Source organism: Aethalodelphis obliquidens, unplaced genomic scaffold (assembly GCF_003676395.1).
Source record: "Aethalodelphis obliquidens isolate GAN/ISIS:26980383/991018 unplaced genomic scaffold, ASM367639v1 scaffold35, whole genome shotgun sequence".
NCBI classification, from domain to species: domain Eukaryota; kingdom Metazoa; phylum Chordata; class Mammalia; order Artiodactyla; family Delphinidae; genus Aethalodelphis; species Aethalodelphis obliquidens.
In genome coordinates, this window is record NW_020837979.1 from 11,894,235 (window position 1) to 11,963,197 (window position 68,963).

The window sequence follows — 68,963 nt, forward strand, 5'->3', positions numbered from 1 at the left end:
TGATTCCTGAGTTCTGTGGGCCATTCTAGCAATTAACAAACCTGAGGAGGGGATCCTGGGAGTCCTCAATTTATAGCCAGTGGGTCAGAAGTACAGGTGACAACCTGCGACTTGCAATGGGGGGCAATCTTGTGAGACTGAGGCTTTAACCTGTGGGGTCTGCACTAACTCTGGGTAGTGTCATAATTAAATTGTAGGACACTCTGTTGGTCTGAAGAGTTGGAGAACTGATTAATGGGAGGGGAAAACCCACATATTTGATGTCAGAAGTACTGAGAGTATAGAGGAGAACAGTTTTCCTTTAGTGGGTATATTTTAATTGACTGGATTTTTTTCCCCCTTTTGACCACAGTTCACATTTTCTGTTCACAATGTCTACTATTTTGTTGTTATTGTATGGTAGACATTGTGAATGAGGCATTGTAGATGCCCTGGATTCTTTTATTTTCCTCTGCAGAGTGTCAACTTTTGTTCTAGCAGGAAGTTAAATTATTGGAAATGCACCTTGGTTTTGCGGGGGCTTGGTTTTAGATTTCTCTTGGCTCGTCCCTAATCCTGGGGTAGATCCCTTAATCCTGGAATGCAGTCTTTACCCCTTAAGTGTGGTCATTCTGAGGTGTCAATGGACAGTCCAAAGTGGTTGCCAAGCCCCTCTAAGGTAGCAGGACTTGACTCCACATTCCCCAGCAGCAGGCAGCTAACTGCTCAAATCTCTGCTCAGCTATACTTTTCCTTTGGGTCATGTGGATTCTTGCCTCAGGCGTGTTCATTCAGGAGTCAGCCACGGATTTGAGGGAAGTTTGCAGGCAGATGTTGGACCTCTCCCCTTTGTGGTTCCCTCCTCTCCAGGATTCTTCCCCTCAGGGAGCGACCCCTCACCTCCCAGCCCCCATCTATCTACATCACATCACTGCTTATCTCTCCTGCTAGGCTGCAAACTTTTGGAGTATTTGGTTCAGTTTTCTATCCCATAGTGCCTAGTCAGTGTCTGACATACATACAGTAGGTGCACAATAAATGTCTGTAGCGTTAACAAGTGAATTACTAATAAGTTGTAGGATCGCTGATCCTACAGTGATGACGGTCTATGTGGCCTTGGTCAGGTTGTTTCCCCTCTCTGTGCCTCAGTTTCCTCATTGTATGGAAAGCTGCCTACCTTGTACGGTGGTTGTGAGGATTAAGTATTAAGACAGGTAGAGAGCTAGTGCCTGGCGCATCAATAACACTCATAAATTATTAGCTGCTGTTGTTGCTTGAGGACCTTCAGCATACCATAGAGACGGACTTCTCCACGTTGTCAATCTCTATGGAAGCTGAAATATCACTGGCTATACTGGAAAAATGGAATCAGCTTCTAGTTTCACATATGGTGTCTTATATAGTTACAGAAATGGAAACCAGAGAGTGGCATCAAGTGGGACATTAAAAAACAAGAGCTTCTTGCCAATATCACTACGTCTGAGGACATGTTTGCTAAAACAAATGGAAGTTTCAAGACACAACTATTTGCTTCCAAGCCACCGATCCCCAAACCAGCTAGCGAAAGTTCACCAGTTGTCTGTAAGTCAACAGTTACAGACAGCTGAAATTCTGAGCTGAGATAATGCAGTTTTTTCTGGCGCCCACGAAAGAACTGGCACAGAATGGGTTTGGAGGGACTCGGATTTTGACCCGGCTCGGGGCGTGCACCCGTCGGCGGCTGGTCTGGGCTTCCGGCTGGTTTCCGAGCTGGAGGAAGACACCGGACAGAGGGCTCGGGGCGCCGGCAGCCCAACGGGGACAGCGCAGGTCGTGCAGGAGGCGCCCGCCCGCCGCCGTCAGACCAGTCGGACGGCTTCGCCCGCCCCGCCCCGCGCCGCCGGCCCGGCCACCGCCCTCCGTCTCCCCGCCGGAAACCCAGTGCCTCGCGCGAGCCGCGCGCCGGAGCTGGACCGGCCTGGTCCCCCGCGCAGCCGCCGCCCCGCGTTCCCCGCCGTCCCCGGCCCGCGCCTGGGCTCCGGGCCATGGGGCGCCCGGGCGGGCGGGCGGGCGGCCGGAGCAGGAGCCCAGCGGGACACTGGTAAGGGCAGGTGGGGCCCCGCGCCGGCCTCGCTGCGGAGAGTGTGCCGCGCACTGGGGGCGCCGCCGAGCGAGGGAGCATCTGCGCAGCCGGGGAGAGCGGGAAGAGGCTCCGAGGGGCGAGAGCGAGTAGGGCTGGTGGGGTCCTCAGCGTTCAACCTCATCAGCGGGCAGGGCCGCCGACAGCAGGGGGACGCTCCCTGAGAGAGTCAAACTGCCCGGCCTGGGGTGCGGTGGCTCCACAGGCTCTTCCAGCCGGGCGGGGTGCACCTGGTTGCAGGAGGCGCCCTTAAAACCATCCAGCATCAGACCTGGGCGACACCGAGGGCCTAACTCCTTATCTCCCGTTGGCCTCAGTGGCCCCTAGGCCGGTGACCCGGCGGGGCCCTCCTCCCTGCTCCCTGCTTGCTGGGAGCCTGGCCAGTGTGGCAGGCTGCCCCCGCCAGGAGCGCACTGGGATGGAGGAGAGCCCAGCTCTTCCCCACTCCCTTGGATGCTGGCGGCTCTCCTTGGCCCTTCTCCTTGGCCCTCTTGGGTGTGTCTGGTCAGAAAACACCAGAGGTTCCTAAGAAGGTAAACAGTGGCTGCTCAGCAGACAAACTCACTTTCCCCTCTAGGGTTCTTTCTGGCTCTAGGATTGAGTTTAGCTTCTTTCAGTAAAACAGGGGAGCCAGGGCTGTGAGTTCCTTGCAGGTGTTTTTTTCCCACTTTGCTAAGTGTGCTGACCCAGGCCCTTGTGTCCATGGCCTGCATGTCTAGGTCAGGTGGGCAGCATCAACGTGAAGGCCAGGGCAGCTGAAGGCTCCACCTGCCCCTGACCTCATTAACCCAGTCCTTCCCCTGGCCCAGAGCTGATCGGATGTAATTGGCAACTAATTGGATGTCTCTGAGCCCCTCTACATAGGAAACGTCAAGGTCAGGTTTAGACAGCAGATAGTACCGAGGGATTCATTTCTTTCTTCCTTTATGTGAGGGTTCTGAAGAAGGGTCATTCATTCATTCGTTCATTCATCCATTCATTCAACATATATTTACTGAGTGCCAACCACTCATCAGGCATGAAGGCAGTGGGAATACAGCTGCTCTCGTTTACATGAATTGGGGGAGAGAGAAAATAAGTAAGGAGATGAATCACATTAGTTCAGAGAGTGATTAAATGCTGTAAAACAAAACGAAACAAAACAAAACAGGATGATGATGGGCATGACCGTGAAACAGATCAGGGAACTCGGCCCTGAGCTAGAAAAGGTAGCAAGCAGGCTTTCTAAATAAGGTAGGAAAATGGTACCATCTTCAGGCCCTCAAATTCTGGGGGCACAGGATAGGATGTCCTCTGTGACCATGAACAGGGACTTATGAGCTGCCTACAAGGGATCGGTGTATAAAGGATGAGAGGTGAGTAGCCCCCCTGTGGAGTCCTGAGAGTGTCCTTCTTGTTGGGAGGCTTAAATCTGAGGTGGATTAAGCATCCCCAGAAGACATATCCTGTTGACTCGATTATTTGTTCATTCATTCAACAAATACTGAGAGCCCACATGTTAGGCACTCTTCTGGGTGTTAAGGATACATCACTGAACAAGACAGTCTTTCCTCCCTAGAGCTTATTTTCTGGTGGAGAGAAATGGACGGTAACAATAACCGCAATTTTAATGTCGTGTCAGATAAATGCTGTGAAGGAAAGCAAAGCAGCTTAAGGGGTTAGAAGGTGAGGGGGCCTCCCGGGTTCAACAGGGTGGTCAGGACAGGCTGTGCTGAGGAGTTGGATGTAGGCAAGACACAGGCATGTGACTAGCTGGGAGAAGAACATTCCAGGCAGAGGGAACGGCAAGTGCAAAGGCCCTGAGACGTGAAGGAGGCTGGAGCAGGCTGGGCATTGCTGAACAGGAAGGAGGCCGTGGTGGCTCTGAGAGGTGAGCAGGCATCTCTGAGGCTCTCATGAGAGGAGGCAGGGGCGGGGCTCAGCCTGCTGACCGGAGGCATGCAGGAAGGCAGGTGATGCTCTCAACTGCCGCGGCAGGAAGATTTACGTGCTCCCAAGAAAACTCAGGGTCAGGCCTGGAGTTTTACACTAGCGGGGAACAGGTGATCCCCAGAGACGGAGAGCGTGTCTCTTGGCAGGAGAGGCATCACTGGCTTTCCTTATATGCAGCGTCCATCCAACAACATGGGCTAAAGTGGGAGGTACACACCAAGTTTTCCAAATCAGTAAAGACTTGATATGGGGAGAAAAACTGTTGCCTTCTAGGAAAATGCCAATAATCTTCTGTTTTTCAGAAGAACGATCTCATTAGTAGACTTAAAAGGAAAACAGGAGAGGATATCGGGCATGTACTGTATGCCAGGCTCTCTTGAGCACTTCGTGTGCAAACACAAATCATTCTCACAGCACGTCTGTGATGTATGGACCACCCCGTTTCACAGATGAGAAAACTGAGGCCCAGCGAGAATAAGAAAGTTGCCCACTTTTACACAGCTAGTAAGTGAAGAATCAGGACTTATAATCGAGTGGTGCAGTTTTAGAGCCAAGTGCTCTGAGAGAGAGAGAGGTTTTGGCTAAAGGGATGTTTGTCTGCAGTAGAAAGGGTCTCCAGGGTGCCTCACAGCAGGGGCTGGTTAGAGAGAAGACAGCAGGACTTCTGGGTGCATTCCACTTCTTTTCTGCTTTTTAAGATAATATTTGCATGGGTTAAAAGTTCTTTTAAAAATATTTTGAAAGGTACTACTTGCCTGTGTTAAAAATCTTTTTACAAGTGTTGGTTCAAACAGCCCTTAAGGAACACAGTGAGAAATCTCCTTCCTTCTCCTGTCCTGTGATTCCCTATCTTCTTTAGAGGAAATTGAGAATACTTGCAGACCTATGTTCTATTTGTAAATGAACATATACATATTATACTTTTTCTTTTCTCTCTTTTTTCTTTACACAAATAATAAGAATATGAATACTCAGGTCTGGGACTTCCCTGATGGTCCAGTGGTTAAGACTCCACGCTTCCATGGCAGGAGACGGGGGTTCGATCCCCGGGCGGGGAAGTTCCGCGTGCCGTGCAGGCGGCCAAAAAAAAAAAAAAAGAATACTCACGTCTGTACCTTGTACCGCGCCCCCCTTCTTTTTTAACTTAATATACTTATTCAGATTCAGGACATATAGATGTGCTTCATCCTTTTAAAAGAAATGTGTAATATCTCACTGAATGGATTTAACCTATTTATGTAGCCATTCCTTTATGGTTTTCTAAATTGTTTTCCCCATTTTCATTTGTTTGTTTGCTGTGATAGGCAACTCTGCATTAAGGATACTTGTACCTACATCTTTGCTCACTTCTGTGACTGTTTCAGCAGGCGACATCCATAGATGTGTAATTACTGATTGAGAGGCTCTGTGTATTTTAGATTTCCGTTGATGCCGGCTTGGTGTTATACGCTGTTCTTGCCAATTTGGCAGACCAAAAAAATGGCATCACATGGTCGTTTTAATAGGTATTTATAGTCAGCGGCTGTGTGAGTCTCCTGTATGTTTTAAACCCTTTGTCCTTCTCTTTCTGTGGACTGTTCATGTCCTTGGCCTGTGACTTAACTTGGATTTTTGTCTTGTTGTTATTATTGAATTATAAGGGGTCTTATGATGCTTTTCTCTTCATCCCTCAACTCCAGTCCCACTGACTGCCCTTCACCATCTTCCCTACCTTTGTGCACAGCAGCTACTCTGATATATTTAGGATACGTTTATCCTGGGATCTGGACTATTTTAGAGAAATATATGATGTTGATGTATACATGCATGTATTTTAAACTTACGTACGTTGTACTGTGCTACAAATCATGATCTTACTTTTAAAGCCGGTGCTATTTTTTAAGATTTATCTGGCTGCTCCCTGGACACTCGGTTTGTGGCTTCTGACCGCTGCACTGCTTTGCGTGGTTGGAATTATGGAATTATCGTAACGGTCGATTCTTACCGGCTTGGTCTAGAAAGCTTGTTTGGAGAAATGGCATGATGGGGGTGAGCCCTGGAGGCTGAAGAGGATTGGATAGGTGGAAAGGGGGATGGGGAAGGGAACAGAGCTGACCAGGAGCACAGCATGAGGACACGACAACGTGTGAAATTTCCAGGAACTATTCCGGGGAGCCCCATAGACTGGGGGTGTGGTTCAGGGTGGGAGTGTGTGGTCCTAGGAGAGGCTGGGGGTCTCAAATGCCCTGTTGGGTTCTCCCTAAAGGCAATGAGGAGAGGTGGGGGTCAGCCAGGAAGGATTTTCAAGGGCAGGAGTGAGCTCCTGGAGGAGAATTGGGACAGACTGTGGACGTGCACCTGAGAGGCAGGAGGTCCCTGGGGTTCTCCGGATAGGTGACGAGCAGAGGGGCTGCCGGGGACGGAGAACCAGCAGGACTGGACGCTGGAGGCATGAAGGGTGCCTGCTAACTTGGGAAACGGGGCACATGCGACGCTGCAGACAGGACCTGGAGCGCAGGGCTGGGCACGGGGCGGGGGGCGCGGGGAGGCAGGCCCATGGGCGCGTGGACAGGTGATCGGGCACCTGTTGATTCTGAAGTCCTGCTCACCTGGCTAAAGGATTTCCGTTGGCATTTAGGACTCCGGGCTGGGGAGGGTTCGTGAACCTTCAGCGAGTGGGTAGGAGATGAACGTGTGGGAGTGGGTGAGGTCACTGTGGGAGAGCATTAAGTGCAAACTAGGCCCCACTGGAACAAAGCCCCGGGTTGTGGGTGAACAGGCTTGAGAAGTGGATGGACAGGCTGGACCAGCAAGGAGGCTCGGATGCACTTTCGAACTCTGCCCTTTGCTGGCTCCGCGATCTCAGGAAAGCATCCTCTCGGCCTGGGAACCTGGGCAGGGGTGGGGCGGGGGTCCTTGTAAACAAGGACGGCCAACCAGGGGTCCCTGCCTTCCTGGCATCTCCCAGTGTGCCCTTGGAGGATGAGTGGAAGGGCTGAGGCGTACAGGAGAGAAGAGGCCTCCGGAAGCACAGGTGTGCGGGCTGTCTCCCTGGGGAGGAGCTCGGGGCCCCAGGGCCGTTCCTGCTGGAGGCTGCCGAGCCAGACTGCCCGCTCTGTCTCTGTGGGCAACTGTTGATAGACATGATCTGTTCCAGCTGGCACAGAGAGGGCACCGGGCAGCCTAGGGCTTTGTTGCTCTGGGCAGGCTTATGTGAGAGCACCCCCAGGGTAACACCAACCTTTTGGGGGTGGGGGTGGGGCCCAGACAAAACCCCCTCTGAGTCTTGTCTCCCTCCTTCGCAATGTCAGCATATACCTGTTCTCTCTTTTTTTTTTATAAAGTTGTTTTTTTTAAATTTTTATTTATTTTATTTTTGGCTGTGTTGGATCTTCGTTGCCCCATGTGGGCTTTCTCTAGTTCCGGTGAGCGGGGGCTACTCTTCCTTGCGGTGCGCGGGCTTCTCATTGCGGTGGCTTCTCTTGTTGCGGAGCACGGGCTCTAGGCGCGCGGGCTTCAGTAGTTGTGGTGCACGGGCTTCGTTGCTCCGCGGCATGTGGGATCTTCCCGGACCAGGGCTCGAACCCGTGTCCCCTGCCTTGGCAGGCGGATTCTTAACCACTGCGCAACCAGGGGAGCCCACCTGTTGTCTTTTTTATGTAACACCAGAGCCTTGCTTTTCCTCTGGTTGTGCAACCTGAATTTCCTGTTCGTCAGTCAATGGCTGATGAAGGCTAATTAGCATTATAAGGAAGACCCTTGACACGTCTTCCTCCAAAAGAGTAAGTGCTTGAAAGGTTGGATTCAGCCCACTCATTTACATAGCTTGTCATGATTTTTGACAGAAGAGTTTTCCGCCTATACTATTTTATTTCATATTTTTCCTTGAATAACACACAATTTGAAAAACACAACATGAAGTAGGCATTATGTACTTTAGCGAGATCCTTAGCAACACTATCTGTGAAATCGTGGGGTTTTTTAATGCATATTCAAATACATGCTTAACTATTAAAGATGTTTATTATGTGTACCATATGCCTACTTGGGCAAACACAGATTTAGATTAGTGGATTCATGGAGGAGATCATCTTCGCTATGTGGGAGACGGGGAAAAAAACCTTTTCCCCTACCCTCTAAGATTTTGTCCCTGGGACCTGCGAACTAAACTGGCAAAAGATTAACAGTAGAAGAAGGTTCATTGGCCTGCACGTGGGAGCCAGTCAGAGAAGTAGCTGGCCTGTTAAAGTGTTAAAGGCTTATATACCTAAATTAGTAAGGAAGAGGGAGCGCGGAGAAAAAGCCTTCTCTAGGAAGAACAAATAGGTTTCTTTTCCAAAGACAAATGGGTTTTTAGAACAAATGAGAAACGACAAAGTAGTGATAATGTTGGTCTCTACAGGTGTGAGTGTTTTTGCAGTCTCCTTGTGGGCCATAAATCTCTCCTAGAGAAGGGGTTCGGGGTAGATTTTATTGAGTTCTCCCTTCTGGGAATAGATCTGCCCTGCAGAAGGAATTTATGGCTGCAGAAGGAATTTGTGGCTGCCTTATTTCTCAGAATTTGCTGCTTTTAGTCAGATAAGGAAAGCTCTGAGAAGGCTTCTTACTGTAACTGTCAAATCTCAAATGTCTTCATCTCAAACTTCATCCCAGTTCTGGGGCTCTGAGTAGGTCCCTACACCAACGTCAGAGAGGTCACCCTGCAGCCAGTTGAGCGGTGGTAGCAGTGAGGGGTCAGAAGCAACAAATACCCATGCAGACCCTCTTAGGCCCGCCCCCGTCTCACTCTGGTCGTCCACCGGCAACCTGGTGGGTAGGGGGGTTGGCAAAGAACCTCCCAGTCTTTAAAGTGAGCAGGGAAATTCAATCATTATTTAATTCAACAAATTTAGTTTATTTTTGCTGATGACAAACATCGTACATATTTGTTTATTTATTTGTTTTTTGTACATACGTGTTTATTTTTAAACAGCAGGTACACACCAAAAACACATAAAGAACTTAACATCATGTCTACTGTTACCACACCCAGATAGCCGCTATCAACCAGTGTTTTGGTATTTCATTGCCTAAATACACACATTTTTTTTTTTTGGCGGTACGCGGGCCTCTCACTGTTGTGGCCTCTCCCGTTGCGGAGCACAGGCTCTGGACGCGCAGGCTCAGCGGCCATGGCTCACGGGCCCAGCCGCTCCGCGGCATGTGGGATCTTCCCGGACCGGGGCACGAACCCGCGTCGCCTGCATCGGCAGGCGGACTCTCACCCACTGCGCCACCAGGGAAGCCCAATATGCACATTTAAAAAAAAATCGAGACCATACTGAATATACAATCAAGTTTCTTACTTAATAATATGCAGTGAGCATCTTTCCACTTCATGAAATACTCTTCAAAAACAAGATAGTTAAAGGTTGCTGAGGTTCGCTCGATGGTTCTATCATAATTTATTTATCTGGTTCCTGGTGGATGTTGAGGTTGTGAGCATTTTTGCTTTTATAAGTATCTTAGCGCACATGTATTGCAACAGATGTTTGTAAGCATCTTCTGGGTGCCCAGGGGGCTCAAGGACAGATGTGAATAACTGTAGAGCCCTACTCGCTGCTTACCTAAGAAGGACAGACCTGTGACAAGTGGCTGCAGGGAAAATGCTAATCTGAAAATACAGGGTGGCTTTGGGAGAGAGCAGCTGGGGCCGGACTTTGGTGCCAAGGAGTAAGAAGGCCAGGGAGTGGTGGCCTGGGCAGCTGTCCACAGTAACCACAGCAAGGTTACTGTACCCGCTGCGGGACTGGGCAGCCGAGTCCAAGAGATAGAAGCTGTCACTCACTTTCGTAATAATCACTTCTGGCCCTTGCCCAGGAAAACAAGGGCAGCCTTGGTGCCCATGTGTGTAGGGCGGTTGGTGATGGTGCTGCCGCTCTCCCGTGATCCCTTTCCTCACTGCCCTGCCTCTGGGACACCTCTCCCTCCCAGTCTAAGACCACAGGTGTTAGGGAGGGGCGCCAGTGGCCCCTGCCGTGGGCTCCGTCCCTAGAAGCCCTCACCCTGGCCCTCCCTCCCAGCTGCTGGCCAGTGGGACTGTCACCATCTACTCTGGCAGAGAAATATTTAGGAAGGCAAGTGTCCTCCTGTCTGTCCTCCCTGAGGGCCCGGGCTTGTGGAGGCCTGAGAGCTAAGAGGGAAAAGGGCATTTTCTGGAGGAAGGAGCAGGTGGCTGCCTTACTCCCAGGCCTCCCTAAAGGACAGAACCTCTACAGTGACAAATTCAGGGACATGGGAGCCCGTCGAGGTGCTTCTGGCCCTGGCTCTCCCCCGGCCTGGTAGCCGGTACCCCCGGAACGATGGTAGTGAGTTCCATCCCCGTTGGAGTTTTCACAAGCTCTGCGTTGTAGAAATGAGCTCAGGCTGGGCCATGAGGAGCCCTGCTCCCTTGGAAAGCAATCCCAACTCCTTCGTATCAGCAGCGTGTAAATGGCGACAGGGTATAGCAGACGGTGCATTTGGTTTGGCAGTCCTGGGTTCAAGTCCAGCCTGAGAGGCTGCTCTGACCCTCGGTCTCCTTATCTGTTCTGTGGCGTGGGGATCGTAACACCCCACCCCGACCCCGGACTCTAGGGTTTGGAGATGCTGCTTGTAAAGGGCCTTGTGAGTGTCAGCCCCTAGGGGCCCTCTGTGTAAGGTAGTGAGAAGCCAGGTACCCATTCCCTTCCTCTGCTGCCTCCCGCCTCTCACCCCTCTGCCTCTCAGGAGGGCAGGCTGTGTGCTGAAAGCCCCAGAGCTCCTCTCCTGGAAGGTGGGCTCCACTCCGCCATCCGCGCGCAGTGTATGAGATGCCACCTCCCCACCTGTGCTGAGCAGCTTCCGCTACGGGCAAACAGGAAGTCACTCACCTCAAGGGAGGCAGGAAGGCTGCCTGCCCCTGGGCTGTGGTTGGGTCCGGAGGCTGCGTGTCTGCTGGGCCCTGGGGAGGGGGACAGTGGGCAGGGACCCCCAGAAGTGGGAGGGGGCACCAAAGATCAAAGCTCCCCACCAGCAGGGGCCCTGGGCGCCAGAGCTAGTTGCCCTGCGCCTGCCCACACTGAACCACACGCCCTGTGAGCTGGAGGCCCTCCTTGCCTGTGGCCTGCCCCTCCCCCCGCCCCTCCCCCCACCCATCCAGTTTTGCTCCTTGCATCTTGGGAAGGAGGTGAAAGTGCTAGGAGATGGAACAGAGCTGGCGGCTGCAGGAGTCTGGGAGTCTCTTCGAGGAGTTTGCTGTAAGCAGGAACCCCCCCCCCGGCCACACCCCAAATCCCCCCAAATGCACACACCAGTCACGTATAAGACCTGCTGCCTGGGAGGAGAGCGGAGAGGCCGACTCCGTTTCCCACGGTGCTGCTCGATGTGATTGAGGGTCAGAAGACAGCAGCTTTGACTCATGCATTCATCAGAAGGTTTGGGAGCAGTTATGAGCCAGGCCCTCTGCTGCACAACCTGGGTAGCGATAGAGGCGAGTGGACCAGTCCTCGCCCTTGAGAAGTTTACAGTCAGGGGAAGGAAGGAGACTCATAAGTACACGGAGGAAGCCGATCGCTGGTGCCCGGCCTGACCGGCAGCGTCTCAGCCCCAGGGAGCCCAGCCTGGGATGGGTTCAGGGCTGGGAGTGGAGGGGGAAGACCCTTGTCCTCGGCTCCTAATCAGTCCTCACCTCATGGTCGCCTGGCTTCTGCCCGCATCGTGCCTCCAGCCCCCACCCCCAGCTTGTCTGTAACCTCCGTGCGCCCTCGTTCGATGGTCACTTTATTCCTCATCTTGCACTACTTTCCAGTAGCGTTCGACACAGCTGACCACTTCCTCCTTCTGAAGTTATCTTTCTCCTCTCTTGTCTTTCTTTGGTGATGACACACCCTCACGCTGTTTCTCTTACCTCCTGGACAGCCCCTGCTCTTCTCCTCTGCGGGCTTTTCCTGGGGAGGCTCCGCCAGCCCGCAGCGTGGACCACCTTCCTGCTGGTCACATAGGAGCTCCTTTCTTCAGCCCAGCCCCTCCAGTCAACTCCAGGTACCAGCTACTCCTGCTTGAGTATCTCACAGATATCTCAAGCCTAATATTTATTTATTTTTGAAATTATATCTTTCTATTTTAACCTTCCAATATATTATTGTTACTGCTTTATACAGTTTTAATGTTTACTGCATCTTTACCACTCTTTGCTCATAATTTCTTCTTATATCTCAGACCTTCCATCTGGGCAGGCTTATGTGAGAGCACCCCCAGGGGGTGCTTTTCTTTCCTCCTAAAGTGGATCCTGTAGAGCTTTCTTTAGTTTGAGATCGCACTTTCTTAGATTTTGTGTATCAGAAAATGTCTTTATCTCATCCTTGTTCTTAAAAGATACTTTCATTCTATATGAAATTCTGGGGTGGCAGTTATGTTTCTATCACCGCATTGAATATTTTATCCCACTGTCTTGTGGCTTCTGTCACTTAAGTTGAGAAATCTGCTATCAGCAGAATTTCAAACCTAATATTTAAAGATGAAACTCTTGGTTTGCTCCCTGAAGCCTCATCTCCCCACATCTTTCCCATGTGAGCAAATACCATTACTACCCATCCAAGTTGCTCAAGCCAGAAATCTAGAAGCTGACCTGGACTTCTCTAGCATCACTTACGCGGCAGATTCTCCCAAGCATCCCCGATATAGATCCCACATCCTCTGTCTCACCTTCTCTGCCATTTCTGCTGCCCTCCAAACCACTGTCCCCCCTCCCCTGGACTGTCACAGAGCCCCTGCCTGGTCTCCCCGCTCTCACTGCGCCCTCCACTGTCTGTTCTCCATGCAGCAGCAGGTGATCTTAAAAATAAATACGCCTGTCACTCCCCTGCTTAGCCCTGGGGACCCCACGGGATCTGGCCCCATCCTCTTCGGCCACCCTCCCCTAGGCCAGCCGCACTGGCCACGCTGGCTGGCTTTCTGTTCCCTTCACTCCTGGAGACCTTTCCGGTCTCGGGTAAGAAATGAGACATGCAGTTTCATCTGCCGAAAATGCCCACCCTGCACTCTTTACGTGCTGCCTCCTCTTTATGGGAATAAGGTGCCCCCGGTCTCCCTTCGCAGTGAGCTTCCCCACTGCTCACTTTCCTTTCTCCCCGTCCCATCCCCCCGCCAGCATTTATCACAGTTTATAATCACACACCGATTACTTCGTCGCTTGTTTATTTTCTGTCTGTCACTTGACTGGAAGCTCCTGAGGATAGGGGTCCTGTGCTTTATTCCTGACGGTCAGCAGCTTCTCGCATTGGGATGGCGTGGGGCCGGCGCTGACTGACCCGTGGCCACGTGCCGGACACCCTGTGAGGCTGGAGGCCTGAGGGAGGGTTTGCGTTTGGGCCGAGGCGACTTTAGGTTTCTGGTTTACCTGGCTGGGCAAAGTGTTGTAAAATCCTCCACACAGAAGGACGAACAGCTTGGGGAAGGTTACGAACCCGGTTTGTGTTGCGCTGACCCGGAGATAAACCTGCCGCTAACATTTGCGAGCTCCAGAAAAGGGAACAGTGGAGGCCCCCCACCCCAAGACGTGTTCGGATGTGTCAGTGTTATAACACCGCACCTGATGAACTGTTATACAAAGTGTGTCCTCTTTTCCTGCCTGTCACTTTGATGATGACCTGGGGGTCCAGCTCTGAATGAGGATTCGCAGCCCCTGCTGAATGTGGCAGCAGAGGCCACCCCAAGCCTTTAGCTCCTTCCCTTTCTTTCCCCTGCCCTGGCTTGGTGCCGCACGTGCACGGAGGGCATCGACCCGCCCCCAGGTCCAGGCCCTCTCCACCCCCTCGCTGCCTCTCCCCCTCGCCCCAGGTCTAGGGCCGCACAGAGCAGTGATGTCCCCGGGGAGGAGCAGGAGTAGAGGTTCCACGGGTCCAGGAAGCAGAGAATCTCAGACTTCTGGGTGCCCAGAGAAAGGCCTGGTAGGCACGTCCCTGTGGACTCCTCGCCGTGCGTGTGCACGTGCGTGTGCGTGTGCGTGTTGGGGGGCGCAGCTGGAGCCACGCCCTGTGCGCTGTGGGCCAGGCCGGCCTGGGTCTGAGGCCCTTGGATTCTGGGCCTTGCAAGTCGAGGAGTCTTCTGGGAGGTTGGATTTATGAGGACTAGAGTTCAGGGAGGGGGCCGGGGTCTTTGGACCCTCAGCAGGGAAGCTGGTGGTCACTGAGACCGGAGAATAGATGGTGCGGAGGGAGGAGAGCACGGTCCGGTGAGCGTGGTTCCCCCAGCCTCGGACTCAGACTCCTGGACCCCTGTGGCCTGTGGCCTGCAGACATACGTGGGGAATTCAGCCGTGGGAGATGGATGACAGTCGGTCCATGCGGTCAGATGCTCTGAGTTCCAACCACAGCTTCATGATTTCCCAGCTGTGCCACCGTGGGCAGTGGCTTAACCTCTCTGAGCCTGCCTCTGGATCCATGCAATGGATAGAGTAACAGTTCATAATGTAAGTGAGAGGGGGGACTCAGGGGCTATTGGGGAACCCTTTGTCACTGTAGGACAGTTACACCAGGTGCCATTATTACCTACCCAAGACAGCCATACACAGATTGAGGGAAAAAGAAAAGTTACCAGCCCCAGGGCCCTCCCGAGTCCCACCGAGTGCCCTGCCGGGACCCGAGAGCTGGGCAGAGATGAGAACCTGGTGACAGAATGTCGCGGGGGAGGGACGGGGTGTGTTCACAGTCCGGGGCGCTGCGCCTTCCTCTTTCTTTCTCCCGGGCCCCTGATTCGGGGCTGCGTGGAGGGTGGGGGACCCCCGGGAGCCGGGGCAGGGGGCTGGGGCCAGAGGCGCCAGGCCTGGGAGCGGGTGCTCTCGTCTCGGGGCAGGAAGTGTGAGGTGCAGCGCAGCTGGGGAGCCCCGGAGGCCTTGGGGCAGCAGGGGGGTGAGTGTGGTGAGGGGAACGGAAGTCGGAAGCTGCAGCTGCCACGTTCCCCATTCACAGGCCAGACAGACGGGGCAGCAGGGCCGCTCCCGGGGAGCCGGGCCCACGCACCCCTTCCCGGGTCCTCTGGAGGTGAGCAGGGTGTGCCTGCTTCGGGTGGGGGGCTCGGAGGGCGCCGGGGGGCGGGGATGTGGAGAGTCCCGTGTGGGCCCTGGCGGTGACCGCCGGGGCAGGTGGGCAGGAAGAAGGGCTCCATAGGCCCCTGCGTGTGCACCTGCTGTGCGCCCAACCTTGGGCTGCAGCCCCATCCTTCCCCTTCCTCCTCTCCGTCCACCGGCCCCTCCCAATCTGGCCCTTTCTGGGATTCCTGCTCTGGCTCCCACGTACCCCAGCCTTCCCGGAGCCCCTGGGGGTCTGCAGTCGTGAAGTGGCCAAGGCCCCTCCCTCCTAAAGCTCCCGTGAGCCTCCCCAGGTCCCTGGTGGCTGCTGTGGCTGGTACCCAGCAGGGGCTTCTGTGGCCAGAGGCCCCAAGTGAGCCTTGACCCCTCGACCCTGGAGAGAAGGAAGCCATTCGGGCTGGGGCTTTGGGTGCGGTCACCGTAGGAGCTCAGACTCGGGGCTCCCGCAGGGAGGACGGGTGGAGGGGAGGGGCCCAGCGTGCTGGTTTGCCTGGGCAGTGCTGGTTTAGGCCCGTCGACCTGTTGGATAACAGGGACCAGCTCACTCTCAAAGGCTTCCCTGTTTGGGACACCGTCAGGCCTTCTAGTTGGAATTGTTCATCTCAGCCACTGCCCCCTTATTCTAGGGCCTGAGATCCTGTGGGTGGAGTCAGTCCTGCGCTAAAAGGCTGGCAAGGGTGACCTGTCATCAGCTGATAATAAGTACCCCAGAGGACTGAGGGGCCTTGGCCAGGAGGCCTGTCTCCCAGGGCTCTAGGGCATCACAGGCTCCCTCCTCTACAGATAAGGAACCAGCCTAGGGATTAGAATCCAGGCTCTAGGCTCTTTGTAGTGGGAGGGGGAGATCCAAGAAGGGGTGAGGGAGGCCCAGCCTGGCCCTGAGCCTTTGCTGTCCTTCACAGGCAGTAGCTTCTCTGGAGACCCTTTGGCCCTCTCCGCCCACCCTTCCCCCCATCCTCTCTGCCCCTACCCCGTCCTCTCTGCCCTCTCCATCCTCTGTCTCTGCCTGAGTCTCAGCTGACCCCACCTCAGGGTTCTCAGCACCAACTCGTGTGTGTGCGCGCGCGCGCGTGTGTGTGTTTCTCTCTGCACATTTGCATGAAGCCTCCTTCCTTGTGGGCAGGATGTGGGGTGGCCCCCAGTCAAGTACCTTGGGTGCTCTGGCCCCGGGTTCAGGCAGGGGCGTCTGTCCTGCACCTTGAAACTGGAGACGCTCGGGGAGCTGTCCTCAGGGACAGCACCCTTAACCTGGCTTCCGCCCAGGGCTGCTGAGGGACAGGACAGGTCACCTCCTCAATCCCTGGATGGGCCAGGAGCCTTTGCTTTTTGCGTAGGAAGGAAACATTTCCAGGGCAAAAGGAAGCAGTTTTCTGAGTTGGAAGCTTAAAGGGAGAGAGAGAGATGCACACTCCGGATAGGACATCCCGGGCTGACTCCTGGGGGACTGAGGGAGCCCACTGGGCTGAGTCCGTGCTGTCAGGGAGGACAGGGAGTCCGTGTTTGTTTGGCTGCCAGCCAAGTTAATCTGAGCATGAGGTAGTGTTTCTGAGCACCTCCCAAGGGCTGGGTCCAGCGTTAGCACTCAGACCCCCTTCCACTGTATAGCAAACCTCTCAAGGAGCTTTATCCATCTTGTTTCCTTCTTTCACAAGCAAGGAACCAGGTGAAGCTTTGGACCAGAGTCACATGGCTCATCCATTGTAGCTAGGATTTGAGTCTAGTCTGTGAGCCTCCAGGTGTAGGGTGAGTGGGGGCCGAATGCAGGACATTCACGCTGTCATCTTTCACACTCAGGCAGGCTCTCCCCCGGCCTCCCATGGCCTTCAGCACCTCAGGGCACAGGCTCTGTGCCCAAGCGGGGGGTGGAAAGCAAACCCACTCTCAAAACGATGATCCAGTTGCCATCTGGGCTCCTTCCTGCCCTAAGATCAAAAAGACATTGGTCTTGGGCCTCCCTGGTGGCGCAGTGGTTGGGAGTCCACCTGCCGATGCAGGCGATACAGGTTCGTGCCCTGGTCTGGGAGGATCCCATATGCCGCGGAGCGGCTGGGCCTGTGCTCCGCAACGGGAGAGGCCGCAACAGTGAGAGGCCCACGCAAAAAACAAACAAACAAACAAACAAACAAACAAAAAGACCTTGCCTTGAAGCCCAGGGTGGGTGTCGGGTGGTGGTGGGAGGGACTTATGTCCCCCTGGTCCCTGAGCCGTGGATTTCTGTGTCCTTTACCTCCCATCAGCTAATGCAGGCTCAGCCCCTGCAGAGGTTACTCCGCTCAAGACAGGAGCCCTGGGGGCTGCCTAGTGCAGCACTGGCTCTCTCTGCCCCGCCCCATTCTCAGCTTCCTCCCTAATACTTCCTCTCACTGGCTTCTGGACTCAGAGCATTTTTTTGGATTCCAAAGAGCCATCACGCTTCTTCCAGAGCTTTTCCTTAAAAGTTTTCTCTTCCTGAGCCACCACGATGCTTAGAAAAATGAAGGGCTGCTTATTTCAGAGATAACAAGGCCTACCTAAGAAGCCTGTGGCAGATGCTTTCTCCCTCTGTTCTGGTTAAGATGGCTGAGCAATTTCAAAAGCCATATCGCTAAGCCTCAAGGGTGAAAAAAAGGTAAACCAAGAAAATGCTAGACACATGAGAACTAGGCTCTGCTCCCCAGTTCCTCTGTGTGTGTGTGTGTGTGTGTGTGTGTGAGAGAGAGAGAGAGAGAGAGAGAGAGAGAGGGAGAGAGAGAGAGAGAGAAACTTCTTAAACTCGCATTTCTAGTGGAGAGCACAGGACAAGGTGGTTGAACCGGTCCTGATGTCTCCTTCTCTCTGTCCAGCTACTGCCTCAGAGCCAGAACCCAGATGAGCATTTTGGCTGCTGGGTTGGCCTGGCAGGAGCCACCTCTGGAAAAGCTCTGCCCTAAGGGTTCTGGGCTTCCTGGAAGGAAGGTGTGATTGGCTCATGGCCAGACTGGCCCTCAGGGGGGAGTCTTCATGTTGTAATGAGGCTAAATCTCTTTCTCCAAGCCTCAGTCTCCCCAGTCCTGTAGGAAGGTTGTTGAGGAGGGGGCTTTCTGAGGATCCATCCACCCATCCACCTACCCATCTGTTCATCCACCCCCTCCATCCATCTATCCATCCAACTGTCCCTCCATCCCTCCTTCCACGCTTCCATCCGTCCCTCCTTCCATGCTTCCATCCATCCATCCACCCACCCACCCATCCACCCACCCATCCATCCATCCCTCCCTCCATCCCTCCATCCCTCCTTCCACGCTTCCATCCATCCCTCCTTCCATGCTTCCATCCATCCATCCATCCATCCATCCACCTACCCACCCACCCACCCATCCACCCACCCATCCATCCATCCACCCATCGATCCCTCCATCCCTCCTTCCACACTTCCATCCATCCCTCCATCCCTCCATCCCTCCTTCCACCCTTCCATCCATCCACCCATCCATCCATCCATCCATCCATCCATCCATCCACCCATCCACCCATCTACCCATCCATCCATCCATCCATCCATCCCTCCCTCCATCCCTCCATCCCTCCATCCCTCCTTCCACCCTTCCATCCATCCATCCCTCCATCCCTCCTTCCACCCTTCCATCCATCCATCCATCCATCCATCCATCCACCCATCCCTCCATCCCTCCATCCCTCCTTCCACCTTTCCATCCATCCATCCATCCACCCATCCCTCCATCCCTCCATCCCTCCTTCCCTCCTTCCACCCTTCCATCCATCCATCCATCCATCCATCCCTCCATCCATCCATCCACCCATCCATCCCTCCATCTCTCCATCTTTCCTCTTATTTTCACAAACATTTCTGGAGTGCCACCTCTGAGTCAGGCAGGCCCTGCCCTGAACAGTGGGGGAAACAGGTGAATTAAAGTGACTCCGCATCAGAAGAAATTCATGCTCCATTCAATCCATGAATTCCCAAAAGAATTGATTTATGGGTGGGAAGAGAGAGTGCTGCTTAAGGGAGCTACAGACCTGGGTTCAGATCCCAGCGTCTCCACCCACCAGCTGAGCTACCTGGGCACATTTCTGAAGCTCTCTGAACCTTGTTTCCTTAGTAGTAGGAAGGCGATGTCACCACGTGTCTCACTCGTGGAACTGAGCTCACAAGACTGAGTCTGGGGCTGCAAAGCGTGAGCTGGGTGTGTGGCACACCGCAGGGGCGGGGCGCTCTTGACGTAGATTGGGCACTCTTGACATAGGGTTGGGTTGTCAGGTACAAGACAGAGCGCAGAGCTGAATTTGAATTTCAGATAAATAATGAGTCCGTTTTCAGTATAAATACGTCCCCAGGATTGAGCATCCTCTATTGTTTACTTGCTAAATGTGACAACTCTACTGAGAGGCCATGTGCACCTGTCTGCCTGCCTGGACCCAGGACACCCGCCACCAGCCTCTGTAACCCCAGGTGTCTCATGGGTGGTCCTGAGCTTCTCAAGTCAACACTAACCCTCAACTTTCTAACCACTGGAACGAGAGGCTAACGATATACCACCAGAACTTTGACGTTGGAGTGGGTATAACACAATTGGTCACTAAAACGATTGTCGGTCACCATTTCCACAGCGAGACAGCAGTAGCGGGAAGCACAAAGAACCTCCTTCTTGGCGATTACATTTTGGGAATGGAAGGCAAGCTAGAACCACGTGGGTTAACACACTAGGGATTACACTGTGGAGTAAATGCTCTGAAAGAAGAGAGAGAGGGATGGCGTGCAGACATACCTCTTTCCCCACCACGTGCTGGATCTGTCTGTCCCTGCTTCCCCCCCAGGTCCCCACCTCACCTCTCTTGGGTCCTTCGGTTCCCCTCAGGCCCCAGACGTCTGTTGTCTTCTCCTTTGGTCTCTGGAAAGCTGCCTCAGCTTCTCTGATTTTTCTTTCCCTTGGAATCCATGGAGGAAGACCCCATTTCTTCTGGGAAGGCCAGTCCAATCCTCGTTTGTGTCTAGCCTGGTCATTAACATTTACCTGTGTGGCTGCTTCGTTTCATATACATACTTATTTATGAGGACCTATTGGCAAAGAGGGACGTGTGGGACTCCTATCTTGTTAAAAATTGCAGGGCACCCTTTCCACCAGCCGCTGCCCAGCATTTCCCATTCCCATGATTGGCATTTGAACTTTCCTGTCAAGTGATTCACTAATGAGAGGAGGGGAGTTGATGTCATTTGGGTGGAATGCTGCGATGCTCCTAAGGCGGGCGCACATCGGATAGAATGTGTGGAGGAGGGAGGGTGGGGTGGGGTGTTTCCAGAGGGGAGCCAGCTAGGCTCAAATAGACCAGGTCTTGGCAGGGAGGGAGGGTCAAGGGGTCTGGGAAGGAGGTGGAGTTGCCTCGTGTTCAGGTGCCTGTGAAGTAGGTGCTTCCCGGCACCTCTGCCTTCCATCTCCTAAATGCAGCCGCCTTCCCAGTTTCCTGTACCCTAAGGGCTGGTTGCTTGAGAAGCCTGCGGTGGGGCGGGGGTCGGGGGGGTGTCTCACCTCCTTTCTCACACTTCATCATTCTCCAGACAGGCCTGGGGAGGGAGGTTGGATCCAGAGGGCTTGCCCGAGTATAGACAATGGGTTCTGGGTGCACTCCCTCCCTCTCTCTTGGTGATAGGACTATAGCAGGGCTCTCCCCTGGGGTGGAGAGAAAGAGCCTTGAATGATGACTGAAGCTGAGCTAAAGGAGTTGGAGATGCATAGGAGGAGCAGAGTTCAAATCTATTGGCTTCAGAGCATCAAATACAAGATGAAAAGTAAGAAACGGCCCCACCTCTTGGGAAGTCCCAGTCTATTGGGGAGGCCAGCTGAGAACTCAGTGGTAGATGGGCCCTTCCTGGGGTCTAAAGCTTCCGAATCCTGAAGCCCCAGTTCAGCAATTACAGTTTCTTGCTGTGCTCACAGTGAAGAACATGAGGATTGGAACAGAGGGAGCAGTAAAAGCCCAGAAAGGGATTCTGGTTTTGAGAGACTTTTTTTTTAACATCTTTATTGGAGTGTAATTGCTTTACAATGATGTGTTAGTTTCTGCTTTATAACAAAGCGAATCAGTTATACATATACATGTGTTCCCATATCTCCTCCCTCTTGCGTCCCCCTCCCTCCCACCCTCCCTATCCCACCCCTCTAGGTGGTCACAAAGCCCCGAGCTGATCTCCCTGTGTTATGCGGCTGCTTCCCACTAGCTATCGATTTTATATTTGGTAGTGTATATATGTCCATGCCACTCTCTCACTTCGTCCCAGCTTACCCTTTGAGAGACTTTTGGGACGATGCTTTCAAGGGGAGTTAGAAACTTAAATTCGTGCGGGTCCTTTCTCGTTTCTCTCGGGCGCCTCCTGAAAGAAGGAACAGTGCCCGGCTGAGGTTTCTTGGTGACCTTAAACAGAAGGACCCCACCCAGCCTTTGTTTCCCAGCTCTGAGTGTTCCCGTTGATTGAGTGTCTCGTGGTGGGCCATGAAGTAGGTGGGAGTGAGTATCAGGAAGTTACGCATGGTTACAAGTCAGGAGCAGGGGTGTGTGTGTGTGTGTGTGTGTGTGTGTGTGTTCACGCGTGTGTGTGCTTTTGTTCCCCCAAATATTTCAGAATGGCTTACACGTACACACAGTCCTCAAAATAGAGATATGTGAGTGAGGAAAGTGAGGCAAAGGGAAAATAAAAGCTGTGACGTGGTCTGGGGTGCACTTAGTACAGGAAATGCGTGCACAGGGCCTGTGGACTTAACCTGCACTTCCTGAGGGCCAGTACCGAGGGAAAACAGGTCGAGTTACGAGTTTCACAGTGTCCACAAGCCAGTTGTTCTGAAGAAGCAGGGCCACCCCGAAAGCCCTGTAACCTGGGCACCACATGCAGGGGATGGAGATGCGCGCTTCTAGGAAACGCCCCATGGGAATCCTTGGCCACATCCGATTAGGCCCGGTGCAGAGTGCCAGTGTGGCCAACGCACCGGGCAGCTCTGAGCAGGTGTGGGGCAGCCCCAGCCTCCCGCTCCCCAGAAGGCAGCAGTCTCCTCCCTGTGCGGCAGGTCTGCCCCGTGGGCTGAAACCTCCTCATGCAGCAGCCCAGGCTGGGCTTCCTCCTGAGCCAGGCTGCATGGCTGTAACTGAGAACCGGCCAGTGAGCGTGGCAAGGATGCAGGCCCCCAAAGACAGGAGCCGTGGGAGGTGGAAACAAGACCAGCTGTGGCCTTTCATTCCTGGCTCCCTGCTTCTCCCTCGAGTCTGTCCCGTTCCCCTCACCTCCAGTCCAGGTCTGTTTGGCTCCCACGTACATTGGTTTCCCCATCCTTTTTTTGGTTTGCTGCTACTTTACTGCTATTTTTTTTTCTTTTTTTTTTGCTCCCCCTCCCCCCTCACCCTCCCCCCTTTCCCGCTATTTTGAGACATTTCCACCTTCTGCTCCTGCTACCAACCATCTTAGCCTTGACATTCTCCAATCCAGGTTCCCCAAAGAAGGGTCTGGCTTGCCCAGTTCATCTCTTTCAGCTCAGCCACTCGGGCCACCCTCAGCCACCAGACGAGTGTTTTTGGGGCAGGTGCGAGCAGTTGCAGTTGTGGGTCAGACGGTGTGTGTGGCGCACTTCTCACCCCCGCAGGGCTGCGGAGGGCAGCCTGCGCTCGAAACCACGTGTAACTCACTGGACGTGTGCTTCCAGGGGCTGAGAGCCCAGCGCTAACCTGCCTTTGCTTTGGGTACTTCCAGGGTAGATGTGGGGTCCCAGTCACCCCCCTGGCCGGCGACCCCTCTGATCAACACAATGGGCTTGTGAAGGCGGACGCTTCTGGGGACTCCTGTGCAGCTTTACTCTGTGGAGGATGGGTGACGACAGACTCTGTGAACACCCCAAACCCATGGAATTGCTCGACATCTGTTTGGGAGACCACATGCAGCTCCACCCAGGAGCACACCTGAGGCAGACACGCGGCCGCCCTGGCCCTCTCGGACCTTGCGGGGAGCAGACCTGGGCCTCTGACCCTCCTGATTCCACGAGGCGAGATGTTCATCCCGGGGGCTCCAGCCCAGAGCCCGCGCACCCGGGGAGCGACTCTTCCCAGGAGGGGGCAGGGCAGAAAGCGGCATTCCCCCGGTCACCCCGGGACAGCCATCCTCTGGGGAGCCCGAGGCAGAGCCAGAGCACGTCCACCCAGGTGGTGTTCTGGGCGGGCATCCTGCAAGCCCAGATGTGCGTCCTGGACCTTCAGGAGGAGCTAGAGAAGACGGAAGGGATCAGAGCTGAGCTGAGATGCTGCCTCCCCACGGCGTCTCCTGACCTCCCCACTTTCCCCTCCAGCCCAATGGGACCCCGGGACTCAGGCCTCCACCGCAGCACCCCCGTGGACGTGCACGGGGCCTCGGGGGAAGAGAGCAACGGGCCTGAAGGGGAGAACCGGAAGCCGGCATGGCCTAGGGAGGGCGCGCCAGAGTCGTCCCCGGAGTGGGGTCCCGAGGAGGAGAGCATATTCTTTGACAACCCCCTCTTCCTGGAGAGCCCTTCCTCGGCCCCCAGTGTGTCTGAAGCGTGCTTTTCCTGGGGGTTCTCAGATCCCTGCACAGATGTGAGGACCGGGCCCCAGAGCCCGCAGACCCTGGAGCCCTCACCCCCAGGAGGCAGTGTGCCGTGGGAGCTGGGCAGGGAGCCGGATCTGGGGGACAGCGCAGTGGATCCCAGCGGGCACACCACACCGCCATTCCCTGTGCCCACCTGCAGGCTGCACTCCTCCTCCTGGGCTGTGTTGGGCACCACCGAGGGGGCTCCCGCAGCACCTCCCGGCCAGGAGGAGAGCGAGGTAAGCAGAGCCCTGGGAGCCATCCCCAGGCTGTGCATGGGGACACGGAAGGAAGGGCCTTCCTCTGTGGTCACCAGGCCCAGAACTCTCTTCCCAGGTGCTGGGGCCTTTGGGGATCCTGGAGCAATAGTGCAGAAAGGCAGGCCCAGCGTGGCCTTCAGAATTAGAGGGAATTGTACGGGCGCCATCCTGTCAACTGAACATGACGGCAATTAATGTTAAGGCACAGATGTCTCCCATCTCGCCAGCTCCGTGGACACATCTGGAGAACAGACAGCTCCTCCGGTTGCCGCGTGTTCCAGGCCCACCTCGGGCTCTCCCCCTCCCACCTTGAAGACATTCCCAACTGTAACAGGGCAGCGGTCAGCCTGCTGGGGTGACCTCTGCCCCTGGTGGGGAGATGTCTGCTTTAAGAGTCCTCTCTTTTGGGGAGAGATTGCAGCATTTTGTTACTTTTAGCTCACATGAGTCAGTGCGTCCAGTGTCACCCGATCAGGCCCACGTGACGATGGCAGAGGTCTTGATATCAACTGGCACAAGTCGTAGGGACAAGTTATGTGAGCGCATTTTTCCCAGGGAGGCCTCTGCTTAAGAGATAAGGAAACTCAACATGGCAGAGCAGGGCTGTAGCTTTCTAATCTCTGTGGTCCCGGAGAGCAACGGGGAAGAGCTCATAACCAGAGCAGCTCTCAGCTGACCCCGAGATCAGAGGAGCTGCTGACACCGCCCAGGCCCCTCCACCCACAGGCTGGGGTCCGTGTGCAGGGCAGCTGTGCCTGTGTCCTGTGATGTGCATTCTGGGGCCTGGTTGCTCTAGGGCCCCTGGAGTCCTCAGAGGGAGGCCTGGGAGCCCTGTCCTGGGAGCCGGCCGTTTGCGCTCATCTGGGATGGCAGGGCCCAGCCCAGTGCCTGGGGGCTGTCCCCCTCTCTACAGCACAGCCCCTCCTTGGGCAGATGCTGCATGAGATAGGACCATCTGAACAGACAGAGCAGAGAAGACTAGAAGTCAGTGAGCATGGATGAGGCCCCAAGGCTGGAAGGGTGTCGTGAAAGCCCTGGGAGCAGTTTCCCTTGGGCAAACCTCTCTCTTCTCCTTTGCTTCCCTAGACCCCTCTGGGAGCCAGTCTTGCCCCTGCCCCGTCTGCAGCATCCTGTGTGGACAAAGCATTGACCTGGGAAACAGAACGTGTGGGATCTGATGCCAGCCCTGCCACGTATCCTGTGCAACCTTGGGCAAGTCACTTCCCCTCTCTGGGCCTCAACTTTTCCATCTGTAAAGAAGGAACATGAAGCCAGTGATTTCCAGGGCCCAGCACCAGCACCCCTAGGATGTGGGTCCCATCTGGGGTGCCACTTCTGAACTGAGGCCCAGACCAGGGTGTGAGGTCTGGGTGGGAGGACAGCAGGGAGGGGGGAGGGCCCTGTATACTCATGGTCCCTCTTCCCTCCCTCTCCTCCCCCATGCCTTCACTGCCCCCTTCACCTCTCAGTGCCTCCGGGGCTCACAGATGCGTCTGTGTCTCTCTCAACAGGCCCTGCCCAGTCACGAGGGCTGGCAGACCAAGGAGGTTCCTTCCTGGCCCCAGGGGCCTCTTTGCCCCCAGGACAGAGGTGAGATCCAATATGGGGTCTGGGAAATTGGGTGGTTGGAGGCTTTGGAATCTGGAGTGGGGACAGAGGGCCTTCCCCAGGGGTGTCATTAAGGAGTCCCCTTGTTTTGTGTTGGAGCCAGACAGACTTGGGCTTAAATCCTGCTTCTGCCTCTGTGGCTTCATCAGTACGATGGGTTTTAAAATACTCATCTCATAGAGTAAATGAAGAAATGTACAAAAGTCCCAGCCGTTTGGATGCCTGGGTCTCAGTGGTTTAGCAAGCCCTGAAACTCCGGTTACCTTGGGACTGAAGTTCTGGGAGTCGTCTGCCCGCTGTCCCTATGTGTGGTGTGTCACTGCCCGACAGGGGACAGAATGTGCCGCTCCAGGGAGGAGCCCTGGGACGGGGGAGCTGCTGGGGGTGGCAGCCCAGGCTGTTCCCTGGCTCTGCCCCTTGGCCCTCAGCCTACTCCTCGTCCCATGCCAGCTTTACTCTACACTCTTCCTCAGGTGACAGGCGTGCAGAGTGTGCCCAGGAGTCTGCTCCCTGCACCGTGTCCCCTGGCCCCCGGGGGAGCCCAGCCTCTTCGTCGGAGCCGAGCAGCCCTGAGTCTGAGGCTAGAGGCCCCAGCCCCCGGCCCAGCCCCCTGTCCTCCCAGGAAGGCAGCCCGCAGCTCTGGGGCCGCCACCGGGGCAGCGTTCTTTCCACGTGGATGCTAGGTACTTCAAGCCCTTCATTCCTGGAGACAGATGGGGCAGGACCAACTTCCCTGGAGAGAGAGAAGGCAGGAGAGGCCCCAAGCCCAGGGAAGGAAGTAAAGAGTGACGGCCCAGCCGGGACTGCCGAGGCTGGAGCCAGGCAGCCCGACGTTCTCTTGACCTCTACAGAAGGGTGAGTGTCGTTCTAACCACCCTCTGCCTCCTAACGATGCAGGCATCTAAGAGTACCCGGTATGATTCTCTTCCCATATAGGTCCTTACAAAATAGTATAGTTCCCTGTGCTATACAGTAGGTCCTTGTTGTTTATCTATTTTATATACAGTAGTGTGTATCTGTTCATCCCAAACTCCTAATTTATCTCTCCCTGCCCCCCCAACCCTTTCCCCTTTGGTAACCATAAGTTTGTTTTCTATGTCTGTGGGTCTATTTCTGTTTCGTAAATAAATTCATTTGTATCCTTTTTTTTTTTAAGATTCCACATATAAGTGATAGCATATGATATTTGTCTTCCTCTGTCTGGCTTACTTCACTTAGTATGATAATCTCTAGGTCCATCCGTATTGCTGTAAATGGCATTATTTCATTATTTTTTATGACTGAGTAATATTCCTGTGTGTGTGTGTGTGTGTGTGTGTGTGTGTGTGTGTGTGTACACATACATACCACATCTTCTTTATCTACTCATCTGTTGATGGACATTTATGTTGTTTTCATGTCTTGGCTATTGTAAATAGTGCTGCTGTGAACATTGGGGTGCATGTGTCTTTTCAGATTATAGTTTTCTCTGGGTCTATGCCCAGGAGTGGTATTGCTGGGTCATACGGTAACTCTAGTTTTTTAAGGACCCTCCATACTGTTCTCCATTGGCTGCACCAATTCACATTCCCACTGCAGTGTGCAGGAGGGCTCCTTTTTCTCCACACACTCTCCAGCATTTACTATATGTACACTTTTGGTTGATGGTCATTCTGACTGGAGGCAGGTGACGTGAGAAAAGCACATTGGGACTTAACATACTAATATCTGTTAAGCCAGGATTATATGACAGGAGGGTCTGGTAGCACAAGAAACCAAAGAGCAGACAGTCATCCACGTGGGGCAGGACTTGAACGTGTCGAGGCAGAGCCAGGGAGACGTGTCCACGGCTGGACACCAGGAGAGGACCAGGGGTGTGTGCCGCGAACCTGACCTGACCAAGGCCATGTGCCCAGAAAAATGGGGGCCATGCTAGGCAGGTCTGGGGAGAGGGAAGGTCAGAGCTTGTGATGTGGGGATTACGTGCCGCTTTGAATTTGAGGATGTGTCTGGGAGGCCCAGGGCGCTGACTCGGATCTCAGGGGAAGCCGGAGCAGCAAGGAGAGGTTTGATTGGGACCAAAGGAATGGTGGATCTTGGGGTCCATAGCAGGACTAAGTAACCCTAGAACTGCGACCAGGGGTAGGAATAGTCCAACTGGAAACCATCCTAGATGTCCACCTGCCCCAAGGATGCTGCATGAAGGCTGTCAGCCCCTAGGATCTCTACATGGGGAAGGGGTTTTGTTGGCCAAACAGGGGTCATATGAAAGAGACCAGGGGAAACTAGTGATGGTTCAGGTCGTGGACCTAGTGTTGGACTAACTGGAAGATTAACTCCACTCCCATCTCGAAGTCATTGGGTGATGGTGAACCCCAGGCAGTGCCAGAAACCAGAGAAACCAAAGAAACCTCTTCTGCAGCTGGAAAGCTACACTGTCCCTGAAGAAGTTCAGACTAATCAGAAGAGTCTCTAGGTGTCTAAAAAGAGAGGGTTCATGATACCCAAAATTAAAGTGAATTCAACCCCAAATAAAAGTAAATCCACCTAAAATGAGAACCATACTTTCATAGTAAATAATGAAAAAAGGTTTAATTGATGCTTTTCTTGGTAAATGGCACTAAATATTACATAAGTAAATTTATTTAATCTTATATTTAATACACTATAGGAGATTAATTTTCCTGGCCTAATTTGGTGGCCCAATGAGATGTCTTTCATTCATCCTTAACTTTCACAGTGAGGTCATAAGGGTCTTTTTAATTTATCATTTTATTTTATTGTTTTATTGTCGGCCGCACTGAGGTGGCACGTGGAACTTCCCCAACTAGGGATTGAACCTATGCTGCCTGCAGTGGAAGTGTGGAGCCTTAACCACTGGACCACCAGGGAAGTCCTATTTTATTTTATTTTTTTATATCAGCTTTATTAAGATATAATTCATATAGTATACAATCCATCCATTTAAAGTATACAATTCCATACCAATTTATATTTGCCCTGTGGGTTTTTTTTCCTCAAAGTGCCTTCCCATCTAGGTATTATTTTAGTAACAACACTCACTGACTAGGTCATTTTTTTTTTTTTTTTAGATGTTGGGGGTAGGAGTTTATTAATTAATTAATTTATTTTGGCTGTGTTGGGTCTTCGTTTCTGTGCGAGGGCTTTCTCCAGCTGTGGCGAGCGGGGGCCACTCTTCATCGCGGTGCGCGGGCCTCTCACTATCGCGGCCTCTCTTGTTGCGGAGCACAGGCTCCAGACGCGCAGGCTCAGCAGTTGTGGCTCACGGGGTCTAGTTGCTCCGCGGCATGTGGGATCCTCCCAGACCAGGGCTCGAACCCGTGTCCCCTGCATTAGCAGGCAGATTCTCAACCACTGCGCCACCAGGGAAGCCCTGACTAGGTCATTTTTGTAAAAGTATTTGAGGGCTTTGTCAGCTGATAATCTAAGTAGCTCTCCTTACATGTGACAAGCGTGTCATTATTGTCATTTTCTCCTCCTCGGTCGTTCACGGGACTAACTCTTCCCGTTCCTCACTTGTCAGTGGCTTCCCAGGTGATCCCTGGAATCTTCCAGCATCACTTTCACAGCCTTCACAAAATCCTTTCCAGCAAGATTTGTAACTTCACTTTCCAGTTGGTTTCCATTATGTTTGCCCTGCCTTGTTGGATGTGGACGAGCCTTAGGAAGCAGTGAGAAGTTACCAGCACAGACGCTGACCCCGTTGGGGGCAGAGACGTACATTTGTGTTAAGTGGAAAGGGCTGTCAGGTGCAGCTGCATTTTATAAGTGGGCAGTCCGTCGGTGAACATTTTCATACCGTGATAAGTTTTCTTATCTGTACGACTCCCTAACTGCAGTAACCTGGATGGTGACTATTCCACTAATGAGGAAACCCCAATACCTGGTTGCCATGTTGCAGGGAAAACGCAAGAGTCAGGTAGAGATGGGGCCGGGTGACTTCTGGGATTCTGAGTGTTCTCCGAGTCTACCGTGAGGCTTACTGGGGCCTGTGCAGCCTCTGCAGGGCACCATCCAAAGCCCCTGCTGGAAGGCCCCCTCCTGTACCACAGGGCTGCCGATACAGGAAGGCAGGGGATGGAAACCACCTGTGGCAACCCCAGCATCACCGTCCCGAAAGCTGGTCTCGCCTTCCGTTCTCGCTTCATCCTTACACCTTCCTTGGCTCCAGATCTAGGGGTGGAGGCTGGAGGCTGGAGCTGGGGGAGGGGAAGGGCGGCAAGGAGGCATGATGGGGCGGGCGGGACAGGTGAGGGACACGAGTGGCTGCTGACCTTTGGGGAGGTATTCCCACCCCTCCTTGGGATGGACTAAACACCACTGGGGTCTTCAAAGGGCTGCACCTGCCACCTGAGGTGAACTCGGCTCAGGACATCCCTGTGGTTTACCTTAGGAAGTGCTGGTACCGAGCTCCGCTCCAGCCCTTGCTAGCTTCGTGTGAATACTGCCCTCTCTGGGCCCTCCTGGCGCCCAGGTCAGGCCAGGCAGGCTGTGACCCTGCCTCTTCCCTGGGGGAGGCCCTGGTCCGGCTCTTCCCCAGCCACACGAGGCCCTGGAGCTCCAGCTGCTGCCCTGAGCTCTGGGCGTGGACTTCTGAGCACACCCGCCCCTACGACTGACCTCAAGGATGCTTGACCCCGAGCCCCTCTGTGTCCATCCCAAGTGGGAGTCTGAGGTCACTGATGGACTTTCGCAGGCTTCCTGAGAGCCCCGTGCCCCATGCGCAGCCCCCAGAGGAAGGCCAAAGGCCGCCAGCTGGAGGCAAGGTGGAGAATGGCGTCAGGACCGACAAGGTGGCCTGGAACTTGGCCTCCCGCCTCTATCGCCTGGAGGGCTTCCGGAAGTCCGAAGTGGCCGCTTACCTGCAGAAGAAGTAAGGGGCTTTGAACCTGAGCAAGGCCGAGGTCGAGTCAGGAAGGGAAGCAGCCAGTGGGCTCCCTGCCCGCCCGTGTCCCCCCAGCCCGACCGCTGACCTCTCGAGCCTTCATTCCTGTCCCGTCCACTGCACCCCTCACCCCTTTGCCCCCCAGACCCTTGCCATGCCTGCCTCTTCCTCTTAGTCACATTCGTGTCACCCTCGACCCCTGCTTAGAGCCGCCGGACCCGGCGACCTGCCTCCCCCACCCCAAACCCATGTCCCTCCCACTCAGCGTCGGATGGGTGCCAGTGCCCTCTTGGAAACTAGGGTCCAGCCTGGCTGTGCCTTTCCCTTGATCTCACCCCCCCCCCAGCCCCTGTCAGGCCCCAGAATATGTGCAGGCCCCCAGTCCAGAACCCCAAAGCACGCTTCATCCCCACTTTCCCTCCACAGCAACGACTTCAGCAGGACGGTGGCTGAGAAGTACCTGTCCTTCTTCCAGTTTGGAGGCCAGAGCCTGGACCGTGCGCTCCGGTAACAGCTGGGGGCCTTCTCTGGGGAGGAGGGAGGGATGGTGGGGGGCAGTGGTACCACCGGCAGGGCTGGAATCTGATCGGCCCTGAGCTCTGGGGCTGCTGGGCTCTGCCTGGACTCTGGCCCTCCTTCCAGGGGCTTCCTCCACGCCCTGGTGCTCAGTGGGGAGACCCAGGAACGCGAGCGGATCCTCTACCAGTTCTCCAAGCGCTTCTATCACTGCAACCCTGGGCTCTTCTCCTCAGTAGGTAGGGAGATGCCGGCCCTTTGGGGGAACCGGGCAGAAGGATGGCAGGGAAGTGTCCCCAGTCTGCTTGGGGGTTCACTGGGTGGTGACTGGTGTGTTTGGGGGGCTCTGGGGGCCCAGAAGCATTTGAGGGTCACCCTGCCCAGGGTGGGCAGAGGAAATGCAGGAGTCCCGGTTCCAACGAGCTTTCTCTCTGGGGGGCAGACTGCGTACACACCTTGACCTGTGCCGTCATGCTGCTTAACACGGACCTGCACGGACAGGTGAGAGCCTGGGGCTCCTGGAAAAGGGGAACCGAGGCCTGGGATGGGGTCAGGGAGGGCCCTGGGGACCTGGGGAAGGTTCGGAGTAGCCGGCCGGGGGTCTTTCTGTTGGGGTCGGGCATGTGTGCCAGTGACGCCCCTGTCCACATGGCCACAGAACCTCGGGAAGAGCATGAGCTGCCAGGAGTTCATCACCAACCTGAGCGGCCTGCGGGACGGCGGGAACTTCCCCAAGGAGCTGCTCAAGGTACGCACGGGGGCTGCTCAGGGGCCCGGAGCCTTGGCTCTCTGTCCCAAGGGCCACGTGAGCTCACGCCCGGCTTTGCCGAAACACCCTGGAGAGGACAGGCCTTCCTCACTGAAGGGAACGAGAAGTGTGGGTCCTGGGCCAGCCGGATCAGCGTCACCTTGGAATTTATTAGCTTGTGTGAATTCACAGCCCCCCCGCCCCCGCCCTGGACCTACTGAATCAGAATCTCAGGCTGGGCCCCTACAATGTTCTGTCATGCTTCTGGGTGATCCTTAGGCCTGGGAAGGCCTGGGGTTTTGGTTCTCAGGGCAGAGCTTCAAGTAGTAAAAGTCTAGAGCTAGGATTCGGGGGCCAGAGGTTCCAGGGTTTGGATTCAGTTCACTCCTTAGCCAAGGCAGGTTCCTCCAGGGTGAGTGACCCTGTTACAGTGTTGTTATCACAACCTGCCTAGGCCAGGGCCTGGCCCACAGTCTGCCTTCCTAAGCAGTTAGAGCATTTATTCTCTTGTCTAGTCAGTGAACATTAATTGAACACTTACTAGGTACCCGGTGCCCCACTGGGCGTGGCCAGGGCTACAGAAGCCAGCCAGCCACATTGATATGAGGACTCTTGGTCATATCATTTCAAAGTCACAGCACCTCGTTTATTCATTCACTTGCCATACACTGACGGCCCCGGTAGTCAGCTGTTCCTGTCGTGTCAGATCCCTCTGGGCAGGATGGTATGTGGGTGATTCGTTTCCCCTTCAAGGGAACTGGTTCAGGCCTCGCTGAGCTCAAGTAAGGACGAGGATCGCTTTGATCATCCCTGTGTCTCTAGCTCCCAGCACAGTGCTCGGCACATGCCCCGTACATTGCTGCATGTGTGCACGGCTGCGCGGACGCATGGGCTGCTTCCTGCTCGGGGCAGAAGGGCAGCTACGTCGGGGTGGAGGCGGCAGGCTGCAGCACTCCCGTCCTGCCTCTGCCAGACGGAATGTGCACCCCACGGCCCGAGGCTCCCGGGCCCACCTGTATGTTTCTGTTCCAGGCCCTCTACTGGTCTATCCGAAGTGAGAAGCTCGAGTGGGCCGTGTAAGTGAGACCCATCTTGCTTCCCCTCCCTCTCCCCTGCCCTCCCTCCACCCACCCACCTGAGTTGGAGAACTTGGGCCCCTGGACAGGGCTCCCCTCTATGTGGCTGGAGCCAGAGGCGGGGCAGTGGGCCGGAGAACACCTGAGGAGCCAGAGGTGGCGAGGGTTTGGGGATGGTAGGCAGTGATGGGTTGCCTTTGGAGGAGGACTTCTCCGGGGGCGGGGGGGGGGTCCTGAGGTGTGGCTTCCCAGCAGGAGAGAGAGGATGGGGGTCCTGAGGTGGTCGTGGGCACCTGCTGATGGCCTCTGGCCGGTCAGCACCCCCAGCCTGATTCTCTGATGTCCAGGGATGAAGAAGACGCAGCCAGGCCCGAGAAGGCCCAGCCATCTTCCGTGGCTGGCAAGACGAGCAACCCCTTCCTCCAGCTGGTCCAGGACCCCACGGCGCCCACCTACAAGCAGGGCATCCTGGCTCGGAAGATGCATCAGGATGCGGACGGCAAGAAGAGTGAGTGTCTGCCTGCTGCCACGCGGGGGCATCTGTCTGCCCGTGAACGGGGTGTGTGTGCAAGTGCCGTGCTCAGGGACACCGTGCAGAGAGACGGCACGGGCGGAGGACAGGCAGCCCATGTTCCTGCCTCAGTGCTGACCGTGAACCGGGGTCTGTGTCATGTGCTGGGGGTGGGGGAGGGGTGCAGAGACAAGATAGACCTAGGGACCCCCCACCCCCGAACCCCTGTGCTATGGTGGGAATTAGACAAGCACAGCAGTGTCTGGTATAAAAGGAAGAAAGAGCTGCGTGGTGTAGGGAGGCCTCCATCGAGTGTGGCGTGTGCAGGAGGGCAAGGTTTCTGGTTTTGTTTTGGGGTGGAACGTGGGGGACAGGATAGTTAAGGCTTCTGGGACGCAATGGTCTCTGAGCTGAACCTTGGAGGAAAAGAGGGCCTGATTCTTTGTAGCTGGGCAGAGGGATCCCCACCGAGAAAAGAGCACGGGGCGTGTGAAAGAGGATGGCGTGAGGTGCATTGGGCCTCATCCTGCAGACTGTTGAAGGCTCTGGAGCCGGGCAGCCACGTGACCAGAGCAGGAATGGGATCCCAGATGGGCTGGGGTACGGTGACCCGCCAGGGAACTGGCGTTTGGCCGTGAGAAGCCACATGAGCAAGGGCAGGAAGTGACCGTGGGGAGGCCAGCCTTCTGCCCTAGCGTCTGAGCCCCTGGGCCTCTCTGGATGGGACCAGAATGATGTCCGAGAAGAGCTGTGCTTGTGGGCGGGGCGGGGGCGTGTTTGGAGTCAGTGGGCGGGGCGGGGGCGTGTTTGGAGTCAGGACGGTCTGTATGAGCCTCGGCTTTTGTGGTTGTTTGTAAATAGTTCTGTTTTGGTATCTGCGAGTGGTCGCCCATGTGTGAGACACGGTACTGCCCGTCTGTGTGATCGGTTGTGTTTTGTTGTGCTCGGGCATGTCGCTCTACACCCTGGGGAGGGACTGGAGTTGGTGGAGGGGAAGCAGGGGGACAGTGTGTGTCTGAGGGTCCAGAGGGGCGGCCACCACACCCACCTTTGTATTCTGCTCCTGGGGCAGCGCCGTGGGGCAAGCGCGGCTGGAAGATGCTCCACACGGTCTTGCGAGGGATGGTCCTGTACTTCCTGAAGGTAGGAAGGGAGTCTGCACCCGCGATGGGCAGCCCGGGAGGATGAGCAACTGATGCAGACCTCTTTTCTGAGCCCGTGTGCCCTGTGGCAGGGAGAGGACCACGGCCTCGAGGGGGAGAGCTTGCTGGGGCAGATGGTGGACGAACCGGTAGGGGTGCACCACTCGCTGGCCACTCCCGCCACCCACTACACCAAGAAGCCGCACGTCTTCCAGCTGCGCACGGCCGACTGGCGCCTCTACCTCTTCCAGGCACCGTGAGTTTCAGGGGGGGAACAGGCAAGCGGCAAGGCCCCAGCTTTCCTCCCTGACCCCCTCTCATCCTCTGACGGCTACCGGCCCCGCCCTGGGGGGGAGGTGCCGTCCTGACCAGACCACCTGAGATGGGCTGCTGGCCGGGGTCCGGCTACAGCTGGAAGCCGGGGCTTCCTGCTTCCGTCCCCTGCCCTTGGCTCACTTCGCCACTGCACCACCTCTTCCCCGAAAGTACGACTGAGCCTCTCAGTTCCAAACAGAGGATTCCAGGAAGTCACGAACCCTCGATCATTTTTTGGCATTTGATATAAACTCTATTGCCTTCCCAGATTTGCCTCTTTGTCTGCTGAGAAAAACCACAAGCGGGGGTCAACCACCTCGGCCAGTGGCAGGACTTCTCTGGCTTTTGTCGGCTCTGAGTCCTGAGCTGCCGGGCTGCTGTGCAGACCACGGGAGGCTGAGGGCGGGGATAGGTGATAGCACCGGCCTCTGTGGTCCTGGGGACAGACGGCCGCCTCTCCCTGCAGCACTGCCCAGGAGATGACTTCCTGGATGGCGCGCATCAACCTGGCCGCCGCCACGCACTCGGCGCCGCCCTTCCCCGCCGCGGTGGGCTCCCAGCGCAAATTCGTCCGGCCCATCCTGCCCGTGGGCCCCGCCCAGAGCTCCCTGGTACGGCCCGGGGGAGGGGTGGGATGCCGCGCGGGAGGGGGGTGCACCCCGGAGGACTAGGAAGGAGATGAGAGGCTGTGCAGCTGGCCTAGGAAAAGTTGGGGGGGAGGGGGAGGGATGGGCTGAACACCTAGGCCCGGGATCGGGGATCGAGGTGTACACCTGAGCCCAGGAACGGAGGCGGGGGGCGGGGGGGTGGGGGGATTCTTGGGCTGCCCACCTGGGCCCGGAACGGAGTGGGAGGGCTCGGAGCAGCTTCCCCCACTGTCTCCCGCTCCAAGGAGGAGCAGCATCGATCCCACGAGAGCTGCCTGGATGCTGCCTCCGACGACCTGCTGGATCTGCAGAGAAACTTACCGGAGCGGCGGGGCCGCAGCCGAGAGCTGGAGGACTACCGCTTGCGGAAGGAGTACCTGGAGTACGAGGTGAGGTGCCCGCGCCTCACCTTCCGCCTGGACCCTCTGCCGCCCTCTCGTGGCCGTGGCTGTCCCTGCAGCCTTGGCTCAGGGCAGGGGGAGGTGCTCCTGTGAGAACACGGGGTGCTGTGTGCGCTGTCTCCACACGAGTGTGTGCACACGCGTGCGCAAATTGTGTGTGTCCGTGTGCACTCGGGCCGCTTCCCCTCTTGTCCTGGGGGCACATAGCAGCTGCTTGTCTGGAAACACTCTTAGGGAATGTTACTTTCATACATGTCTTTGCTCCCAAGAGTATATTTGGCTTTTCCTACACTGAAGGGAAACCTATATTTTAACAGAATTATTTCTCCTAATACCTACCTAATAATAATAATAGGCAGTATTTCTGAAGCTCGCATTGCATGGATTATCTTATTATCTAACTACTCTGGGGATAGGGGCGGTAATCCTCATTTTACAGATGAGGAAACTGAGGCACAGAGAGATTAAGCGACTTGTCCAAACCTGATACATTTTCAAGAGACTCCAGTTACATCCGTGCCTCGTGTATGGTCGTAACTAAGGAATGACCTTTATTAGCTCTGTGATCGATGCTGAACTATTTTTTCCCACCCAGCACGCACCCTGCACCCAAATTCAGGAGGAGGGTAGGCGAGGGGCATTGTGGGAACAGAGGGGTCAGAGGCCACCCAGGGGCAGAGAGGGGAGAAGGGAGCGTCAGTGTCACCTCCTGGCTGTGCCCACCGGCCCTCGCGCTGCCCTCTCCCTTTCTTTCTGGTTTATCCATTTGGCGTACTGGCTGCATCCATCGCTGTGAGCACGCCACTTCCCAGAGGCCCCGGCGTGTGGCCGATAGGACCCAGCTCTGCACGCGGCATTCCAGCCTCTCCCTACCACTTTCTGACCAGCTGGGACCTTTAGCAAGGCCCACTCCTCCCTAGGCCTCACTTCCCTCTTTACAGAGCAGAGCAGTGACTCCCACCCGACCTCCCAGGGCTGGGATGGGGATCCAGCGGGCTGGAGGGTGGGAAAGCACTAGGTAAACTGGGAGCTGTATCCGAAGGATGCTAGTTACAGGGACCCAAGGAGTGTTAAACAGATGAGGGTAGTTAGCATCATACCCTCCAGATGCCAATTGTTAAAACGCCGCGCAGACTCACTTAGGGCTGAGTACAGATGTGCACTGTGTGTGTGCAGTGCTGCACAGACCTCGGGCCTAGTGGGTTATGGGTCTTCTAGTGTCTCAGCGATGTAACGTGCTCCAGAGATGTCAGTCACGGCACTACATGGTGTTGGCTGTTAGACCAGGGCTGGACTTACAGGTGTAACTATAAAACACCCAGGGAACGGCAGGATCTGCAGGTACGGTTGCTCAAGCAGATGCTAGCCTTTGGCCCGGCGCTCTTTCTGCAGGAGTCCTTATCGCCATAGCGTCATTCACATGTGAGCTGTCTGTCCCTCACGATCCCAGCCCCCTCCCGACCTGGAGCCAGGGTGGTGCTAAGGCGGCGGGGCCCGTGTGTTGCAGAAAACCCGTTACGAGACCTACCTGCAGCTGCTGGTGGCCCGTCTGCACTGCCCGTCGGATGACCTGGACCTGTGGGAGGAACAGCTGGGGAAGGAGGCTGCAGGCCCGCAGGAGTCCAAGCCCAGCCTGAAGAAGTCCCACTCCAGCCCGTCCCTGCACCTGGATGAGGCCCCCACCACGGCCAAGGTCAAGCGCAACATCTCAGAGCGCAGAACCTACCGGAAGATCATCCCCAAGCGGAACCGCAATCCGCTGTGAAGCGGGTGCCCCCTCACCGACTCTGCCCCCACGGCCTGGGGTGGGTGTGGGATGAAGCCCCGAGGAAGAGCCTCGTCTCAGCGGGCGCATGGTGGCGATGAGGCCCCGCCCCTCCCCCGCTGAAGGATAGCCTTGCTTCCCTGTGGTCCCTCGTACACAGGAGTTTTCCCAATACTGCTGCCCCCTGCCCCTGGCTGCTCCCGAGGGCGTTGGGAGGTCAGGCATTTGGCTCCGCTCCCACAGCTCATCCCGTGTCACCCTCCATCTCTTCAGAAGCAACAGCGGACACCTTTCCCAGGCCTGCGGGCAGCTCAGTGCTTATGTGAGAGTCAGAGTACTCAGGGACCCCCGGCCTCCGGGACAGAGGCCGGGGCAGCAGAGCCCTCTGGGCAGACAAGCTAGGGGAGCCGCAGCCCTGAGGGTGGTCTTGTTCTGGGAATCAGATGGCCTGCTGGGAGAGGTCCTGGGAGACCCCAACCAGGCCCCGCCCACTGGGGGGACAGCCTTCTGGGTAGGGGCAGGGATGCGGCGAGTTCAGGGGCTCAGTGAGACTGACCCTGGGGCCCCTGCCTTTGTCTCCTCTCCCACACATCACCCACTCGCAGTGGGCAAACGAGAGAGGCCCTGCCTTGCATGGTCAATTGCTGATCATCAGAGCAGAGCCGATGGCGGTCAGTGAGGGCCGGAAGGGGTGGCGGCCTCCAGAGCTTGGTGGAGAGAGCCCTGGAACGAGGGGCCTTTGCCTCCCCAGAGCAGGGAAGGAGTTCTCTCTGGGTTCAGACCCTAGGGAGGCTGAGGGTAAGAGGTGGTGACGCGTCCGCATCCGCTGGGGGCTCTGGAGAGTTGGGGGGTGGGGTGGGCGGAGGCCTGGCTCCCTTCCCTGAAAGCTCCATGCCCGAGGGGCTCCAGGACCCTCCCGGACCCCTCCCCTGGCCCAGCCTGCTCCCAGGGGCCTCTGCCACCCTGCCTGGGAAGTCCCCTTGTGCTCCATCGGGCCGGCTCCCAGCTGGGCCGTGCTCTGGGGGCGGTTCCGGGCACTCGCGGACCCGAGGCTCTGCCTGTGGGAAGGAGGCTGGGCTGCAAGGGCAGCCACCATTGTCTCTGCTCAGCCGAGTGTGCGAGCAGGCGGCCCGCCAAGAGGGGCCTCTCCACTGCCCGCCTGCTGGCTGACGCACGGCCCCTCCGGCCTTCCTGCCGGCCCTGTCCTCCCCTTCATGCTTGCAAGCAGCCTGGAACTCCACCAGGTGGGGCTGGCACTCGGGGGCCACGACGGGCGTCTGGCCAGGGCCCAGGGCCGGGCCACACACCCAAAGCGTGCACAATAAATGCCAACAAAGAAGGAGGTGTGTACGGGTGTAGGGGGAGGGGAGGGTCAGCCAGTTCCGGGCAGCTGGGGCCACCCGCAGGGTGGCAGGCCGCATCCCCCTTGCCATGTGTGCGTGCATGTCTGTGTGCGTGTGCATGTCTGTGGGCGTGTATGTAGCACACGGAGCAGGTGCGGGAGTCACATATGTAGGCTGTCACAGCTGGAGGGGACCTCAGAATCATTTAGTTATCCACTCATGTGTTCATTCTTTCATTTCACAAGTAATATTAACTACCTTTTATGGGCCAGTACTATGGGATTCAAACACGGATTAAGCGCATCCCTGGCCTCCAGGAGATGACTGTCCTGCTCTCTGGTTTCCAGTTGGCAGTGTAGAGACACGCTGGAGACATTCCCATCCTACACCCAGGGATTCAGATACAGTAGATCTGGGTCAGGGACACCAATAGGTATTTTTAAGACCCCCGGGCAACTCTGACGTGCAGTGGCAGTTAACAGCCACGGCGCAGTCCGGTCGTCTCATTTGATTGAGGTGGGAGCCTAGCGCCAGGTGGACGTGACTTGGCCCAGGAGTGATGCTTACAGGCTGAATGGCCGTGAGTGGGTTATTTGACCTCACTGACCTGTATGCTTATTTCTAAAACCCGAATAAAAGGCAGAGGTTGGTTTGCAGGTGTGCATGTGTGTCACATTTCCATGCTTCTTTGCTCTTGTAGAACTGGCATCTCCCTTTCCCCCCGGGCATGTGAGGCCTTCAGAGCCAGGTGACCGTGGCTGCCGGGTCCCCCTCTGGCCAGTGCTGTCCTGGCCCCCGTTAGCCTGGAGGCCTGGGGAGGTGGAGGTGGGTTGTTGGGCTGTGGTTATGACATGTGACCACCAGGGGGCGGGCTTGCATCTTCCAAGCCTGGGCGGCCCAGTTGTCCAGCCACAGCTGTGCTCCCGGAAGAACAGGAAGTTAGGCCGCCCCCAGGCCTTCCCCCCTGCCCCGCCCTCTCACCAGAACCAGGCCCTTCCACTTCCCCAAACCCACAGTGGCCCAACCAGGCCTCCCACCATCTGGGGAGGTCTGATCCAAGCAAAGGGTTGGGACTTTGACATCTTCCTGCAGATGGAGAGGAAGAAGTTTCTGGAACCTTATGGGGACAGCCTAGAACTCCCTACAGAACTGTCCCAAGGAACCTACAAAAATGGAAACCAAATGAGCACCCAGTCCCGGTCCTGGGTTTGGAACGGATCAAACCCCACGGGCCTAGACTCATCTAGTGTCCACCCTACTCTTCTTTCCTACTCAGCACTGGGTTGGTCCATATCTTTGCAGGAGAAGGGGATGGGCACAGGTTCTTGGTGAACAGCTCAGACTCCATAAGGCTGGTTGAAGTTTGCCCTCAGTTCCTCCTTTTCCACCTAGGGAGCTCAGCTAACCAGGAGATACCCCAGATGTAACCTCTTCCTGGTCTCTCAGCATCTCTGCTCCATCTGGCTTTCTGCTGAAGACATTCATTTGTTTGTTGTTTGCCAGGCACCAGGGAGGAGTTAAGATCACTAGGGCCTGAGGTCTGGGTCCTTTCCTCTGGGGGCTCCGAGTCAGATGGAAACAAGTGGGGCGAGTCAGATGGAAACAAGTGGGGCGTGTCCTGCTCGGCAGGAGCTGGGCTGGAGGGTTGAGGTGGGATAGAGTGAGAGACACATGGTGGCAGGGTGGGCTGAAGCTGGATCTTAAAGGACCTGGTGTGCAGCCCAGGAGGGTGGGTTTCGAGCAGAAGACTGACGGGTTCATGGCTTGGGAGATAGTCTGGGAGTTTGGCTTTAAGAAGATTGAATGACTTGAGTAAGTGAGCCTAGAATAGGGTAGATTATGGCCTGGAGGTGTTTTATACTATGCATGCAAATTTTCTGTAAGTCTAAAATAAAAAGGGGGTGGGGGGGAGAGAATGCCCTGGAACCTTGGGACAACCTGGCCATCCACATCTGGCCACATCCCTCTCCCTTCCCCCGACCCCCCAACTTGCTTGCTGCCCATACTTAGGGGGTGTCCTGAATGCCACACTCTGCGTAAGGGCCCCTTCCCACTGCCCCCTCTGCCAACACCTTTGCCTCCAGCTATCCTGCATCTGACTGGCCCCCATCTCTACCTGTTCCCTGCCTTCTGAGGAAGCGATGCTCCGTGCATTCCTGGAACTGACCCTCCCCCTCCCTCGTGCCCACACCCCTCCCCCTCCCCATGTCCTGCCTACCCTGACCTCGCCCTCGGGGGTCCCATCTGGGTTTTTGGCCTATGCTCTACCCCTTCATTATCTTGCCTCGCAAACAACTTGAAGTATCGCCCGTCGTGGTGAGGAGAAAGAAGAGCCTGCACTTGACCGTCTGCTGCCTGTAGCCGAGGTCCACGGATGTGTGGTCTTTGCCAGCCCTTTCCCTCCCTCCCCTGGTCCCGTTCACACCTGGCATGTTGGCCTCCAGCCACTGCTCCCCACTTACGACCCTCAGTCATCAAGCTTCCTCACCTCTCAGCAACCTTTGGCCCCATGTGCCCCCTGATCTGTGGAACCCGCACAAGGCCCAGTGTGATCTGGCCAGTTTGTTAACTTCTTCTGCTTCCGTTTGCTTCTCTATAAAATGGGGATAATAGCACTACTTACCTCACAGAGTCCTTGTGAAGATTAAGTGAAATTATGCACGTAAACAGCTCGGAACAATGCCTGGCACAGAAGGAAAGCCTGTTACCTATTAGTACCGGCCTCGCTGGCCTTCCTCAGGCACCCTCCCGCCTCTGGACTCCGGTTCACATTCTGCCCTCAAACATGGGGTCCTGCTCCGAGGCTGGGCCTCTGCACTCAGCTCTCCCTCTGCCTGGACTTTGCAAGTGACAGATGTAAACTCACACGGGCTTTAGCAGAATAGTTCAGCTCCAGTAACTGTACAGTCTGTGTCCAGGTCGGGCTCCACACTGAGCCAGGCACCTGTTTCTCTCTTGTTCTTCTCCCAGGCCTAGGAGGACAGGGGCAACCCTCACGGTACCGAGGTGCCCCAAGAGCTCAAGACTCCCTCTTCTTGGTACAAATCTAGCGCGCAGAGAATATCTGCTCGTTGGAAATTTCAATCTCAAGTCTAGGGTAGGGTCTCGTCCTTTTTTTTTTTTTTTTTTTTTTGCGGTACACGGGCCTCTCACTGTCGTGGCCTCTCCCGTTGTGGAGCACAGGTTCCGGACGCGCAGGCTCAGCGCCATGGCTCACGGGCCCAGCCGCTCCACGGCACGTGGGATCCTCCCGGACCGGGGCACGAACCCGCGTCCCCTGCATCGACAGGCGGACTCTCAACCACGGTGCCACCAGGGAAGCCCCAGGGTAGGGTCTCTTTGAGCAACATACCTTGGGCCATGTGCCCACCTCTGAGCCAATCACTAGGGGCCTAAGGTAATCAGAGGCCTCCTTCCGAGATGGGGGTGGGATGTGGAGGCAATGCCACCCAAAGGATGGAGGGGGGAACATCTGCTGAGAAATTCGGAGTGCTAGGACTGGGAAGAGGCAAAATCCCTTGCCGTCCACATGCCACCTCCCCCGTGAAGCCTTCCTTGACTCTTTCTCCCCCTGTTATTCCCTATCACATCAAAGCCTAACTTTCTACACCCCTCCCCTGCCCTCCCCTCCTGTCTTTCCTGTCTCTTTGCTCCCAGTAGAACATAAACCTCCCAAGGGCGGGAACAGGGCTGGTTGTTTTCCATCGTACCCCAGGGCCTGACTCCTGGTGTTGAAAAAGGTAAATCTCAAAACTTCATCCTCCCTGGGCTTCCGGAACTCCACGTTCTCCTGGTTCGTCTTCTACTTTCTTGCATGTTCTTTTCTGTCTTTTCTCCGCTTGTAACCTCCCCGCGGCCCAGCCTGAACTCAGCCTTTTCGCAAGGGGGATTCTCAGAGATCTCACCTGGCTGACTACAGGGCTGTCGCTTTAGCTTCTGGGAAGAGTCTCCAGATCTAAGGTTTCAGTCCTGATCTTTGCTCTGAGTTTCAGACCTGGAGTTCTGTCTGCAGGACGTGGTCCCTCAACCAGTCCTCCTGGAAATGGTAACTTTCTGTACAGATGTTACTCATTACACGGGAGAGTGAACTTAGGATCATCTCCCCTAAACCTGTCCCCGGCTGACTCCCCTTTTCTATGAATGATTCTGTGACAGGTCGTCCATTGCTTTGAAAGACAACATACCAGGATGGTGAAGAGATTTGAGCCAGATGGGCCTTTGCCTTCACCTTGGGTGTCAGGTAGAAGCTTCTGATTTTCTGGATCTCTTTGTCCCCATCTGGTGTGACACAGACAGGGTGGGGAGGAAGTACATGCATAGAGAGGCGCTGACTCCCTCACTGAGCGAATGAGGCCTGGTAAGTGACCGTGACAACCCTTTCACCTGGCCGCCAAGAGGCTCCAGGCCGATTTGCAGCTCAGGTGCAGCCGCTCAGGACCCACTCTTCCACCCGTTCTATATTTTCTGTGCTCCTGATGCTTTATTTCGTATTTGTATTTCACTAATTTATTGCATGCATTTCCTGTGAGCTGTCTCAAATCCTCTCTGGAACAAGGTGGGAATACATTAATATTTAAAATAAAATAAACAAAATGTCAGCTTGTGTGTGTGTCTTAGGCTGGAAATTCCTTAAGGGCAGGGACCATGTCTGTTTATATAGCACCTGGCACGGTGTCAAATTGAAGCTTAACAAATGAATTTTGATGAAGACGAGAAAGAAGCTGCTGGCACGAAGATACAGAAGTTTGGATCTCACCCTCGGGCCAAACCTCATCCAAACCCCCTTTTCGCAAGGGGTGACCTTCCTCAGGCCCCAGCCAAATCCTCCCCCTGTTCCCGCCCATCCAGGCTCCTTTCCGTCACCGCTGCCCGTCCAGACTCCCCATAACCAACCCCGTCCTCACCCACACTCTGCTCTCACAAATGCTCCCCTTTTTCCCCAGTCACCCCTCACTCGGGTCTTCACCCCAAAACGCCCAGCCCACCCTTCTACCCATTCACCCCGTGCCCCAGCCCCGCAGGCCCAGGCTGGGCAGCAGCGTGTGGTGCTAGGAGATGCCACCGGCTGAGTGTTTCAGGTGCCAAGGCACGCGGAGGGACCTCCAGCCAGGCGGGGACCTGGCAGAGGGAGGGGAGGGGATAAGGTGCTTCGAACCTCCAGATGCAGCAGTTAGAAAGAGGACAGAGGCAATGATCCTTCAAATTGCCACATCTGTATAATCTGCTTTTTATTTTCTGCTTCATGAAGTTTTATTTCCCATTATTTATTCACTCCCCTTCCTCCCCTCCCCCACCCCCGCTCCTCCTTTAGCAGGCGACATGCTCAGATGGGCCCCGAGCCTTGGCCTGGGTCTCCGCCCACCCCCGCCCGGCTGGCTGCGGGGAGAAGGCACCTGGTCCCTTTCCGATGACGCCCTCTCCTCTCGCCATCGTCGTGTTTCAGCCCCCAAATGCCCCTCCCTCCATCCTCCAAGGAGAGCTTGGTGCAAATGTGCATGGGGGAAGGGGTCACAGAGGTGAGGCGTGTCCCCAAGGCCCCGGTCCCCGTAACCACCCCGAGCCGGAGCTTATAGCCGGGAAGGACCCAGGAGATGAAGATGTCGACCTCACAGCCAGGGGGTGTCTCCCCGCCACGTGCCATCCGCCCGCCTCCTCTCCCGGACCTCTTCCCGACCCTCTCTACCCAGGACCTTCTTCATCCTCCCTTCCCTCCAGTTCTTGGACCTGTGGTCAGGGTGCAGGGGGTTACTGAGATGGGAAGGAGGGGGACCAGCCAGGACTGCAGGGAAGTGAGGCCCTGAGCATCCCCTCACGCCCCACCCCCACCCCGACCCCGCTCCCACTGTAGCAACAAAGATGCAGCTCAGAGAAAGACCGGGGCCATCAGGTTCTAGTTAGTCACAGGGTGGGGGGGGGGCAGGCCCCCAGTGGCTGCCGTGGGGTGAGAGGGTGTTTGGGAAAGGACGCTTATGTTGTGAGTCTCCTCGACGTTGAGTCTTCTTGCCTAGCGCCCTCCTTAGCCCTCGGTGGGACCCAGAAGCTCAGGACGATAGCCCTTTTCAGGCCCGAGGTTGAGGGCTTGCAGTCGGTGTTCTTAGAGCTGCGTCTTGAAGACGCTACGGATGCTCAAGAAAGGCCTGGGAGGGCCGTGAGGGATTTTGCAAATCTTACCTGAAACCGGACAGCACTTTATATCCCCTCTCTTTTGGCTTTTATCCCTTTCCCGTCTTGCCCTATACTGACTTTTACAAAAGTCTCATTTTTTAAATAAAAGCTCTGAAGTTTCTTGTTTTTATTTTAGGTGACGGTGGGGGTGGTATGATCCCGTCCAGTTCATCTTGTTTCCTTCTAGGTGCCTATCACGGGGTCTGGCACAGAACGGGGGGGTTTAGGAACTATTTCTGAATGAACAGATGAATCAGTGAATGTGAGAACTAGGCCTTCTCAGGCCCCAGACCGTATGAACTGTGGCTAATTCACTTCGCTCAGGTTTCTGATTTCTGTCCCAGCCTGGAATCCTCTGGAAGCCTGGCTTTAGCCCAGCCAGCTGAGGCAGGACCCCAGGGCCCTGGGTGGGGTGGGCCACCAGAAGCCAACCACCCCCCACCCAACCCCGAACAGAGACCGGATTCCGCATATGGAAATACGGTGTTTGCCTGATGGAAAATTACCAGGGGAATTTGGTCGAAAGAGGGCTTCATACCTGAACCAGTCAGATGAGTCCCGTAATGCCTTTCACTGCCCAGGTGACCACTGAATCACGGTGTGACGGCTGGACATCGTTCTGGCCCGAGCCACGCATTTTACGAAGCTGAGGATTTCCCTGGGGTTGCCAACCGGGGAGGCAACCAGGGCGGGGACACAGCCCCACACCCAGGCCTGAGCTCTGGAGCAACGCTGTCCCCCAGGGGGGTAAACAGAGGTGTTACGATTGCCATAACTAACAGCTCCAGCGACACCACAACCTCAGCCCCTAGAATGTGTGGCCAGCAGGCCCTTTCCCAGATCGCCATCATCAGCATGGAGGGCGGCTCTGGGGAGGGCGTGGCTGTACTTCCTACAAGTAAAGCCTCAGTCCTCACCGCGGCCAAGGGGCCTTGCCCCCGCTTCCTTCTTTCTTACCCTCTTCTCTTTCTCTTACTTCTTCCCTTTGGTGGAGAAGTAAGTTTCCATTCGGACCGAGCTCACCCGTACTGATGAACAATGTCTTTGCCGCAGCAAGGTCCCCTGGGGAGGCGTGTGGGTGGGCTGGGGGATGCTCTCCTGGCTGGGCCCACGGGGGTGCACTCCTCTCCCCAGGGGGTGTATGGGGGGAACCAACGTTGCCCACAGCTGGGGGCCTCCACTCAGGACCCCCGGGAGGCACGAGCAGGACGTGAAAACCGGGGCCTGATGGCAGTGGAAGGGTGGGCTGGAGGGGAATGTGAGTTCCCAGGCCTGGGCTGTTAGGGAAGCTAACTAACTCCCGCCTCCCTGTAAAAAGCAAACACATCTAAAACAAACAAAAAGATTTATTTGTAAATGAAAGCGGTTCTCATTCAAGGCAGGGCTGCGTGTGTGATGGTGCGCACGCACGTGTGGGCTTGGGCTCCCGTTACACGGGGGAGGATGCCTTGGCTGGAGAGGAGGGGGAGGGGAAGTGGGGCGTCTCAGAGGAGGGGGGCGCCGGGAGGCGCGGTGGGGGGAAGGGAGTTGGCGTCATGCTGGTACTAGTTTGATTTATCCCTAATGAGTTCTCAGCACATGGCTGCTCCGGGCTCACTCCGGGGGCCAGCGCGGCCTCCCGTGGGCCCCAGCCCGCCCCCGACTCCAGAACAGACGCCACTCACTCAGAAAAGAGCCAATTTCCACACTGCACAGTCTGCTTCACTCAAGGGGAAATCACATTTCCCTGGGAGAGCCGGAGGCAGCGCTTCCCTCCCCAGCCTGGCCGGCTGCCACCGGGTACAGATGCAGAGGAGCTGGGCCCTGACCTCCCTTCTCCCCCAAAACAAAGCCCCACTTCCCCCAGCCCTCGCCCCAAATCTCAGGGCAGCCTCTCAGCAGCTGGGGCTTAGCCTTTGCCGCTCAGCTCAGCGAGAGAAGGAGATAGGGGGACGTCCGAGGAGGATGCTGCCGGGGCGGGGACCGGCCTTCCTTGCTCCCTCCAGCTTTGTCCAGGAAGCCAGGCACCGGGTTTGGTTTGAGGGGCTTAGAGATGTGGCGATGGGGTTGCTGGTGGTGTGTGTGGGTGCATGCGCTCGAGCAGGGAGCGGTAGGGAATCGGGATCTGCCATCAGGAGATAAGGACCTCCAGCATCCGTGTCCCGAGAGCCCCCAAGAGCCAGAGGAGGAGAATAAAGTAATGAGAAGAGTAAGAAAGCAAGCGGAAGGGATGGAAGGAGGGAGAAATGCTTCCAGCATTTCTGAGCAGACACGGGGAAAGTCTAAGCCCTCCCCACCATTCACTGCAGACACAAAGGTCTCTCAAAGGAATAATTGCTGCGGACTCAGCAGAAGAGGGACTGCTGAGATTAAAAGAGGTGGGAAAAGGAAAGAGAAAGGTGCGAGGGAAAGAGAGGAGGCGGCCTTTGTGGGCCGGGATGCTTTCATCACAATCACAGCGGCAGCTGCAGGTAGCAGGCTGGGTCACTCCCTGTCTGCGGGTGTCTCACAAACTGAGGCAGAGGAACAATCAGACCCCTGCCTGAAATGCTTTATGACCCTAAAAGTTGGAGAAGGGGCGGCCTGGGGGTACATTAAGGGTCAAGGAGGCGGCCCCATAACTCTGTCCCTCCCTACAAAGTGATGGGAGCCTGAGGTCTCTGCAGAAGCCTGGCCACATCCAGCTACTCAAGGACTTAGATTGGGATGCAGAGTTGGCCTTAGATTAGGGGTCGGGCTGTGGCCCCAGCTCCTCTGAACGACCTTGAAAGATCCAGTCATCTCTTGCTCTCAGTTTCCCCAAGGGCAAAACGGGGCCGATGTTCAGAATCGGAGACACAAATGGATGGGAATGAGTTTTGTAAACAGACAGAGACTAAGCCTATGGGAGAAGGGTGATTCTATCTTCTGAGGATGGGGGAGTTCAGGGAGGGCCAGGGAGGGAGCCCCAATCCCCGCTGAAGCTCAGGGCACTGACTCGGGACCCCGAGGTCTCCAGCCCCCTTGTCCTGTGCCCACCCCCAAAGGACGAGCCTTAGGAAGACGCTGGTGGGAAAAGTTGTGAGTATTTGGGGAGGGGGCCAGGAGGATGGTGAGGACAGCGGGAGAGGGGAAACCTTCGCAAGCCCCTCACCTTCTCTGGCCTCCTACTTCCCCATCTGTAGACTGTGGCCACACTCTCCTCTCACCTGAGGTTGTTGTGAGGGTTGAGTGTGTGTCTGGCACACGACGGGCAGAAGGTACGTGTTTTTTAGTAACAACCAAAGCCAAGAATATTGGCGAAGAGACAGGAGGGGCTGGCCTTGGGGCAGGACTCCTAGCCGCCCCTGCCTCCCCCTGCCGCAGGCCATGGGGTAGGGGCCAGAGGGTCACAGCAGCTCCAGTCCACCTTAGAAAGGTGTGTTCTGCCCCACTTGGTGGGCCCAGGTAGGGTTCTAGCTGCTCTGTCTCCCAGCAGGAAACGCACCACCATGCAGGGGCTGCCTGGCCCACACAGACCGCTGAGCTCCAGGCACCCTGGGCTCTCCTGGCCAATGCCAGGAGGGCAGGGGCCACTGGAGGAGGAAGGGTAGGGATGACAGACCGGGGAGTAGGGCCTGGAAAGCTGAGGAAGACTCTCCACACAGGCAGTGAGAGGGATGGTTCCAGGGTGCAATGGGGATGGGGCGGGGGGGGGGGGGGCGGTGAGGCAGGGCCCTCGCTGCCCTGGGAACGCCTCGGGCCCAGGCTTCGTCCCCAGTTCTCCCACCAACACACGCACTGCTCCCATATGCCTTCAGAAAACCCAGGGCCTCGACCCTGCTACAGAGTAAACTACCTCTCTGCCACTTCCCACGCAGCTACCCATGGATACTTCCCACACTCCCCAGCAGGAAAGCCGCTTCCTGTTCATCTGTGCCTCCCAACACCTGTCCTCCCCGTCCTTCCCCTCATACTCTTTCTTCACCACGACCCCGTCATGTACCTCGCCAACTTGTCCCAACACCACCCCTGATGTCAGGGCACCTGAGATCATCTCTCCCCCCAAGCACACAGACAGCTGTTATTTTCCAAGCCCCGAAGAGGGACCCGTGGTTTGACTGTGGACGGAGTGTCTGGAGCGCTACTGGCCAGGACCTGCCGCACACTCACCGACATCTGCTCTGAGCAGAGTGTCCCGGGGGGCTCAGCTCACCTCCGAGAAGGAAGGGGAGCGCTGAACCACGGTCAGCCCGCAAAAGCGCAGCCCAGGTCCCTTTGTCATTCAGGGCTTGGAGAGGCTGCCAGCGCACCAGGGTCCCCAGAAAGGGTTTGGCTGGGAATAGGAAGGATCGCTCTGCAGGCTCTGGGGGGGCACCATCCACCTCAAGGTGATTCCTGGGTGGGGACTGTCTTAGGGCTCTCAGGAACCCAGATATAATGGGATGCAGTCCTGCCACCATTGCTCGTGGCTGGAGGAATATCCTGTTATTGAAAACTGAGCCTCATCTCAGATCCGCTCAGAAGTCATGGGGACTGGTCTTTGTGGGGGGCCCACTCTATGCCATCCGCAGCGAGCATTCCTTGCCTCTCCTTTGGGAGGACCAGGGAGGTCAGAGGCCTGTCTCTCAGCCGCTGCCCTCCCAGCCTGGGAGCCCCTGGTTGTGGTGCTAGTGGGGGAGGAGGAAGCCCCTCCTCCACCTGACTCAACCTCAGCTGTTACTGCCCAGCTGTCGGCATTAATCTGGGCATCCTGCCCCCGGCTCCAGCTGGGTCCCTCACGGAGAGGGTTCACGCAGACACCAGGCAGCCGCTGGTGGGCCAGGCACCCTCTTGGGGGCAGAGACCTGGCAGTAACCATTGTGACTTGTCCTCTAAAATTTCACAGAAGGGGGTTGTCCTAAGTCCTTAGAGTAGCTCCCTCACCCCTTCCTGGCCTCAGCTTCCTGATTGCACAGTCTTGCCAAATACTTAGGAACCAAACCCAAAAAAATTAAACTCTCGGTGGCAGTCTCAGAACCTCCCTTGGGTCTAGAAGCCCCCTGGCATCCCTGATGAGAGCCCTGTGCTGTTGGGTGAAAGTGCTGGACTTAAGGTAAGAGGACTTGATTGAATCTACTACTTCCTGCCTTGGGCAAGTTATTTCATTTTTTTCTGAGCCTCAGTTTCCCCATATGTAAAATAGGGCAAATGGCGGCTTAATTTACGTGAGGCTCCATCCGGCAGAGCCCAGGAACTGTCTTCTCCCTTCCCTCCTCTCACACCTCAGGGATCCTAAGAGCTGTTTATGTGGGTTCCAGCGCAGAGCTGTTCCCGGATCTGCCTCCAACCTTCCCGGCGGATTCTCTGGCTTCCTGTTAATAACAACAGCAACTACCTGTGGGGAGTCTGTGATTGGCCGGGCACCGGGCCACGTGCTTATTTTATGCTCGCATTTACTCAGAGTTGGCACAATCAAAGCTTGGGATACGTGATTTGCCCGGGGCTGAACATGTCTCTGGGGCAGAGGGCGAATGCTAAGTCAGGGGCTCTCTCCCTTGGGCATTCGTGGTCCTCTCAATGCCCGGCCCCCAAAGTGAGTTCGCTGGCCACTGGGCTCTGAGGTTCTCTGGAAAAAAAACCCAGTCCTGGGGTGCCTCCTTCCCCAGCCAACCCCAAAGCTGGAGACCAAGAGTAATGGTTTATTGAGTCTTGTGGCAGTGGTGGTTGTCTTTAAAAAAAAAAAAGAAGCGTCAGGGGGAGAAGCCCGACATGGCAGGGAGACAGTTCACTGAGAGGAAGACGGCAGCTGGACTCAAGCAGACCCTCATTTACAGTATTTACAGTCGGGCCTGGGGAGCGGAGGGCAGGCACGGTGGGAGCCAGAGAGGAAACCGCCATGGCTGGCTTTGGGGGGTAGCTGTGGGCTCGGCAGGGCTGTTGGGAGGGGAGGCGGGTCCCCAGCCATGGTGCCTGGCTCCGCCCTGGGCAGGGCTGCACCCCACCCCCAGGAGCCCAGGGGCTTCGGAATGTCTGTCTCAAGCTGCAGTAGGCTCGGCCAGGCTGAGGTCTGGCCGCCAAGGGGTGGCTCCGTGTGGGGAGCCTCTGGGACGGAGCTCCTACATTCACCGCAGCAGGTAAAAGGAAGGCGGGTGACCACCTTGACCACCGGGCAGAGCTCCTGGTTGGCTGGACCCAGGGTTCAGCCTGTGAGCCAAGAGGGAGAGGAGTGGAAAGCGCCAGGCAAGCTGCCCAGAGAAGGTGGTGCGTCTCCGGGCGGCGGTGCGGGAGAGCCTTCGCACCCGCTGTGGCTCGTGGGCTGGACCGAAGCGCTTACAGCCCGCGGCTGCTAGAGTGTGTCGGTGATGGAGTCACAGAGGTGCCTCTGTGTGCCCCTGACCCCGTCGTGGGCCCCATGTGCCGTCCCTCTCAAGCCTCTGGCTGTCCCCTCTTCTCTCCCCACTTCTCCTCCAATTTTGTCTCTTTGGAACGGGACGGTTCTGTCCCCCTGGGACTCCTGCCCCTCATTAAGGAGTCCTGGAGGACAGCGTGGCCTTCTCCAACGTCGTCCGGTCTCTCATGGTTCATTAAATCAACCACACGGGGAGGGAGCCGTGATGCTGGATTTGTGGTTATTTTTCATGTAATAAATAAAGATTCCTTTGTGTGACTCTCTGGGGCCCGTCCCAGGCCGAGTCCTTCTGTTGCTCAGTCGCTCCCACTGTCCCCATGGCAACTACAGATGGTCAAAGGCCGCGGCAGTGGTAGGTGGTGCGCTTGGCCTTGTTGTGGAACTGTAATAATACGGGGAACCTGGACACGTTCGAAGAAAGAACAACAACACTGCTGGTCAGAAGGGGAAACTGCACCACAGACTCTCCCTGCCTCTGCCAACCTTTAAGACAGCACAAGTTAATCATTGATCCCTCGGGCCTATCTGATCATCAAAGATTAACTCCTCTCTGGCCCTATTTCCTCCTTCTCTGGCCTCACCTTTGAGTTTCTGGCCAGAAGGAGAACAGTGGCTTCTTGCCCCTCCCGCCATGACTCCTTTGACCTTCAACACCCTTGTATCAGGGAGAGGGCAAGAGAGAGCAGTTACATTTGGAACCCTGAAGAACCAAGTTCACGCGGGGAGATCACTGGGGCTTTCCCCAGCCTTGCCCAAAAGGTGCGAGGTCAGAGGATCTTCTTGGGAAGCAGGGGGATTGGATCCTGACTGGTCGAGGGGGATGCACATTTGAGGGCCCGCACCGGGCAGCTGTGCACACCTGCAGGATGGGCAGCCCGGGAAAGTTCCGTGGGAAGGGCATGTCTCAATGCCGTCAGCCTTTCCGGCTCCATTGAACAGAAGGGTGGCTTGAACTTATCTGGCAAACAGAAGCCAGCTCAGCCAGGCTCCTAGTCATTTCTGGAACATCAGGAGGTAACAGGAGGAGAGGGAGCGTCTTGGGAATGGATGGTCCTGCCAGGCCTGCGACGGTGCCCTTGCGGTTGGCTGTACTGCACTGCGGCTTCTGTCCGGTTCAGGTTTGCTCTGAGACCCTTAAGGCCATCCCTCACGGAGACTCCAGTGGGATCCCTCACGTTCCCCATTAAGGGGCCTGGTTTCCTGAAAAGCTTCTCTACCCAGCCCAGGCCCGGGGGGAGACAGGGGCTGATGAGCAGCTCCACAGCTCACTCTCTGTTCCTCCTGAAGGCTGTCCGCATCTCAAGCCAAACAACAGGAATGTGGCTGAACAGAGGATTTCTGCGTAAGGGCTCTGGTGCTGAATCGTGAGTATTTCTTAGATGCTTAGATGGTTAATGCGGGCAACAGGATGGCACTGTTTGCAATCAGGGTGCTCCGCGGCAGAGGGGCAGCTGGCACTCCCGCAGGGCGCCCCTGCGACAGCGCCTGCAGCTGTGGGACTCTAAGTCCCTGAAGGAAGGCAGTTCCCCTCCAAGATTTTTCTGGAGTCCACTCACCACTGCCCTCCCAAAGCCTGAGCCCTGAATCTTACACAAAACAAAAGATTTAATAGAAGATGGAGAAGAGAGACAGTGGTGCACGCAAGTCTCTCTTCCTTCTGCCTCTTCTCCCAGGCAACCCGGTACCCTGCCTTCCCTCTATCTGCTCGGATGACGGAAAACACCTGTCTTCCTGGGCCCTCCATCTAACTGGGGCCTCCCAGGTCTCAGGCAACTTTTGGCTCAGCCTTGCACCCCTCCTCCCCGCAGAGCAGAGGGCCTGGGAGGCCCCAGAGGCGACTTACTCAGCAAGCTGGAGTTGGGGAAGCGCCAGGCCTCGCTGTAGGAGGAGTAGGGGGTGTGGCCATAGGCGTTGCCAGAGTATTCGCTTCCTGTGGGAAGAGAATGTGAGACCCATGAGGTGGAGGCACCAATGGAAGGCTGGGGATGGGGGACAAAGGTCTGCAGGGCAGGCATCGAGCAAGTCCTCCTCCATCAGTCCTTCGGGGGCCCCTCAGTCTGCATCACGTGGGGCAGTGCCTCTTCCATCAGGGACTGGAGGTACTGCCCCATCAAGATCAGCCCTCCCAGGAACCCCAGGACGTCGATTTTAGTATTGTGCCCATTTTCCAGATGAGGAAACAGAGGCTTGGGGATCCGCAGAAGCTCACACACATGGAGGGTTGGGTGGAATTTGGAAGCTGTGCTGTGACCAGGGCCCAGGTTCTAACCACTTCTGCTGCTGCCTGGACCTTCTGTAGAAAGGTCTTTCCAGGAAGGGCCAATGGGAGTGAGAGGGGTTAGGGGTCATGGAAGGACTCAGTAAGGATAAGCTTTGTAGCCTCCCTAAATATGGTTTGTGAGGGAGGGGCGTGTGTTCGGTGGTGGTGGGGTTGCTGAGGGTGAAGGGAAGGAGAGGGGAGGGCATCTGAGTCCTGGGACTGGCTCCATAGAGATGTTTGTCTCATTTCAAACCTGCCACTGCAAGCAAATTCAGTGCACGATTTATACAAAGCAAATCATATCACCTCTTTCTGTGACTGGATTCTTGGCTTCACCAAAGGAATTACTTACCAGAAAAATTACTTAAGAATTCCTTTAAATAACAGAGCAGACCACCGCAATTACTGTTGGGGCTTGGGACGGAGCGTAAAGTTGGCAAAACACTTTCCCACACGGTAAGCCCCTTTATGCTCATAACCTTCCGACAAAGCGCTCATCAGTAGCGCCAATTTATAGAAGAGGCAATCAGAGTACAGCACGAGTGAGTAGGGGGCCTCAAATCACACAGCTGGGAAATGGCAGAGCAGAAGTTGACCTGAGGGCTCTTAACTTGAAATCCCAGATCATCCATTTATGTACTTAGGAGACAATTTCATCCACAAAGCCAGGTTCCCGCCAACCCTGAGCTCCGGTGAATCCACACTGCCTTCCAGAATCTGATCTGCTGTTGTGAGCCTCGTGCTTTCTGTGGTTCCCTCCTGATCTCCTTCCCAGAGTCTAGAAGAGAGGCTCGAAGCTGCCTGGCTCTGGAGCTGGCCTGCCTGGAGCCAAATCTCCATGCTCCACTTCCTAGCTGTGCAACCTTGGACAAGTCACTGAACCCCTCTGAGCCTTGGTTTCCTCATCTGTAAAATGGGGCAGATTATTGTCCCTATCTCATGGGGTTTTGCTGAGGATTCAATCTGATAACACATGTCAAATGCTTATGAGCACCATGCTTGGAATATAAGAAGCAGTGAAGAAATGCTAGCTTTTCTGATTTTCCCATTAGGTAGGCGCTGAAATAAAGCTCAGTAGAGCCTCACACCAGTCATCCAACCAGTGTTAAAGCCTGAGCAACAGGAAGTTCCTTAGGGGCGGGGACTAAGTCTAACACAGGTCAGGAGCCCAAGAAATACATGTATAAGAAGGGAGGGAGAAGAAAAGCAAAGGGATAAAAATAGAAAGACAGAAACTAAGAAATGATCTCATCCAGGGATTTCCCTGGCGGTCCAGCGGTTAAGTCTTCGCCTTCCAATGCAGGGAGTATGGGTTCGATCCCTGGTCGGGGAGCTAGCATCCCACATGCCTCGTGGCAAAAAACCCAAAACATAAAACAGAAGCAATAGTGTAACAAATTCAATAAAGACTTTAAAAATGGTCACATCAAAGAGAATTGTTTTAAATTAAATATAGTAAAAAGGAAAAGAAATGATCTCATCCAACCATTCATTTCACAAGTGAAGAAGCTGCTGCGCAGAGAGGGACATTTGCCCGAGGCCACATGCTCCCTTAGGGCCTGCTAGGACCCTAGCCCCCAGCACTTCTTCTTGCGTTCACAATGCAGCCTGTCCTGCTTACTGCTGGGTTCAGCGCACCCTGGAAGAAGCCGATTCTACGTTGGTTGCCCAGCAACGCCCTCAGGCTTTGACTCCACCTCACCCAATGCCAACCTCAGCGGCTCCAAAGGACAGGAAGAGAGGTGGAAAGTCCAATGTGTTTGCCCTCTCCCTGTGTTACTTCTTCGTGCATTCACTCACTCACTCGCTCACTTATTCACTTATCCAACACACGCTTACAGAGTACCTATCTGCTTCGGTCACTTAGAAGTTGGAGTAGGGTACGAGACTCAGGAGGTGGTACACCCCCTGGCTGCAGCATCCTCCCACCATCAGATCTGTCAAGCCCCCTGCAGCCAAAGCAGATGAAATGTCCTTGCACCCATGAAAGGTCGACCCATCCTGTTTGCTCTGCATCCTGCCTCACTCCCCTTTCTGAGGATTTGGTCCCTACAGTTTATCCCTTCTCTTTACTCTTCATCAGCGTCTCCCTTTCCAATTCATCACTGCCTTAGCCAGCATACATGCTCCGCCATCTTCTCTTTTAAAAATCCTCTTCTTACCCCACATTCCTCTCCAGCTACCAGCCCTTCTCTGCTCCATGGTCTCTGCCCTCACCTCCTCATTCCCCTCCAATCAGGCCAGCGCTGATCTTTTCAAATCTCTGCACCCTCTACCCCGATCACTCCAGTGGTCACTTCCGTGTCCATCACCCCCCTCAACCTCTTAGCCGACTTTGATTCAGTTCATCACTCCCTCCATGCCTTTGGGTTCCATGATGCCAGTTCTCCTGGTTGGCCTCCCAACCCAAGGGCCTTTCTGACTCCCTGGCCTTGCCCGTTCCTTCTCTGCTATGTCTCTGAATGCTGAAGAATCCCAGGGCTGGGTTTGTGAGCCTCTTGTGATTTTCCATTCACATTCTCTTTCTAGTGATCTTGTGTAATCCCTTGGCATTAAATAACAGCTTTGTACAATGGCTGAAATTTATGCCCTAGTCAGGATTCTTTCCTGACTTCAGACACACATCATATGCCTACTGATGTATCAAACTGGTTATCTAGGTGGTGTCTCAATCCTAATATGGCCCAATAGAACTCTTGACTTCCACATGCCAAATACTCTACCTCTTCCTCTTCTAACCTCCCACATTTTCACCACCATCCATGCTGTTTCCCAAGCCCCAAACCAGGGACTCATCCTTGTTTCCCCTGTCATTGAACCCCTACAGCCAGTTCACTAGTAAGTGCTGTTGGCTCTACCAACCTCAGTGTCTCTGTTCCCCTCCTCCCCTGCTACCTCCATGGCCCACACCACTGTTATGTCCTGTATGAACTACTGCAATTGTCCTTCAATTGGTCAGTTGGTCTCTGTGCTTCCTCTTTTGACTGTCTGCAATTTGTTTTCCCAGTGGCCTGAGTAGTTTACAAATTCGACCCATCCGCATACAACATCTCCTCATTCTGCAGTGCTTTCGTCACTCACTCACTGTTCTTGGATATCTCGCCCTCTTTCTCTGTGTGGTCATGCTAACCTAGTTCCCGCCTTGGGGCCTTTGCACTCGCTGTTCTTTTGGGCTGGGGTCGGTCTGCCCCGGTTTATCACTTGGCTGACCGCTTTGAACACCTTCTCAGAGAGGTCTCTCTGGATCACCCAATCTAAAGTAATCTTCTCTCCCTGTGGCTCTGTATTACATCATCCCATTTTATTGTCTTCCAAGTGCTTATCACTATCTGAAATTATCTTGTTTATTCATTCACTGAGTTTTTTACTACACTTTTTTTCTCCACCATTAGGCTGTAAGCTCCTGTCTTGTTCACTGCTATATCCCCAGCATCCCATACCATAGATCCTCAACCACTATCTGTTAAGTGAAAAGTGAATGGATGGTAGGATGCAAGGATGGTTGAGAGGGTGGATAATGGATAGATGAAAGAATGGATACGTGAAAAGATGTATGGAAGAATGGATAGAAGGACGGATGGATGAATGGAAAGGTGGATGGATAGATGGATGGATGATGGAAGGATAGAAGAAGGGATGGATGGATAGAAGGATGGGTAGATGGATAGGTGGATGGATGGATGGGTGGAAGGAAGGATGAATAGGGGGATGAATGATAGAAGGATGGAAGAATAGATGACAAGATACACGGATGTATGTAAAACTGTGTGTAAAGATGGATGGATGGAAAGACGGAGAGATGGATGGATGGATCCATCTATCGGAGCTCTCGGTACAGCTCCAGAACTGGTTAGAGGGTCATTAACTGTATCAATGAGACAGGAACAACAGCAACAACAATTAGAAGGCACAGGAGAAGATGAATGGATAAGAGAAATCTGTGCCCTGGTCTGGTTCCTACGTCGCTCTCCTATAACACATGTCATTATTTCCGGTATGGTGGGAAGCAGCGTGGTGTAGTACGCTAGGTTTGAAAGAATGCTAGATTTGAAATCAAAAAAACTGTGTTTGAACAACCCAGCCCCTTAGCATGGTTACGAGCCCGAGCACACTGCTTCGCTTTTCTACGCTTGTTTCCTTATCTACATAAAACTAAGATCATACCAGCTTCCCAGTCTTATGGTGAGGGTTAAATGAGAAATAAATGTATACCTATGAATGGCCGGGCACACAGAAAGTGCCTGACAAATGATCTCTTCCTTCCTTCCACAATTGATTGAAGAATGTCATTGGTATGCCCCACTTTGAGCACTCTGTCTGTACCTAGCACACAGTAGGTGCTCAATGAAGGTTTGATTTTAATGGAAGGAATCTCGCTTCAGTCAACTTGGAGATTGTAACCACTGGTAAGAGATGGACACGAATACTTTTTCTATAAAGAAATTCCTTAAGAATTCATTTGCACCATGGAGTTACTGGGAACCAGGGATGCATTTAAATAACATTGTACTTTCTGAAAACTGATTTGCATGTAACTTACTGGGAGCCCATCCACCTTGCCAAGCAAGCCCCCTCTTGGAATTCACTTTGCAGTCCGTGCTGTACTTGTGTTATTTATTTTTTTCCCACAACACCCACTCAGGGTGAGGTCTTTATGGAAACAACCTGGGGGCCTTTGATGAGAGGCCCAAGCCTTCCAGCTACCTCACAGGTCAGACTCTGGGCCCCAGGAACCACCCCTTGCCCTGGGCCTGCCCCCGGGAATGATCCATAATTAAGAGAAAAGCCCTGTGCTTTACATCTCTTCCTCCCCTTCTAAGCAGGCGGCAGGGAAAGGTGGAGAGGTTGGAAGGGGAATGGGGGGAGCCGACTGGAGCCTGGGATTTTGATTGAGGGCCCCATTATCCACACTCTTAAAAAAATAACCAAATCTTTTCCTTTTTTATCTGGACCAATCTCATTTCACGCTCCAGAAGAGGAAGGGAGGGAGGGAGGGAGTCTGGGGCCAGGAGGGAGAGAGGAGTCAGTATTCTGTATTTTCAACGCTGCATTAAGCACATCGCCACGGTAACCAGGCAGCGACAAGTGCCCGCTCAGCGGGTTCCCAGGGAGCGCAGAGCCTCCTTCCCTCCCGCCCTCCTCCTCCCCTCCCTCTGCCCGGGAGAGCCCAGCCCACCTGCCTCGCACAGGGCACCCGAGTGGGTGGCTGGTGAAGAATAACCCCTGCCAGTGGGGGAGGGAAGCAGGCCTGGGTGAATGCCTTGAGTCTCTGGAGTCAAAGCCAGAGAGGCTGCTCCAGGGCTGGCAGGAAGGTCACAGATGCCCTGATTGATTCAGAGCCCCTTCCAGAAGCTCCAGGTCCTCAGGCCTCTCTGGGCGCTGCGCATGGCTCTATTCGACCCTATCCATCCTGGGGTCCTTCCTGTATGTTTCCTAAAAGAGTGACACTCGCCCGAAGAAACTCTCATTGTCTTTACTTGCCCAAACCTTGATACCCTGGGTCACTGCTGGGTGATGACCACACTGGTGGATAAAGAGACCCCAGTGACTGGCAGGGAGGATCCCAGGACAGTCCAAGTGATGACGGAGAAGTACTCCCAGCTCGTCTCACACTTTATAGTACCTTTGGAGCTCTCCGGCCACGGGTCCTGCCCGTGCAGGGTTGAGTGAGTGTGAGGTGTGAAGAAGGTTGTATTTCAACCGTCTTCATCGCCATCATCACCAACACCACGCAAACTCAGACTTTACAGGAAGGGTAGATGGGATTCACCAGAGTGGAATAACTGGGAGACCACGGGCTGCTTGTAGGCTGGGTTTAGGTTTAGCTCACAGTGTTCCGATGGCCCCCAGCGGCCTCCGCATCAAGGCTCACTGAATCACTGGAAGAAATGGCAGAGCTCCGATCTGAACACCAGGCTGTCCCAGCCCCTCCCTTTTCATCACGGTGGGTAACACAGGAGCATCTGGGAAGAAGGGGGCTGAGCTGGAGAGAGTTACGGAGCCAGGACTGCACTGAAGTCTCTTCTCCAGGCATTTATAAGAAGATACACCTCTCGGTCCACGCTTCCTTGCCCTTCGGGAAGCCTATGCGAGGGGCACAGCTCACCTCTCTTGCTCGGCCTGGGGCCGCCACTTCCTCTTTGCAATGCTTCCCCTCCTGCCCAGCCCCTCCCCTTACCTGCCACCATGCCTGCGATGGCAGAAGAGGCATAGCTGCCCTGTACACTGGTGGGGATGTGGGGTGGGTATCCAGGCAGCGTGGGCCCCACCATCTCTCGCCCTGCAAAAATACAGCAAAGTGTCATCAGGTGGGCCACTGTGGGCTCCTGTGCTTACTGTCTTGCTCCCCCGGGGCTCAGCAAGCCTTCCCTCTGCCATTCCCGCTCTCTCCCGAGTCCTTCTCCAGACCCACTTCCTCCCCCGCCCTCCTCCTCTGAGCCCAGGCTCCTCTCTCCTTGGTTGGCCTTGACCAGGCCACAGGCTCCACCATGCAGGGTGTCCTGGTTACTGCAGTCCTCTATTGTTCCCTGTTCTCCAATGATTTTATTGACACAAATCTTATTCATCCATAAAAATGTCATTGGTATCGGAGGGAGGCTGAGGGCTATGTCTTCTGGGTCTTTGTGGTCCCCCATGGCATCCACATAGCAGCCGGCACAGCCTGACCTAAATAAATATGTTAGAGGCCACTGGACTCAAAGCTCACATCTCCAGCTCCAAGGAGAGCCGGGAACAAGGCCCTGTGAAGGGACGGCAAAGGTGTGTCCTGTGGGCCAATCACTCTCCTTTTTCAAACGTGTGGCAGATATCGCTAATCAATCATTGCACTCTTTGCTGAGCCAGAGGGAGGTTCCTGCCCCTGGACCTGGCCTTTCGGGTGGATACAGCCTATCAGAACTGCAAGAGACGTGAAACATATTGCCTTTTCCTGACCTGGAAAGGAGATGTGGGCTGACAGACAGTGTTTACACATGCCCATGAACCACTGACATCTGTCCATGCCATTCCTGAAAAGAACCATCTTTCTCTTTGTTTATCTGTAATTTGTGGGTAATTCTCTGGCCTTGGTGACACAGAGGCTGCTCTGTGAAGCCCTGATTTCCCTGGCTTTGCCTCTCCTCGACATCAGGTAGTCAAACCTTCCCATTCTGGAGACCCCACCTGACCTGCTGAGTTTCTCTCCATCTACACCATGTGCCAACAACCACCCGTGTCCCTTCTTCCATTGCCCCATGTCCTGCAGGCCCATGAGATTCTGCCTCATCCAAGGACTCTTGGCCAGGTGACAAGGCATCCTGTTCTGCCCAGGTCATGAACACTGTCCCAGCATATTTAGGAATAAGTCCATTCCACTCTCAAAATGCCCCAGTTTGAATGATGAAATTATTGGGTCGTCCTAGCTCTTGGTGACGTTTACAAGGTTTCTAAACCTCAGACCTATCGACACTTGGGAAGAGATAATTCTCTGTGAGGGACTGTCTTGCACATTGTAGGACGTTGGGTCCACCCACTAGATGCCAGTAGCAGTTCCCACTCAGTGTGACAACCCAAAATGTCTCCAGATATTGTCATATGTCCCCGGGGGGCAAAATCACCTCGGAATGAGAACCTGTGTGTTAGATTATCACCATTACCAGAATGTTTTTACCTTTTCCACACTGGGGGCTACCTTCTCTCCTAGGACTTACATAGGCTCGCTGTGAGCCTCTGTCAACCGACTTACCAAGTCCACCCCTTCCATGGCACTGTTTGCCCAACTTTCCTCCCATCCATCCCCCAGAGGTCCTTCATATGTCGGGCCCTTCAGGGGGTGCCTAGTAACAATGGGAGGGAAGGTACCTCGCATGGAACCCTGTAAGTTGTCAATACAGCAGTAACTCCCTCCCTACCTCTATTTCTAGAGGTTCCCTGAAGACAGTTCATTCATTTGACAGATACTGATTGCGTAACTCTGATACCCTAGGCACTTTTCACAGCACTTGGGGATACAGCAGTAAGCAAGAATGCTAATTAGCAAGGCTAGGCGCTAAGTCATGATGGGGATAGACTGGGATGGGCATTGGAGCCAAGTCCAAGTCTGGGGGGGTCCACAAACAAGACCAGGCCTACTGGACTTCTGCCCTTCCTCTGAAGGGAAGGGTCTAGGAACCAGAGGACTTTGGTCCTCATTCTGCTTCTACAACTAATTTTCCAAGTGCCCTAGACCAGCCACCGACGTACCCCAAGCCTCAGTTTCTTCACATGCAAAATGGCATAAAAAATAAGAGTAGCCTTACACAGCTGATTACTATTACCAGAATGTTATCAACATAATTCAGAGCTAAGGTGTCATGCCACAGGTGAACACTGATTCATGCAATGGACACATTCTATAAATTGTTACATGTCAAGGGAAACCTTATAGAATAAATCCTATTGGAAAGGAGCCATCGATTCATTATTTAAAACTCTGTGAATGTTTTGGTAAAAATGAACAACACCCCCTAATTTCCTAATTTGTTTGAGTATCATGTCCAGCAGTGGTCGGTGCTGGACCAAACAGAAAGGAACCCACTGGAATTCGACAGATGGGTTCAGTTCACTTGACACAGGCCTGAACAAATGAGGGCTTGGCCAAACAGGTGAGGAAAGGGAAGTTTCAGTATATTTAGAAGGAGAGGGAGAAGTAGGCAGAAGAGACACTAAGGGAAAATCTGATCTTTCTTCGAAAAAGACCGCAATACGATCAGCTCTCAGAGTCAGCCCCTTGGACCCTGGGATGAAGCCCCTGGTCAGGTACCAGAGCCCATGAGAGGCGAGGAGGGACATGAAGCCTGTGCGGGCAGGATGAGGACACATGGTGTACGTGACATGAGTAGGACAGTGATGGAATAGGGTGGTGGCTGATTCGGGCCTGATGCCTTTTCCCTTTCCTCTTCCCTCCCTACTTCCGAGAGAGACAGACAGACAGACAGACAGACATCTAGGTCCAGATTGTGGCTGAGGAACAAAGTACTTAATTTTCCTGACCCGCATCTTCCCGTCTGTCTCATGAGGAGCTAGGCTAGATGACAGATTATAAATTGGGGTCACCTTAATTAATATTTGACTGATTGGTAGGGGGCTTCCTGGTGCATTGTGTTGAGAAGGATTCTGAGGCTGCATCTGTGTCTGCCGTGACTGGGGTTGGTGGTATATCTTGGCTCTCAGGCCACCTATTGGCTAGGGCTGGCCTAGGTGCTCTGCAGAGCTCTTTCCGGCCCTGGAGCCCTGTGGTCCCACATTCCCCTTCATTCTCCTCTTATCCTGTCCCTTTCCATCACCTGGTCCTGCTGCTTCTTGAGCTCTGCAGCTCAGTGGGCAGAGCACCAGGGTGCAAGTTCCCCTTAGCCACAATTTAATTTAGTCACAGCTGCCCCCATGAGTCCCGTCCCACGAGAACTAGCTCCCAAACTGCTCTTTGGGAAACGGAATTCACCAGCCTCACTCCCCTGTATTCTGAGATTTTTAATCTTTGTCTCCCCTTAGTCACCTAACTTTCTCCCAGTGGGACGGAGGTTTCTGAATCAGATGTTGGAGCAAACTCCTGAAGGCTTCCTCCCCTGAAGCTTGGCCCCCTTGAAAAGCCTCCTGAGACAGTCTTCAGGACGGCCTTCACCCGGACTCCGTACCATCAACTTTCCCACCAGTCTCGCAAGACTCCGCTTCAATTCCTTAAACATGTTGTTTTCTCCCAAAGCCAAGAACTTTGCAACCTTCTTAGAAATGAAACCACAGAAGCCATAGGGTGGAGGCATCCTTCCACGGCCTATTTTATGGACTTAATTGATTTTTTAAGGCTCTTCACCACAAGTTTATCTTTGGTTTGTAATTCCATCTCCTCTGTACTCAAATATACTTCCAATACAGTCCTATGTTTAAGAAGCTGACACAGACACAGGTCGACGTTGACTGGCTGGGAAATGGGGTTTTAGAAGAGAACGCTAGCACCTCAGAAATACTGGTAAATGTTCTAAATATCGGTAGAGGCCAGGATCAGAGCCAGGACTCGCAGGAATTCTGAGGGTAGAGGTGATTTCAGACCATTTCATCCGCTCCCTTTGATGTCTGCCCTCTCTGTGACCTCTTTTCAACTCCTTATCTTGCCCTGATAGCAAGGAGAATTTATGGCAATCCAGAACTCTCTTTGGCAGGATTAAATATAATTTTGCACAAAAGGATGGAGGCGGGTAACGGGCTCTTTGATGATAAAACCGAAGTCAGGGCTTTCTCGTCAGCTGAGCGGGACTCAGCCCCGGTACAGCCAGGACAAGGACGGCCTCAATACTGCTCTCGGCCAGCGTGCTGGGACCCCATACTGGGGCATCTGACGGGAACTGCGAGTAGAGTTAGGAGAAATCTTCCTGTTCTCCAAACCCTGAGGTTTCTTCTTTCTGGGCTGATTAGGGAGAAGTTGAGACCCAGAAAATACCACCCCAGACATCGCACTAGCAGAGCCGCTGGACCGGGAGGGGACTTGACCCCGGGGATGCAGGCAAAGACTTGGCGGGAGGTGGCAGGCAGGGTTCATAGGAAGCTACTCAGAGGAGAGAGCTGGGAGGGTTCATGTAGGTGACATTTCATTATGGAATGAAAATGTACCTGGTCCTCCTTCGTCTCCTCTGTCTGCAGCATCATTACCTCGGATTAATTTGGGCTTGACTTCCTTCCGTTTTTTTCAAGCTCATCTCTTCCTCCTTTGAATAGGTTTCCAGCCCCCAGACTCTTGAGATCATTCCCCTCCTATTTTTTTTTTTTTTTTTTTTTTTCTGACTGCCCTTCATGGCTTGCGGGATCTTAGTTCCCCAACCAGGGATTGAACCCGGGCCCACGGCAGTGAAAGAGCTAAGTCTTAACCACTGGACTTCCAGGGAACTCCCAGATCATTCCCCTCGCAAGCTGCTTTCTCTCTGCCGTCTCCCCCCAGTCAGCTCACGGTGGCTCAGCCACGTGGGAAGTATTTAGGTCCAATCTTGAGCAGAGGTGGCGGGGGGGGGGGGACGCTTTTTCAGGAGCTCCAGGCCCACACGTGGGCTCAGCATGGATACTGCCATCATAGGCCTTGTGCCTGACCCACAGGGCGGGCCTAGCTCTGTGAACTGCGGCCTTAACTTGCCTCCTGCTCTCGGCAACCTCCTGGACCCAGCCCCTCCAAGCCTGGCCACTGCTTGCTCTTCTCAGAGCCCCTGCCTGTGATTGCATGGTGGCTGGGGGTGCTTGAAGCCCTAAAAGGGTGGCAGGGAGGGGAGAAAGCGTGGGAGCTTTGGGGCAGGGACTTTGCACTGAGCTGTTGCAACCACACTTCACACCACCACCCGGGTCTGTGCTCTGATATATCTGCTTCCCACTGCCCTCTGTCCTTCCCGCTCCTCTCTGGCTGGTCCTGCCAAGCCTCTCCACAGCTCCCACAGTAAGTGAAGAACTGCTCCCCGTGACCACATGCTTCACCCACACCCTCATCCCTTACCTGCCTCATCCCAGCCCTCCTGGCCCCGGCCCACCATGCACACAAGGCAGGCAGTCTTGCCCGGTGACTGCGCCGGTCCACCCCACAGTGGATGTGAGTCTCTTCTATTCCCCCCTCCCTCCCTCCCCATCCCATTTTCTCTGGCTGACATCACTTCACTCAGCTCACAGAGTCTGCTTCTTTAATCACTTTGGTCAAAACAAATGACCCATCTCCGCTGACTTCACCCTCTTTTGAAATTCTGCACTGAGTCAACACTTTCCTCCTTGCTTCAGACCCTTAAACATTGCCTCTCTGCCCACACACTGGGCTTCCTTTATGAATCCTTCGCCTCTGTGCCCACCTCTTCCAAGAGGACCTCCCTCATTAGATGCAGGGATGCACAGAGGAAAAAAAAAAATCCTAGGTGCCAGACAGACATAAAACATACAGACAGTTACAAGAAAGGGTCAATGAACTTGAATAAGAGGACCGTGCGGTCCCTCTGGGCGGGCAGGGGTCTGGTTCTTTTGCTGCAGTGATTTTCAAGACCAATGGCTTTCCGCGGGCAGAGCCCCTACTTCAGACAGAGCAGCTCTTCGTTTGTCTGGTTTGGATACCTGGTTTCTGTCAAAGGTTTCATTTCAAGAGAGTGCTGCGAGGTCCAGCAAGTTTGAAAACCACTGGCCCAGAAGGGGCTGGCCCACGCCTGGCTTCCCCCATGGGTCCTGGTTCAATGCCTTGGACCCACATCTGAAACTGTCTCATCCCTGTGGCAGCCCTTCAGGTATCCGAAGACCGTTATGGGCCTCTGCCCCCCATCCCTACCCCTCACTCCACCTCAGGCCTTCTCCCTGCCCAAGCCAGACACCTCTGACTTTTTCAGCCACTGCTCAGACCCTGGCTAGACGGGCTGATGTCCTTCTGCCAGGGAGACCCAGCTCTGCTGGGGTCTGACCCACACGCTGCATGCAGGCGGAGCCCTCACCATGGTCCTGATCAGGGGCCTCGGCCAGGCCCTTCTCTCTGGGCCTGTCGCCCGTCAGTGTAAGGAGAGATTTGCTCTAAATGCCCCTAAGATGCTTCCAGCTTTAAATGTTTTGAGTTGGATGAGGTTCCTGATGGGAGGTCCCTGCTCCCCACCTCTCCTGGGTTGGTGAGTCACTCCGCTTGAGTGTCCTCCAAGGGTGACACTCTTAAGCAGGGCACAAGGAGAGTTCCACTATGGAGACCCAACGGGGGCTTACCCTCTGTCTTTAGAAATTTGATCCAGAATTTGGCTCCCAAAGCCAATGCCTTTCTCCCTCCAAAGTTTTCTTTCTTCCTTCTTTTGTATTTTTTACCCAGACCAAGTGTTCAGGGCTTTACGGAGCCTGGCTCCTGGCCTTAGGGTCCCTGCTCTTCCATGGGGCCTTGGGTGGAGGTTCTGGAAATCTGCCGGGCACCCCCAGAGTGCCTGCCACCCCGACGGCCTGACTCTTCAGGCTCGGAGGGGGCACATCTTGGCACCTCCAAAAGTTGCCGGAGGAATCAGGAAGTGGGGCGATGGTGGAGAGGACTGGGGACCAGAGAGGGGGCTGGACCCACAGCAGGGGACCGGCGTCCGGCCCTGAGGACCCCCCTCCCTCCCCCCACGATGGCTGCACAGCCCGGGACCTCCCTGTCGTACCTGAGAGGAGGGCCTGGCCCGTGAACTGCCCGTACACGGAGGCAGCATGGGGAAAGGCATTGAAGGGCGGGACCGAGGCACCTGCTGGGACCCCGGAGCCGACTTGCTGCAGATCCAAAAAGGCGGAGCTAGATAAAGAGGAAGGGGTGGAGCTAGAACTGGACACCTCGGGGGTTTCCTGCTTTATGGCGAAGGGTGAATGAGGATCTGCCGGAGGGAGGGAGACAACAAGGAGAGAGGGGTGTGAGATGATGGGGTGGGAACATGCGCAAACCAAGCCATGAGGTGCGGGATGGGTGCGGCGGCGCGGGGCCGGTGGGCGGGCCCCCCCCTGAGGCTGGGCGTGGGGGGGGGGGGGGGGGGGGGCTACGCGGTGCCCCTCAGGCCGCGGGAGGAGGGGAGGGGCGGCTCTACCTCCCTGCTGTGCCTCTGTGAATGTAGACGCGGCTGCGTGTGCCCCGCGCTGGGGGGCAGGCGGAGGACCGGGGCCGAGGATAGAAGGCGAGACCCTCTGGACCCACCTGGAGGCCCAGCCAGCATAGCCCCCCTCTCCTCTCCAGGCCCGGGGCCGTAACACCTTCCTTCTCTCCATCCGCCAGCTCTGCCCTCCAGCCCATCCTGGCAGCTGGGGCCACATGGCCCAGGAGATTCCGGGCATCGTACCTGCCACCACGGGGTAGGTCTGATGAGTCGAGAGGTTGCGCCCCAAGGGTGTATTGGAAGGGGTCAGGGTGGCCTTCCCGTCGTCCAGGGCGCTGTTGAGCAACGGCAGCGGGTAGAGGCCCTGGCGAGCAAAAAGCAGTCAGTGCACAGAGGCCGTGGGTCGCAGGCCCACCTAGAAACCCCGCAGCCCAGTCTCCCCAGGAGACACTCCCTTCCTCTGTCCCCTCTTCCCGCTCAATCTCGACTCCACCTAGCCGGCTTAATTGGCCCTTATTCTCTGACTCACAGCCCTCCTGTTTTTCTCCCAGTCCCAGGCTCAGGACCTTCCCTTCTGCAGCCCCGGAATTCAATGCCGGCTGGTGGTGCACAGGCCAGGCACAGAACAGAGCAGCTCCTTCCAAGGACCACGCCCTGCCTGGACGCTGGGCTCCTTCCTGGTCTCCTCACCCTGTCTGGGCCCACAGAGAACAGGATGCAGGGCTGGGGCAGTTGGCACATGAGACCGTTCAGGTTGCTTCACTCCAGTCATTGTTATTCTTCTCCAGATCAAAAATGCAGGCACAGAGAGGTCAAGAAACTTGCCACACTCTCACAGAGGGCAGAGCCAGGATTTAAACCCCAGGGGTCTGGCTCCAGGGCCCATGCTCTCAACCGCTGCTCTGCAGTGGATAACATCATGACCACTTCTTACACTTGCAAAGAGCGGACAATAGATTTTGCCTGTGTTATCCTGATCCGTTGCCCCCAGCAGCCCTGTGACATGGGTGAGCAATATTCTGTCTGTTTTATATGCCGAGAGCCTGAAGCCCGGAGAGGTAAACGTCCCGGGTGCGTATGAGACAGAGACTGAATCGAGGACAGCAGTTCCTGACCCGGGCATCTTCTCCTTCAATAAAATGACACACCCGATACCCCAGCAGAACAGGTGGATTTCTCTCCCCCCGCCCCATATCCAAGCAAATATAAATGTGCACGTTCAGCTTGAAGATTAGAGGGGTTAATATGTTTAAAAAATTCTTTATCAGGTACCTGGGGATTTTCTTAGTTCTGACCTCATTTTAGATTTCACTCGGCCTCCCCTAACGTGAGCAGGCCATCTCCTAAGACGGCCTCCAAGAAGAACTTGTTCAATGAAAGGCAAGGGTACATCACCCCTCACCATGACTCCCTCCCACCGGGGCACGAGACAGCACACACCTGCTCCCCGTACATGGATCACACACGTCACAAGTGCACTGTGTGAACTAGTGTGCAAAACTGAAATCAAGGCTTGCTCCGTGGTTACATAACGGCTCCTCTAAAGGCAATCGCTTTCCATGATTCCCATCGAGCTGGGCTCTCCAAGGGGCCGCAGCAGTTTCTGGTTGTGTGCCAGGCACTTCTGGAAGAGGCAGTAAATTCTGGAGGCCACAAGGGCGCCATTACCATGTAGCAGCAATTACTGACTAGATGGCGCTCTGGTTCCATGCCTTGCGAGGGGGCTTCCTGCTTCCTAGGCAGGATGGAGTTGCTTAGAGCCCGGCTTGATGAAATTGAACAAGATGC

The 68,963-nt window shown here is 55.2% G+C and overlaps 2 protein-coding genes across 8 annotated transcripts in view; one reads left to right on the forward strand and one right to left on the reverse strand.

Moving 5' to 3' along the window:
- The first annotated feature begins 1,907 nt into the window (after positions 1–1,907).
- On the forward strand, positions 1,908–39,531 carry PSD4 (pleckstrin and Sec7 domain containing 4). Of its 7 annotated transcripts, none has more exons than XM_027129086.1 (17): positions 1,909–2,059; positions 22,807–23,891; positions 24,999–25,124; positions 25,424–25,502; positions 25,994–26,375; positions 30,217–30,393; positions 30,832–30,912; positions 31,048–31,160; positions 31,364–31,422; positions 31,580–31,669; positions 32,702–32,745; positions 33,093–33,253; positions 34,329–34,399; positions 34,491–34,654; positions 35,180–35,324; positions 35,606–35,749; positions 37,154–37,186. In XM_027129086.1, the coding sequence occupies exons 2-17, from the start codon at positions 22,920–22,922 to the stop codon at positions 37,169–37,171; spliced, it is 2,826 nt and encodes a 941-aa protein (XP_026984887.1). In that variant the 5' UTR covers positions 1,909–2,059; positions 22,807–22,919; the 3' UTR covers positions 37,172–37,186. The 7 variants fall into 7 exon arrangements, with proteins under 7 accessions (XP_026984888.1, XP_026984890.1, XP_026984889.1 ...); XM_027129081.1 differs by lacking the exon at positions 37,154–37,186 and adding an exon at positions 37,269–39,531 and having other exon boundaries at positions 1,911–2,059; XM_027129085.1 differs by lacking the exons at positions 1,909–2,059; positions 37,154–37,186 and adding exons at positions 11,927–12,049; positions 37,269–39,531.
- An 11,068-nt stretch (positions 39,532–50,599) lies between these two features.
- Positions 50,600–68,963, reverse strand: part of PAX8 (paired box 8) — a 26,880-nt gene continuing 8,516 nt past the window's right edge. Inside the window, exons 6-10 of the mRNA XM_027128635.1 lie at positions 67,419–67,539; positions 66,756–66,962; positions 59,801–59,902; positions 53,206–53,292; positions 50,600–51,763 (exon numbers count right to left, since the gene is read on the reverse strand). Coding sequence (XP_026984436.1) covers positions 51,687–51,763; positions 53,206–53,292; positions 59,801–59,902; positions 66,756–66,962; positions 67,419–67,539 — 594 coding nt within the window. The 3' untranslated portion in view covers positions 50,600–51,686. The remainder of the gene's footprint in view (positions 51,764–53,205; positions 53,293–59,800; positions 59,903–66,755; positions 66,963–67,418; positions 67,540–68,963) is intronic.

What these genes read in the sequence shown, in the direction of transcription:
- PSD4 (XM_027129081.1), top strand. Translation starts at nt 22,920, where the DNA reads ATGGGTGACGACAGACTCTGTGAACACCCCAAACCCATGGAATTGCTC. An exon ending in TCTTTGCCCCCAGGACAGAG is followed by an intron (nt 25,503 to 25,993) that starts GTGAGATCCAAT and finishes ACTCTTCCTCAG; the next exon opens with GTGACAGGCGTGCAGAGTGT. An exon ending in AGGAGTACCTGGAGTACGAG is followed by an intron (nt 35,750 to 37,268) that starts GTGAGGTGCCCG and finishes CGTGTGTTGCAG; the next exon opens with AAAACCCGTTACGAGACCTA.